A 71,739-nucleotide genomic window follows, 5' to 3' on the forward strand; every position below is an offset into this window, starting at 1 on the left:
ATTATTTTTGTTTGCCTTGGGTAGAAAATCAAATATTCACTGCACTTACAGAGGATCTTTCCCACATTGTCAAATCCTTATCTTATACATAGCATGAAGCTTTATGATAATTCTTATTAGACGTTTTCAGTGTGAGATCAGATAGAAAAAAGGAAGTCTGGAAGCAGAAACAAAATAGTTTCAAGATTCACGTTCTAATAAAATATACCTTCTCCCCGAGTTACAAAAAACACACTGAGGTAAGACATCCAACTAATGTTTCAAGCTAGGCCAGCTTTTTCTAAAGCTGGTAAATACCACAGCAAACAATCATGTCCTCTCTCTCGATACAAACCATATTGTAAAAATACAGTTCTGGATTCTGACCTTCGGAAGAAGATACAGTATTCCAGTTCTGGAGTAAGAGCACACAAAGTGAATGAGAAGGGACTTATTCCAGAACAGCTTTGGATAAAGGTCCAAAAGATGACTTTTACAAATCTCAGGTTTGACTGCCTCTTTTTTTCAAGCACTTCCTCATAAAAGATTGAATAAGGCTGGACTCCATCTTGACATTTACTCTCTTTAATTCTTCTTACAAACTGCTGAAACCAGGGATCTAGAGCAGTTTTCAGCAGCACACAATAGCCTTTACCAAACTTTAATAAACAGAAACATGCTATTCAGAGGCATCACCTATAAAATTAACTTAAAATCCACTACAGGGTTAAAAGTAAATTGTACCAATCACTCAGGGAAGACTCTATAGTTTTCAGGCAATTTTCAGAAAGTTGTTTGTTCAATGTTACATTCAACAACAATGTAAAAGTGTGAAAACTTGCAGTTGGTGCTCAGCAAGAGCCAAAAAGGGAAGAAAAAAAAGTTAGAAATTGATATAGAATTAAGGAGTAAAATTGAAAGCTTAATGACATTATATAAACTCATTATAGACTTCAACACTATGTGCACCTCCAGAGTGCCCACTGTAATAAGCTGAGAGCAAGAACAGAATAAGGCAGAGAAGGGTGACAAGGACAATTCAAGGTATAGAACAGCTTCTGTCCTGGTAGAATTCAGACTATGATTCTTGATCCTGCAAAGGAGACTGAGAGGAGGATATGACAGATTGACAGACACCTAATGAGTGGCATGGGGAATGCAAGTGGCAAAAGATTGTTTACTGTCTTAACATAAAGTCAGAAGCATCAAAGAAGCACTGTTCTGCTCTAAGCAAACAAATTCAACTGCTGTTTCCTTGAACACTTAGCCTGTGGAATTCCTTTGCCTAGGACTATCTGAATGCTCAGCTCTTACCTGCCTTATGAACTCGGAGTCAAATACAAAGTCCTAACACTATAGATTGCTGTAACACTACGCTGTGAAATGTCACCATATACTTGCTTTTTCATCCTTTCCAACTCCACTATCAATTGCTGCTGTAGATGAATGCTGGACTAGACAGCCTTTTTGTTTCATCTGGTATAAAACATAACAGCAAAAAAAACCACCTGAGAAAACACAACACTCTTTGTAGATCTATCTCAAGCTTGATTAGGTACTTTCGTCCTTGCCCTGGTCAGAAAACCAGATTACTGCTTCAGAAGGATCTCCCAGTCCTGACAGACAACCCTGATAATGCAAACTATCTTCACCAGGAAATAAAATTTCTTATCCAGATTCAAATACCTATTTATTGAGGGTTCCAAGTTGCAATTATGCTCTTCCATCTGTTCACTCCACCTCCTGTTGCAGGTAGAAAGGATATAATATCAGAGAGCCAACTATAATTTTATACTCTGAGGAATGTCTTGGGTTGAAATGTGTTAAAAGTTATGATCACCAATTTGCATTTTAACACTTCCTAATCACTCATTCATATTTTGGAAGCACAGAAACTTGGCTGGAAGAAACTTTGCAAGATCACCTGTATTTCACACTGGAGAAAACAGGCGGGCAATTCTACATAAATCATCAGATGCTTGCATTGAGAAATCCTATGGTTTCTACCACTGCATAATTATTTTTACAGGCCTCCAATCTCCTGAAATATTTCGCCAGCCTTTCCATTGGAGACTATGGAAAGTCTTCTGTAAATCAAAAGCAAAAACTCCCAGATCAGATTTCCTAGTAGATTCTGTCAGAGGTCTGGATCTTTGAAGAACAGATCTAAGTTTCCTTACAGCAAGGATACTTGCTTAGTTGCTGTTCATAGTCTGTGGGCAACAAAGAGTTTACAGACTGCAAAACCCAGAATGTGACCTACATCTTCTCCGAGCACATTTAGCCCATGTACTTTTTGTCTACAGATACTTAAGTACATTATTCTTTACATCAGACATATCTGAAAACTATGTTAAACATGACTAACGCTGAAGAGAAAAATGAATGGCAACAACAATTGTTTTAGTTTTTCTTTTAAGCCAAGTTTTCTAGTTTTTAGAATTACTTTTATTGTCCTATTTTGTATTCTTTCCACATAGTTGAACTTGCTTGAAACAAGAAAATCACAGTACTCCAGTTGAGATTAATAAATGGAAGTCTAACTTGTAAGACACAAACTAACATTTTCGTTCCAATTAGCACTGCTGTGCCCCAATACTCTTGGAGTTTTCTACAGCATAGCACTTAAAATTGTACATATAAATTACAAGGCATTGTAATGTCGCATGTTTGTTTGTTTGTTTGTTTTCAGAACTGATATTTAGACCATCCTTTGTTACCCTTTATTTGCCTCAGTACATGGACCTGCACACATCCTTTTTCAATACCACTGTGCTTTTTTCTGGATAATTTCTCCAGTTTGTCAGGATACTTTTCAATCCTATGTCTGCTTTTCAAAACAATTGTGATCACCTCCCACCTAGTTATATGTGGATTTAATAAGCTTACACTGTTCTATCACACAGATTATTAGCAGGTCCCCACTTGACACATCCTTCCGCTTGATAGTGAACTGGAAAAAAAATTCTGATGAGTTGGAAAAGTCATACTGAAGCAGTTTAACATAAAATATTTTTCCAGTATGCTTGAGGGATTAGTATGCAATACAGATTCAAAAGCAATACTAAGCCAAAATACATGCAATTTGAGCTCTTCTATTTGCATAGCCTTTTACTTTAGAATAGCAGAAATTCAGGGTGGTTTAACACGACAGTTGTTCTCAATACTACAGACAGGTGACCCACCCATCCATCCTTTCACATGATTCTCCCTATTTCCAATGAGTGTTTTATGTTTGTTTCCCTAAATTAATTTCTTAAATCCCCATGAACAGCAATCCAGGAATAAAGGAGTAAACTCATTAGTGTCTAATTACCAGAGAAATTCCATGATCTAGCAAGAAACTATATATGCAAAGTAATAACGAAAAATCAAGACTTTAAATCATTAGTAAAATAAACCAGGAAAAAAGCCAGACATTTAAAATGACTTAATGTTTCTTCACTTAAAGCATGATGCCACTTTGGTGCTGAGGACATTATAAGAGATTAGACTTTTGCTTTTAGAATTTTATTAGAATTTTGCTTTTAGCACAATTGCCTATCTTCCTTCCTCTAACTAGAATAAATACAAAATAGTTCTAATAAATAAACATCACCACTTAACTTATAATATCTTAATTGATATGTTCAATAAATGATGGTTGAAAATTAATAATGATTGTATAATATTATGGAATAACAAAAGCCATTCAACAACAGAAGAAAGTAGTCTTAGCAAGACAGAAATATTCTCCCTCAGGAGACAGTGAAGGGGAAATCCGTAAGAGCGCATAATAGCTCGCTGCTTATCACATTAACAATGTGGCAGAAACAATGGAAACTTGAACTCAACCTTTCAGTGTAAGAAGGAAAGGAAAGCCTGTTATATGTGATATTAAAAAAAAAAAAAAAAAAAAAAAGCCACAGCCAAACACACACCCAAAATGACCCAACTGTTATTAGTTACATGGGCAGAAAGGTGCTCTAGAGAACCAGGAAGAACTCCTACTGTCAGAACTTTCATATGGGAGCAGCAAAGAAGAACTGCTGGTTTTGACCAGGCAGATGGTGAGAGGTCACTGTAGCAGAGCAGTTACTTCTAACTCTAGAAGTAGTGTTGGCACATTAGTCATTTGCTATAATATGTGTAGGTTAATCAAAGTAGCTACATGGATCACAATGCTTTCAGTTGTGGGATAGAATTTGGGGCTGATGCACAAATAATCCATGTACAAATCAAATGACTGAATGAAAACAAAGAAAGAGAAAAGGTCCTAGAGCCGCTTCTCTGCCTGAATCCTACAATGAATGCAAAGTGTGGACCACTGAAAACAGCCTCTCTCTAGTCTCCTTTCATGTGTGCCCAACTAGAACAATACAATCTTATATAGAATTCAAGAGTTTAGGTGGCATCGGAAACAGCATGCACGCACTAACCCATACCCATAATATTTCCGTTATCCAAACTATCTTAGCTCATATACTCTCTGTTGCACATCACAACACCCTGTAAACATGCACAAAGTTAGTTTACAGCTTATCTGGGCTGCACAATACTTCCCCCTTGGAGAAGGGTTTGTGCAATAGCTGTTTCTTGCTGCTTAAGGACATAAGAAGAGGCAATTTTACTTCTCTCATTACCTTATTTATACTTTAGGCTCTGTCGGGCCAGACTGAGATGCCTTTCAAGCAAATCAATAGGATTCTAAACCTGTTTGCCCCACATTTACACTACAGCTGCTACAATTCACAGATAGCGGGTAAGCCTGAAGCAGCTGAAAGGAGGCTGTAGCATGGAGGGTGTTGGTCTCTTCTCCCAAGTAGCAAGTGATAGGACAAGAAAAAATGGCCCCAAGTTGCGCCAGGGAATGTTCAGATTGGATATTAGGAAAAATTTCTTCCCAGAAAGGGTTGTCAGGCACTAGAACAGGCTGCCCAGGGAAGTGGTGGAGTCATCATCCCTGGAGGTGTTTGAAAGACGTGTAGATGAGGTTCTTAGGGACATGGTTCAGTGCCACAGTCAGGTTATGTCTGGACTCGATGATCCTGAAGGGTCTGTTTCAACCAAAATGATTCTATGATGACAGCTACTTAGCGGTGGGGTAAAACCCAAGGCATTCAGCGGACACCGAGCCCCTCGTACCCCTGTAGACACACCTGTCCAGCCCCACGGTCTGAATGACTCTGCATCCCGGCAGCGGCGCCTACGCAGCGGGCTCCAGGGCCACGCTCCCCTCTCACTGCAGACCGAAGCACCGGGCAGCCGCTGCAGGGCCGAAGCGGGGGTGCCGGCAGCCGCACGCCTCGGCCGCGGGGCTCCCGGGGCCAGCCGCACTCAGGCGGCAGCGGCACAAGCCACCGCCCACCCTCCCCCTTGAGAACGAGCACCACACCAGACCCCAGCCACCGCCCGGGTGCCGTGCCGTGTCCTGCCCGCTCCCCGGGACCTACCTGCGCAGCGTAAGGGCAGCACGACCAGGAAGCAGGACAGCAACACCGCCACAGCCGCGCACCCCACGCCAACCACCATCGCCGCCGCTCCGTCTTCCACCCGCCCCTCAGCAGACCCGGTGCCCGCACCGTTACCGGAAGCCCCAGACGACTGCGCATGCGCAGGCAGCGCCCGCACGGCGCCGTGCTGCTGGCGGTGGGGGCGGGGCCAGCGTGGGCTGCGGAGGGGTAGAACTTGTCGGCGTGCTGGCCGCGTGGGGTTGCCGTGTGCCTGTCCTCGAAGCGCACGGGGAGCGACTTACTGTGGGAGACTGGTGCCCCCTCAGGCGTTTATTCTCCGGTGGCGGCGATGGGAGGCGTCGCTTAAGGAGAAGGAAAGGAGGGAGGTTGGGCGCTTCGCGGCCGCGGAAAGCCCCGATAACTCCGCGTGTTCACAGGTTCCGGCGCCCGCTCCCACTGCGACAGGGCGGGGGGGCGCGCGCCGCTAACGGCGCTTCTCGCAGCGGCCGTAAGTCGTTGGGCCGGTGCCGTTAACGGCGGGCGGCTGCTCGCCCAGTGCACGGACCCGCCCCGCGCACTCGGCTGAAGCGGCGGCGCGGAGTCCGAGCCCCGGGGTGTGGCTGTACTTAACTGCCCGCGCCTCCCAGGTGGGTGTAAGGAATCTCCCTCAGAGGGTCTCTCTACCTGCTGTAGACATAACTGTATTGCACAGGTGTCGAACACAAGGAGAATACTCCTCATGGGGGGGGTGATAAAAGGAGGATTACCAGTATGCGTGTCCACCCCAAAGGTACATTTTCCTTATTCCACCATGGAAAAATGAGGAGAATGTTCATGCTGGGGAATGGCATTAAGGATAATGTTGCTGTCCAAGCAACTGGCGATGGAAGAATAAGGAGAATGTTATTGGGATAGATGAAGAGGGAGAATTGATGGAGAAAGAGTACCGTGTATGGAGAAGGGGTTTTGAAGGAAAGGTGGGCCTGTATGAGAGGACATGACTATTATTTGACCTGGTCCTAAAGAACATCTTGGTCTTTTACTTAGGTGGCACACTATACTGTCTTTGGTGGAACAATTTGAATCCCAAAATGTCCAGTAAGAGACAGATTGATGCAGAAGGAATGCAATTTAATGACAGATGCGAAAGTAAGTACACTTTTTTTGTTTCAAGGAGAAAAACCAGTATGTCTTTCTTGTTATGAGACAGTGCACGTGATAAAGGAGTACAACACACATAACCGAGTGGCAAACAAAGGCCTGCAGGCCAAATCCAATAATTACGTTCAGCCCTTTGAAGACAACAATGAGTGAAAATGAGTTTCACACCCCTGTTGAATTATGAGCTGCATACAGCAGCCACTATGTTGCTGGATGTGCACTGAGTAATGCAAACTAATGTTGTTGCTGGTGTGGGCTGGCAGGATGGCGCTGGCAGGGCAGGTGCTTGGTGTTCTGGTTCTTGCAGGCTAAACAGGACTGCTGCCCTCCAGGGCAGGGGTTAGTGGTTGTGCAACTCTCACACGCTAACTTCACAGCACTCACATTTACTCCCTGCCCTTACTGTCTGGTCACTGTTATTCCATCCCAACTTATAAATGTCAATAGAGCCCATTTGCACAGCTCACACAAAAAAGCGCCCTATTCAGTTTAATCAAAAATAAAATTTAAAATCAGGAAATGACAACACTCATTGAGTCAAAGAGAGGGAACATAACTCCTCTCATTCAGTAGTTAGGGCATTTGTCATAGGAGGGGGACATCTTATTTTTCTTGGTGCAGTCTGCCCTGGTTCTTCAATATTTGAATGAATGCTACAAAGGGTAGTGAGTGCAGCATGCATCCTACAGTCCTTGAAGTGGGGCTTCGACCTGGCTCACTTTTTGCAGGCAGAAGTTGTGGGTTTATGACTAAAGAGCTCATCTTCTCTTTTTCTGTTTCATATTTTTCATGAGATTGCCCAAATGCAATGGTTAGGAGGGTAGAAGTCAGGGTTAACCTTTTCACTTCCTACCCCCTCAAAACTACAATCTCCTAAGTGGTCATACCAGTGTATTCAGAGAGGAGGATTTGAAACTCTGGTAGTTGAAGGTTTATGCCCTCTACATTCTAGATGTTGTAAACATTACATTTTGTGTTGCTTAAGGGGATGACCATACTTCTGTCTAAAAGTGTTCTTAGCTGCTGTTCATGCCTTTTCTGCTATGAGATGTTACACCTGTAGGTGTTAAGAAATGTTTGAGGATTGCTAAGGGCCAAGATACAAAAATCAGCAAAATTATCTTGGGTTATAAGTACAGGGGTCCTTCTCAAATCCTCGAGGCAGTCAAATCAGTAGTACCATTTAAGATAGCAAAATTTGATCCAGACAGAATATTTCTATGGTTTGCATCATCATCTTTTATGTGATAACCTTTCAATGATTTTCTTTCATGAGGTCGTCATTGACGGGTAACCACAATGTCAATTTTACTTGTTAAAAGCCAGTACCAGTATCGTTAGTATCTAACTGTGCTTATAAAATGCAGATGCTATTGGTTCCTGTAAATGACCCAGCTCAGGGATGTGAAAGCTGCAAACCTGTCCTATCAAAAAGACTGTTGATTGAGAAGAAGCTGATACCATCATGATGAAGGTTGTGGATAACCATGTCCTTGAAACACATGGTGTCTGATGTTACGTAGCATGCTACAGGTGCCTGTACCTAGCACAGTTTCTTCAAAGAAAAAATACTTTATGGTATTTAAGCAATCTATATAATTTTAGTTTCTGTTTTCTATTGTTAATTTATTTAGGTCAATAAATATGCAATGCAGTAAATACATAATGCAGAAGTGTATTTATCGTGAAACAGAAATAAATGAATAATACGCTATTAAGTGCCATTCTGTGTGGGCTACCATGTCTATCATGATCATCATATGACGTAGTCAATGGACAATCAGTGAGGAGAAAGCATGTTGTGATGAAAGTAAAAAGTGGAACATAATCCGTGAAACATTGTCAGCTTCACCACAACTTCCTGTGTGATTTTATGTAAACTGACTGCTCTTTAAGACAAAGGTTGTTATTTATCCTTTTTGTGAAGCTGCCAAAAAAAAATTCAGTATATTAGTATTACCGAAGTACCTTTGAAATCTTTCCAAGAGGATTTCAAAGCAACATTCAGTATGGCTATTGTACTGTCAGTGCTCTTTGATAAACAGAGTGAAATAAAAACCTTTTATTAACTTGCAAATACTAGAAATGCCATTTTCAGGAGACAAGTCTTTGCAGTGGCAAGTCATGTTCCTGTTATTCCCTTGTGAACGATTCTTTGGTAATTTTTTCTAATATGGTTCTTGACCGGCCACACTCTTAACAGCAACTTGGGCTCCCCATTTTGTTTCCTTGAGAAGGAACCCAAATGACATCTTGTGTCCACAGTGTTAATGGTTGACACCAAACAGGCCTTCACTTTGTGCATCACTGATGCTGTGCTTCTGCAGCTGAGGAGGACACCCACCATCTTGTGGGGTCAAATGGAGCCTGTACTAGACAGCTCTTTCCCGTCATAAGATGGGCATTATTGTGTATAAGCAGCAGGCTTGTCCCACAAGGGTTGCTCCACCCTTTCCCAGGAGTGCTGGATTTGCTGTACCTGTGCAGACCACGTATACAATATATGCATACAAGTTTCATTGTTTCCTGGAAATGTCATATTTTCTGACGCACATGCACTTACAGGAATGCTCACGCAGACACCTGTAAGAAGCACACTGCTTCTGTGCCTCTTGCTGCAGAGGCTGGAACACCACCTAAAAGAAGGGTGTGTAGGAGCAGGCTGCTGCTATCACAGTGATTCTTATGGCCTCTCTCAGCTTCCCACACACTCTTGAAAACAAGGTAGGGAGCTGAAGTCTATGGGCTGTGGTAACTGCACTTGCCACATGATGAGAGGAAGGCTTTGGACAACTGAAAATTTTGGTGGCTGAGAGTATGTGACTGCCAGCTCTTGGCTAGCACAGTCAGGAAGTGCTAAAAGGTGAGACAGGTACTTAGTACCTTTTTTTCACTTTTAGTAGGAGGAAAACTATACCCTTTAAAGTTAGAAGCTGGCTGCAGGAATTATGCAGACTATGTTCTTGCAAGATACTGAAATGGTGAGTTTGGTTAAAAACATCTGTGAAGCAGAACTGATCATGATCAAGTCCTCTCAGCTATAAAAGCCTTGCCAGAAAACAAACAAGCAAACAAACAAAACCCACAAACAAAACGAACCCCCCCACACATTCTGCATGTCAAGAGTGAGCTATTGCTGAAGTAAGTGATATGTTACGGTTGAGCTTGTAGAAGATAAATGCAAGGATATAACATTCTGCTTAGGGGGATATAGTGTTGCAGGGCATTTCTGACCTTAGGCCAGATTTATTCTGTGTTAATTTGTTATTTTGTGCTCAGTTTATAGGGAAACATTTTTATGGCAAGTTTTTTTTTTTATGTAAAGCACACTTCATTGTAACAGTTTTGTGGACTAGAACATTAACTGCAACTAGCTTACTAGTAGAAATGTTTAGTAACTAAATGTACAATAATATTTACAGCTGGTAAGTTTGAATGCAACTTCCTTACTGGTATTATAGAAGAAAGAAACAGAAACTCATGTTGATACAATCTGTTCCAAGAGAAGCTCTATCTCCAGTACACAGGCAACCAAACAGAAGACAATGAGTGCACCTGTGGTCATCAATATCAGTGTTAAAACATAATGTGTGATGAAGGTAACTAAGACGTGCAGGCTTCACTGAATTTATTTTATTTGGCTGACAGACAAAGGAGAAATCATTTTCTTGTTTCTTCTCACGTCAACTCAGGATAAAAGAAGCAATCAGACCATTTAATCTTGTTTCAAAAATGTAGAAACATAGGTTCGGGAAGGAAGGACCTTAGGGAGTCCAGTGGTTCATTGTACAACCCCAAGGCAGGATCAGTTTTGTCTACCTCCTTCCTAATGGACATTTGGTTTTAGCTGGTGGTTTTGGTGGTGGTGGTGGTGGTGGTTCATTGTTTTTAATATGCCACTTCTCACGTGATATCTCCTATACTTTCTGTGTTTTCATAATCAGAAAAGTTTTCCTCATTTCTGTCTTGTTGCAGTCTTGTAAATGCTTTAATGTCTGTCATGGACATATAGCTTAGATTATTCATTTCCTGTTTTCAGAAGCCTTTCACATTTTTGACGATGGTCGTGTTGCCATCAGACTTCTTTTTGCCAGGTCACGTACTACTATCTTCTTTCACAAAGCATGTTTTTTGTCCTCCTCCTGACTTTTCCGAGCACTGGATATAGCTCTCCACATGGTCTGACTAGTGCTAAATAGCAGGAAGGATTATTTTATGTGTTTCATGGACTGTAGTGCAGTTTGTGCATTCTGTATGGCATTTGCCTCTTTCACAACAGAGAGACACTGACTCATTTGTAGTTTATGACCCACTATAAGCCCACCTTTGGCTCCTTTTGCCCAGACTAGTTTTCCTTAACTTGTCTGTGATGCTATCTTTTCAAATATTATGAAAAATCTTACTCAAGTGAAAATAGAACCTACTGCTTTTGCCTTGTGCACAAAGTTGATTGATATTCAGTGAAAGGAATTACATCAAATTTTGTTAATACATTGATATTCTGCACCTGAGTGATAGTTTTTCTACATAGTTTTGGAAGCTAAAAGCATTACAAGTGAAGTATATATTAAAAAACAAAACAAAAAACAAAACAAAAAAAAAAACCCACACCTGCTTCTTTCCCAGCACTGTGTTTGGATATTTGGGCTCTATTTCTACATTTCTTGGACCAAGTACAGTTGGATAGCTGTGTTCACATGAAACCCCACTTCATAAAAGTAGATGGGCTCCCTGCTTCCAAACAGCATGGCATGAACTATAGCAAGGCTACAGTTGAGGAATTTTTCACAAGTAAATTCTTTTGTCAATGTAAACAGTTATGTATCTATGCAATGCAAGTTCTTCCTTCATGTGTTACAAGCAATTTGCTTTTGAGACTTTAATGTCCATGGGACCAGGATATTTCACATGGGGAAAGCCCCTGGTTTCTAATACTGGTTTCTGCAGCTTTACAGGTTTCTACCAAAGTGGGAATTTCTCCCTGGCCTTTGCTGGTATTGTCCAGGACACGGTTATAATTTGAGATGAGAACCAATCAGCTAACTTAAGCCTTCCAGGTAGTTCTTCTCCTCTTACCTTGCAATCTCCACCTCCTTTTCTTCTGCAGTTTCTTAAGGAGTAAAGTATTCCTTCATATGGTCAAGGTGTCCTGCTAAAGGCATCAGCCACCAGCAGAGAAGCGAGTCCTCTAGAGTAAGGAGGACAATGTCTTACACCAGTCTTAATCACAGAATCATAGAATAGTTTTGGCTGGAAGGGACCTTCAAAGGTCATCTAGTCCAATCCCCCTGCAGTGAGCAGGGACATCTTCAACTAGATCAGGTTACTCAGAGCCCCGTCCAGCCTGGCCTGGAATGTCTCCAGGGATGGGGCATCTACCACCTCTCTGGGCAACCTGTGCCAGTGTTTCACCACCCTCATTGGAAAAAAATCTCTTCCTCATGTCTAGCCTGCAATCTTTTTATTAGTTGCTCTAGCAAAGTACCTTTCCTCTTTATGAAAAATGTGAGCAAGGTCTTGGTTCCAGCAGAGGCTTCCAGAGTTCTGGGAGTAATTCTTACTGTATCAGTGTCAGAAGGTACCAGATCATGCTTCTGCAGAGGCAAAAACAAGAGCTGAAGTCATTTGGTTCTCACAGCTGCTCCCATACTGGTGCTGAGATGATGCACCCTTTGCCTGCTCTGTGAACCCTTCTAATCTCGCCTTTGCTGTATGTCATGCTTTAGCCTCAGCCAGCAACTAAGTCACCCCTGTGCAGCTGCTTGCTCGCTCCCCCTGTGGTGGGATGAGAGAGAGAATCAGAAGAGTAAAAGTGAGAAAACTAGTGGGTTGAGATAAAGACAGTTTAATAGGTAAAGAAAAAGCTGCACACGCAAGCAAAGCAAATCAAGGGATTCATTCACCACTTTGCATGAGCAGGCATGTGTTCAGCCATCTGCAAGACAACAGGGCTTCATCACACGTAACAGTGACTTGGGAAGACAACGCCATCACTCTTAACATCCACCCGTTCCTTCTTCCCTCAGCTTTATATGCTGAGCATGATGTCACGTGATATGGGTTATCCCTTTAGTCAGTTGGGGTCACCTGTCCCATCTGTGTTCCCTCCCAGCTTCTTCTGCATCCTGCTCACTGGTGGGGTGGTGTGAGAAGCAGAAAAGGCCTTGACTCTGTGCGAGAGCTACTCGGCAGTAATAACTAAATATCCTTGTATTGTCAACACTGTTTTAATCAAAAACCCAAAACATGGCCCCATACTAGCTACTAGGAAGAAAATCAGCTCTACCCCAGCCAAAACCAGCACATTCTATTCTGGACATACTGCACCACAGGCACCACTTTATCATTTTTTGGAAAGAAGCAGGATAAAATGAACAAGGGCAGGCTCAGAGCTGGAATGAGAAAGGTGGTAGCGTTACACTGCTGGACTTTATTTTTAAGTGTATTTCAAAGCATAGTTCATGCATTAGTGTTTTATTCTCATGCTCATGAAGTTATAGAAAGACCCTTAGCTTCAGCTTTTGCCCTTTTGTTTTGTTCCTCACCCTAAGATCTACAAGGACAAAGTTGGGTTTGGGACAGGTATAATTCTGTGTATCAGAAATGTTTTTAGCCATGAGACAGCTGAATATTTTCAGCATATGACAAAACTCAGGTAAATAAACCACATTTTTTTGAAGGACAGAGGGGTCTTAATTTGCATCAACCAGGCTGGAAGAATGTGGAGAGCTTGCTGTCAACCTGTCCTTTCACAGCCTGTGAAGACCTATCTAGTATCTTCAAAATGCCTAACTATAATACAGCTACAACTTTCATCTTCCTAGATGAAATTTCATCATGATCAGCAAGTTGTGCTTGGTTAAGGTGAGTTTCAGAGACTCGTTGTAAGGTTACGTCAGTGTGTCTGAAGATGTGCAGAACTCCAGTTGTGATTTACATCATCTTTGTAACTATGTTACTCACAGAAGCTGGAAAAGAAAGTCCCTGCTCTGAGGACCTTGCAATCTACTTTTGAAAAGTGAAATGTAAACAACAGGATCTGAGACAAGGGAGTAGAAATGAGAGACAATATTTGAGTGACTTGATGTCTGAGTTGATGGAAAAATGGAAGAGCTGAAAGCTGTTAAACAGATTCTTTGGTCTGGTGCTTTTTCCAGGTGAAACCCCCACATCAGTGCTGCTGGAGCCAGGATTTCCTCTGTAAGATTTCCCCAGGAGTTTCTCATTTGTGTTTTTGATATCATTATCATTTTATGCCTTCAGTTTTTTTACAGTAATTGCCTGAAGGCATGCAAAATTAACTTAAGGAAATACAATTTGTAAGAAAGGACTCTGTTTTGTGAAGTGCAAATGAGCAATTTCCAGTAGTTCACATGCAGACAGTCATCTTTCTGTAAAATAGTTTTCAACATTTTTTTTTCTCACAACAGTGCAATATCAAGGGAAAGGGCCTTGATTTGCAGAGATGCTCCATACCAGTTATTCAATAACTGATGATTACTAGAAAATTACATTTTGCAAAGTAACAATGGTTATTTCCCAACTGCCTCAGAAAAAAAAATGGGTAACTCAATATCACAAATTCTTATGCTGTATTTCTGGCTAAGAATCTATTTAAAAGCTTTTTCTATAGCTTGTCATGGATGTGGAACCTTGTTATGCTATTCAGCAGGACTCTTTCTAGCCAGACAGCAGATGCAGCTCTGTGCTCTGCAGCCACCCAGCCTTCCCTGATGCCTCCGGGCGGGGCTGGGGAAGGAAGACATCAAAGCTACCAATATGGAGAGATAAAAGAAAAATGTGGAGCTGGTGGGTGGTCACATCCCCAGTTCCTTGGTTGGCCATGGGCTCCAGTGTTTCCAGTCTCCATGAAATACTTAGTCCACTCCCTTGACCAGAACCTACTAAACTGCTATTCCTTCTCTTGCTGTCTTACCTTGTTGTCCTTTTCTATAACATGTTTTATTCACCACAAGGCTAGACTGCTCTCTTTTCCTCACTTCTCCATTCCTTAATCATCCTCCCCCATTTTGCATTTCATGTCTAAAATATTTTTCCAATAACTAACTCCCAGGTCTTCCGGGTAGTCTGTTTTACCCATCGCTTTGCCAAAGCTGCTGGCACAGTGTGCCAGAGCTAGTAGCATGCTTCACAGTTTAAATCATAACACAGCTCACCTATCTTATGATTCATTTTCGTAATACTATCCACAAGCTTACCTCAAGATCAACTCTGTAAATTATTGCTTTTCTGCAGAGGCACTAAGTGCCATATACTGCCTGGGATGCCTGTTGGGCCATGCAGCCCATTTGGGTACAGCCAGAGGCTGCACCTTGTCTCCAGGCCTATTGGCTTGTTTCAGGTATCCCAGTGAAGCTGTGGCTTCTGTGGCTGAAGAAGAGGGCTCTCACCTACAAATGCTTTCCTGCAAGGACTCAGTTTGGAACAGGAAGACTTCTGAAGCAAACCAAACTGCAGGTCAACCTGAAAAAAAATAAAAGACAAACCGAACTGTTTTTAGAAGCTCTTAGGAAATGCTGACCTTGCAAAGCAAAAGTTTAATTCCCCTGAAGTGGCATTGCAATATCTGACCTTAGCTGAGCCTGGCCTTAATGCTAGTCATGACTAGATTCTCGACTTCTCTGCAGAGCAGAAAGAAGAAATCCAAGATGCCTGAGAGGTATTTGTATGAACTAACCTTGCCTAAGAGGAAAAAGTAGCCTAGGCTTTTTATGTAGTTGTCAAGGAAAGAGATGCTGTTCCGGAGAAGGAACCCAGGCAGTTGCCTTCTGAAGGAGCTACTGTCTTGGGAAAGCCTGGGGACTGTCCTTATGGGGCTAGAATTAGAGTTTCTAAATACATCACCCCTTGTCACTTAGTCCTTTTATCTAACTGTAACTGATTTACTGGGTATTAGTCCATTAAATCACAAAACACTGGAAAAAACCCAAATCCCCAGGAATAGCTGCTTAGCAATGTGTGAGTAAAAGCTGTAGACATTAGTGGCTTAGCTGGATTTTATTCAGGTTAATATGAAACGAGGTGAACAAAATACATCAGAGGTGAAAAGTCAGAAGTGAAAAATGAGACGGGCTTTCCCTTTTCGTAGTGCTGTGAATTCTTCCTATTCTTGTTGCATTGCTCTGTATTTGCACTTTGTATCATGTGCCTGAAATGTTGCCTAAAGTTCCTTCTACGTGTAGAGGAGGAACCTCGTTTGTCTGTGGCAGGTTCCTTCAGCTGTTGTAGATCATGCATGGAGGTGAACATGCTCCATGTTTACCGCAAGTTAGGTCTCAATGAGCACCATGAGTAGGAGCTCTGAAGTACTGCTTATCACTGTCTTTTTAGCCATAAATCTTCTTCTGGGGTCAGAAAAGTGAAATTTAGGAAAGAAAATAGGAGTCATTCGAGAAAAGCCTTGCCTGGTTCAGCAAGCTAAATCTGTCTTCTAACACTCACTGAATGTACAGCTTCCCATGTTATCCTCACGGTACGTTTACAGATTTCCCAGTGCTGTACACATTAGCTACAGGCCTTACCCCTCTCCCGCTTGCTCTGTCATTATGCACATGCTGTCTGTCTGCTTGCTTAGGTGGCTTCTGTCCCTCCCATCACTGCAGTATCTGCATACCATAATCCTCCAGTAAGAGCTGAGGATAAGGACAATGCAGCTAAGTGATGTAATCTGAAGTGAGATGTCAGCAATTAAGCATCAATCAAAATCCTCCAAGAGGTCAAATCATTATTTAATATTACTTTTGAATTCCTTTATAAACAGGAGTACAAATGATGCCTTGCTGTGCTGCACAAATTCACATGTTGGATGCTTGTATGATTGAAGGGAGAGTAGACAAGCAAGCAGACATCAGTGTCAGAGGATGCCGTGGCTACAAGGTTAGCTCTACATAAAATAAGACTTCTGGCACCAGATAATTAAATCAGAATTTTACAGAATGTTACTCTGCCCATTCAGAATGATCTTCATTAAATACATTCTGCATTAGAGACTTCATTTCTCTTCTGTGTGACATGCAACATCCTAACTTTATTTACCAAGTTATCTGCATTAGAATCACACTAGCAAAGGTGTAGTCTGACTGCTCTGTCAGCTTGATGTCCTCAGACAACTGGAGCATGGTATGATCCAAGGGTTGAACCTTTACTAGAATTGTACAGTTCTCTGGACTTTATGGAAACTGGTGACCTATGAAATGCAGAGTTGGGGAATTCATTCCTAATTCATGCTAGCTGTGGTGCAGCTGGAATCTTAGTATATTTTTCGTTTTGGAATTAACTATATAAAGGCTTTTTGATGATGATATAGACAGTAGGTTCAAGATAGACTCCCATGAACTTAAAACAGCTGTTTCTTTAAAGGCACCATGTTCCATATCAAAGAAAAGCCAAACAAACAAACTGGTCAAGGCAAATCCTTCCTTGCCCCATGAGCCTGGATGTGTTGAAAGAGGAAGCATTATTCTGAGAACAGTCTTTCCCTTTCCTGTCATGTGATAGTCCAGCAATTGGTATTGGCAAAGACATGAAGGGAAAAGCTTCCTCTTTTTAGATGGGGGAAGCCAACTTCTCAGCATTTCAGAAAGGACGTTCATGCACATGTTCTTCCTGCTTTTACCTAAAAAGACTGTGTCTCTGAATAGCCAAGTTGTTTTTTTTTTTCTCTCCTTCAATTTGGCTTAACAATGAACCTGTAATGAAGTGGCACAGCACACGGGACTGCCTTATCTATGCCCTCATCATAACCTTTGAACCAGCTGATTGATTTCAGCTACATTTGATAAGACAGTAACTTCCTGCTCTTCTGTAAAGACTAACTGCCAGATAGATGATAGCAGCTCTACTATATGAGTGAGGAAAAGGCAGGGCAATCCCAATCCTCTTCTCTTCTAACAGGACCTGGCCAGCCAACTAGCACATGCATTGGTCATATGAGCTATACTATGTGGTTTTACCTTTCTGAAAGCCACATTAAACAAAAAAAGAAAAAAAAAGAAAACAAAAGAAAATAAGAAAGAAAAAAGAGAACGTACAGAAGAAGCAGCTGCTACTGTGGAAGGGAGGGATGGGAAACACACAGGGAGCTGAATTTTTACAGTGGAGATGCGTATCAGACACAGGACATTCGCCTTCAAAAGGATCAGCATTCACAGAGCAGGTTTGGTGAGAGGTGAAGAAAGGCACCAGTGAAATAAAATGCCTTGGAAAAAAATGAAAACGCTTCCTCATTTTTTCCATATTCCACATTAAACCAAAACATAGAATTGTTTAGGTTGGAAAAGGCCTTTAAAATCATCAAGTACAACCATTACCTAGGACTGCCAAGTCCACCACTAAACCATGTCCCTAAGCACTGTATCTACAGCCCATTAGCAATCACAGAATGCAATATGCAACATGCAACACAGAACCACAGAAGAAATATTTTTCTCTCACTTAATGACCACTGTAAAATTGACTAATTTTTCACCTTGTGGTATTCTCACACAAAGCACAAAAACGCATCAACTTATTCTTGTCATTTTGTCACTATTATATAAAATAAGACCCCAAAGTGAAGTGATTAAAAAGTACCCCATACTTCCAGAAGTAAATATTACATTGTATGATATTTTTAGATTGGTTTGTATCTTTGTCACTATTTTTGATTGCAGACGTGATCCTTAAAATTTTATCAGAGAGAATCTGAAGAATCTATGAAATCGTCAGTTCAAAAACAATACTGAAAAACTAAAAAAGAAACAGTTTTTAAGTCAAGAACAAAACAAAACCCCACAACAAAGTACTATGTTATTTTACATTCCGCAAAAAGCGAGAGCTACAGCAGCTGTAGAAGTATGGTGTTTCCCAGCCAGCTCAGGTAAACTTACATTATAGTATTCCTGATTTTGCAATAAACTACACTTAGTTTAATTTCATTTTAGGCATATGAACTACAATAAATCTGAATAGCAAAGAAAACATGATGAAAATTAAAAAGCGCAGAAAAAATGTGTGCAGCTTACACATAGCTGGGAATCAATGCCTGTTCTCCTCATGTTTTCTGCCTCTAACGGTTCCCAAGAAGTGAAAATTTACGAGTTAATTAACAAACATCAAAACCACAGCCAAAAATTTTGCAATTCCCACATCAACATATGATTTACACACAGCTTTACTCATGGCAAGTTATGTTTTCTGGCAGAGTTTAATTTTTCATTCTCATTTTGATGTAATAATACACACAAAAAACTGTGTCACTCACAAAATCAGCGCACAGTGCAAAGATCACACTTTATGCCCAATGTTGATGTGGACATAACCTTCATATGCATGAAGAGGCCTATGCCGGTGAGATTGTATTATGTAGCAAGGGAGTCACATCAACTCGGATTTACTTTTTTTAAATTAAGAATATGTGTCAGTAGATAAAATGAACCTCCCTTTTAATTCCCACTTGAGCTGTGAAGTTTTCCATAGACTTCAGTGGACTCTGGATGAGGTAGGCAAAATTTAACTTGTGATAAAAACGGCAGGGCAGAGGCTGAGGGGACTGTGCAATACCTGAATGTAGAGGGTTATCTGGCAGGGCACCAATATGTTCTCATTATCCTTAGCGATGAGGCATAAGTAACACCGTGCAATGCAAAGCACACTGGATATTTATGTTTGGTTTATTCATACCAAATTCATCCCATCACAATAACTTTGCAATTTTGTATCAGATAAAAAAAAACATTCAATAGAAAGATTATGCCACTAGGGATATATCCTTCAGAAATACATTTTCTCATTAAAAAAAAATAAATCAAATCGTGTCTTTTTTTACAAAATATAATTTTCTTTTACAAACCTTATACAATATGCCATTTTGATTAGATTTTGCAATAAATAGTTCACCAAAGTTAAATTAACTAGTATTATATATATATTTGCTTTTTAAATTTATGTCATAATACAGTCCTAGGTATTGCTACAACAGTGAGCCACTACAAAAAGTGGCAAAAATTATGCATAATTTAATTCCTCCTTTACAGTCAAGTTTCTTGTACTTTAAAAAAAAACATGATTCTGTCAAAAGTCTGTGCACACATGTTCGACACGAATTTTTTCCGTCTTAAGAAAGCAGCCATTAGAAGATAAAAGTCCATTTGCTTTTTGCCATTTGTGCCAAGTGAAGTATGAGGAGTGCATTTAGGCTTTTTATGAAGCTGGTACTATGCTTGAATCAGAATCTTCTTGTTCAGAGTCCTGGAGGTGCTCTGTTGTCTTGCTGGCCTCATCCCCTGTCTCATCACTTTGATTTTTGCATTCTTCTGAAATGACAGTTAGCTTGTCATAAGAAAGATGCTCTTCTTGTGGGAGTGGAGGAAAAAACTGTGAGCCACTGGGAGGCTTGCTCAAAAACTGTGAAGGAAAGAGGAAATGAGAATTAGGCTGCACCAGCCATACCATCCTGTTTGCTTGGAAATATGTTTTATACCATGTTCCACACATCAGTTAGCTTTCTTAATGCTTAGAAGTCACAGAGTGCTGACAATGTAACAACCTCTCTGCTCGCTTTAACATCCTGTGCAAGGCTTGGAAGCAAATCAGACCTGCCCTTATTTGCAAGAAGATAGCCCAGGGGTTAGTGACTTGTTTGAAATATAAACTTTCTTCAAAAATATAAAACACCTAGGTTTTGTTTGGAAGGAAAAACTAAAATGGTGACTTGACTGCAGGTAAAGGAGCTCGCAGAGAGATTTGTCAAATAGCTGCAAAAGATGTGAATCGTTCCTGCCATCTCAGAGAGCTGTCTGCTCAGACATCAGATAGCAAGGCTTTAAATGTCAACATAAACCATAACTATTTAGTCAAGTGAAGGGAGGGAGGGAGATTTGTGAGGCTATGCAGTTGAGTGAAAAAGATCACTTAATTTTAGTGTTGAAATATCACAACTTCCTCCCACTCTCTGTTCTATTGATAAGACGGAACCAGCCTCAAGAATCAACACAGACTTTGCAGGATGTCATGACTGTGTTTTGAATGTCAACACAAGAACAGCACACCTACTCAACACAGTAATAACATGTCAGCCACTTATTTTGGCAGCTGAAGTGGCAGTTCATTTTACTGGTAGTGGCTGGAGAAGTACAATTACATTTTTTTCTTGTGACTTGATCCTTGTCTATTAGTTTAGTGTATTTTAGCTAAGAAACAAACTGCTCCATCAGGAGTCCTGTTCAATGTAATTACAAAAATAAAAAAATAATATTACTACTATTAGACCTTTTTTTTTCCTAGCAAAGTGTCAGTAATGTGCAATTTCAAATGTTCATGTAGTGAAACCACTATCTTTTATAAATGCAATTTTAGGGAAGCACAACTGACCTTTGATTCCTGTGATTAACCACTATAACCCACTAGCACAAAATGAAAATTCTCCCCTATTCTTGTGAGAAACCTGTGGACAAAATGAAATTTCACCATACCCTGTATTGATCAGAGCAATGTTACCTTCCCAAGAGCTCAGCTCCAGGTTCAGCAAACTACTGTGTGCTGAGCGTGTGCAAAACTTAAAGCACAAGATGATGGCCAGGTCAGCTTCAAAGTCTGCTGAACTCTACGTGAGTCAAAATGAAAGACCCAGAGAAGCTGCAGGAAACTCAGAAGAGTAGAAGCTGCTAATGTCAGTGTACATAATGCTCTGCATAGCCTTTTTCTTGGAGGAGATTCTGATACAGCCTTTTTATATTGCTGTATGGGTAACCGGGTCAGCGTTATTCCCCAACAGGAATGGCTAATGTCCATTGCTCTCATTTTATCTGGAATTTTCAGACTTCACCACATTCTTTCCTTAAGTTAAAACTCATTATTCTATTTGCAAAAGAACTTTGTTTCAGGAGAACAAATGTGCAATTTTAAGTCAAAAATGAGACAGGGGAAACATATCTCAGTTGTTTGCTATCTCAAAAGAGGAACTGAAGGTTAACACCTGTTATTCTCTCACTTTAAAATGAAAGAAAACATCCTGTTTCTAAGCCATAAAAAGCTTCATATTACAAATTATGCAGTTGCTTTAGCAATATAAGTCTGTGCCAAGTTTTTTAATTTTTCAGCTTTTAAATATTTTGGACCATTCTGTGCAGAATAGTTCAAAAGGACAGTATTTTAGAGTTAATTATACCTTAGTATTCTACAAAAGGAAGTCTAATTTCACTGCTTCTTACTTATGTCTATGCAGCACCACAGAACTTCATAAAAAACTGAGGTAACATTCATGCAAAATTTATGACTTTATGATGCCAGAAATTAAATAGTAAATTAACTAACTTCCTCTACCTTTCTCACGCTGAGAAGTACCTTCTTTTGTCAGCTTTTTCCAAAGTTCATGACTTCACCATTTATGCTTATTTGAATGGATTTTTATGTGTGGCAGAAGAGCAAGTTTTACTATACACAACAACTATATAACAACAGATAATCAGCATTGCTCCTTGTAGTCTAAAACCCCCTCAGAATTGTCTGCACTTTACAGATGGCTAACAGTCAGGTGCTAATGAAATAAGGCAAAATAAAAGAAGCTCTAAAGGTTTTGGCACAGAGAGGCTTTGAAAGGCAAGCAGTTCTGCTGAAAAGCCTGATTTTAATTGTGTTAGGTAGAAAACAAACCTCTTTCAAGTGTTGAGGGAAGGTATATGAAGGGCAGAAAACATGTTTGATGAGTCGATATAGATACAAAAAGGAAAAGAAACAAACAGGAACAGATATTGCAACGACCAACATCGATCCTATAAGAACAGTCACAATTATCCACACGGGAGTTACACCTGCAAGAGACAAGAAAAAGAATAAATTAAGGCTGTTATTATTGATTTCTGAAAATATTATTTTCAAGTTATCACTTTCTCTATGGAATTAAGAAATCCAACAAACTATTTTAACTGCAAACATAAGTACTTATTTCCAGATGCAAAATACCTCTTACCTCTCAAATTTTTAGTCTGAATAAGCTGAGGAAGTTCTCAATACAGTAAGCTTACAAACCATCACATTTAGACACTGACAGTTACACATACTGGTGATTCTACATACAATACCAGGCAAATGATTAAAGGAAAAAAGACCAACAGAACTATCCACAAGGTGGATGTAAAAAGCTGTTGTACACTCTTTGGTGTTTCATAAATGTAGCAGTTGATGCATAACACCATCAGAGTATGGGCTTCAATTTTTTTCTTAAAGAAATCTATAAAAATGGCAGCAAAAGAAAAACAGTAGGGTAAAGAAGTAAATTTCTAAATTCTAGAATTCTAAACTACTCAGCCTTTTAAAAAATATGTCATGCACAGGGATTTCACAACAGGCAATGGGAATTAAGATGTATCCATACATCACTGTATAAATGTTTTAAACCAACCTAAACTTGCTAAGCACTATTCTAGCCATGAACTAACAAGCAACATCGCCACCAAAACCCACCTGCAATTCAACTGCAGTGCATGCAGATAATATATGTGGGAAACATGAGGAAATATTTTAAAAAAAGAGGTTAGCCCACTAGCTTCCTCAGGCTTCCTCCAGATAGAATAGCTTCCTCATCCGCTTGTGTCTCTGGTTTTCCACAAGATATCCGAGAGTGTAAGTGTCTCAAAATAGATGTTATGTCTGTGAAACAGACAGTATGCAGGACTCCATCCTTTCTTTTAACTAGGGACATAAAGCTCGGTGCTAAGGTAACAGGGTCAGGTGATGTGGTGGTTATTGCTGGACTCCACAGACAGCAGCTAGGGTGGCATGGGTGGAAAGAAAAGTGCTTTTGGTACTTAACTGCCTTCAAAATGAAAAGGAAAGCACTGAGACAAAATAATTGTTTCTATTATTGATTACTGACTGCTGTGTGTCACAGAGAAAGAGCATTATATTATGGCCTTGCCTCATGACAGACCCTGGCAATATCACCACAAATGAAGCAGACTGCAACACAGGCTCCAATTCCGCTCCCTGAGATATACAGAACACAGGCTTTCACAGGATACTGAATACAGTTAATGGTAAAAGACATTCAGGCACACAGTGTGATCACTGAAGAGCCTATGCTCCATTTGACTCCAATTTTCAGGCCTCTGCAGCAAAGTAAAGCAGCATGCCATTGGTGATCTACTGCTTGTAGTTTTCACTTTGTTTCCATCTCCTCTGCTCCAAAGTTGTGCATGTATTAACCACCAAACATTACTTAAGTAACAAACACATCCATTTTTGGAAGGTTTACACATTACACTGATTTTCATTTTGAATGGCTTTGCACACTTCCTAGATCCCTACGGCACGTGTCCCATTGTGATGCACCAGGTATTACCATTGTGGGTTGTCTGCTCGCAAAGCTCTCCGCTCAGTTCTCCTGTTTTGTTCCACTCAGGGATAACTGCTTGCACTTGAATACAATATACCGTCCACGGCTCCAACTGAGATAATATTTCAGAATTATGTTTAGTATCTACGTGAGCTACCTAATAACAGAAAAGAATATAAAAAATTTGAAAAGCACAAGTCCAGTGAATGGAGTAGCAAAGTAAGTAAAATTACTTTTAGTAGGACAAATCTGAGCCGTTGTAGCTGCAATATGAATAAGGCTTTTAAAGGCAGAATGAAATGCTGTGCCTACATCACATAACTAATAACTCTACATTGATTTCACCTGTGGTTAGTGTGATACCACTCACATTACTGACTTTCTGGATGCTTCTAGCAGCATTAATGAAGTTTTAGGCTAAAGAGGCCTACAGAGATGTGATAAGTGAGATCTGTTTGCAGAGAGAAACGATTGCCTAACCAAATGAGATCAATTAGGAGTGCTGTCACAAACAAACATAATTTAATTTGAGATGGTGCAAGTAGAGTGGATGATCTAGGTAAAAGAAAGAAGAAGACAGAAAGAAAAAGGCTGGTGGAAGCTATTAGGTGATTGACAGCAGATGCAACTTGCTGTTTAGAGGCATATATTGGTTATGTTCCTGTAACTATACAGTCTCTGCAGAGTACAGGAATCCCTACAACATGCCCCATTATGTAGTAACAGATTCCTCCTGTAGCTAGGTTTCAACATTTTGAGCAAGCATTCACTTCAAAAAAACCAACCTATGAAGTTACACAGTCTATGCCTTTTGCAGAATCATAGAATTGTTTTGATTGGAAAAGACCTTTAAGACCATCAAGTCAAGCCTTTAACCTAACACTGTCAAGGCCAGCACTATGCCATGTTCCTAAGAACCTCATCTACACATCTTTTAAACACCTCCAAGGATGGTGACTCCACCACTTCCCTGGGCAGCCTTTTCCAGTGCCTGACAACCCGTTCTGGGAAGAAATATTTCCTAATATCCAATCTGAACCTCCCCTGGTGCAACTTGAGGCCATTTGCTCTCATCTTATCACTTGTCACTAGGGAGAAGAGACCAACACCCTCCATGCTACAACCTCCTTTCAGGTAGTTGTAGAGAGCGATAAGGTCTCCCCTCCGCCTTCTTTTCTCCAGGCTGAACAGCCCCAGTTCCCTCAGCTGCTTCTCATCAGACTTGTGCTCCAGATCCCTCACCAGCACTAATTATACCATGACTAATATCTTCCAGTAAAGGGCTTCCTTTTTTCCTGTAATAGAACTCATGACCCTATAATTAATACATTATTTACAATCTTTCTTCATGCATTTTGTATGGAGAAGTCTTTTGAGCTGAGTAACAGTCTGTGGAAGAGGCTGTCCATAAGAAGAAGAAAACTAATTACAACTGACAGAAATTGAAGAGATGAAGGTGACCACAGTTAATATAAGGCCCCAGCCATGATGCTATTCAAAGCCCAGAGTCCCATGAAGAGCACAAATACTTGAATTACATGAGATCTGAATCTAAGTCAACTTATTGCCATCATCACAGATACTGCTGATGTTACAGCTTCTAGGTTTACCCTTGCTTCTATGTGTGAAATACAGAGACTTGGTGGGGCAGACTGCATCGCAAACGAATCTCCACTAAACTGAGGGCACAAACTCTCATAATGTAGCAGTTATTTCTAATAATGGAAAGAGCAAACTATATCCATGCTACTGTTTAACTACACAGCTCTCTGCCATTTGCTTTGAATACCAGCGGTAGTGACTAGACTTTACTACACTGTAATTAGTAGAGAAACATTTTTACTTCAGTACTGTTAGCTTTCAGAAATCAGTCTGGTAATTTATAAAGAAAAGCATACATCAAAATCACAGAGTCACAACATGCAGGAAATAGAAGTTACCTCTGTATTGCTGCCTTTCTTCCAGTACAGTATTCTGTAATTCCATGAGCCGTAATATTGCTTTATAGGCCACTTGTCATGTTCATATTCAGCAAAAGGGCCTATGAAATCCACATGCAGGGACCCAGACTCAGACTTCACTTTTACATCAGGTGGCCCAATCACTGCTACATATTGGAATGGTGGAAAAGAAGAAAGAATGGAATTCAGTTTCACATTGTTTTCAATTTGACTTTTTTCCACAACCTATGACAATTCATGCTTTAAATAATTTTATCCGTTAGAAGAAAGTAATTTCCTTTCAAGAGTCAGGCATAAATAAATCCTTTCCTTATGGGCCTGGTCTTGAAAGGGATTTATTTTTGCAGTTACATAACAGATATTTTTGTAGATGACATTTCCCATACACTAAATGTATGGGAAACTCAGTTCTCTTTTGCCAGCTGTGGTGACTCCTGGGAGAGGAAGGACTATTTCTATAGCTTATTACTCACTTCTCTTTCTGGGCCGAGCCGTTACAACATCTGTCTTTTCTGAGGAGACCCTCTAGTGAAGGGGTTTAATGTTTCTTTCATTGTGATTGTTTTGAAAAACTGAAACATTTGAATTATTCCTGCATGTCTTAAACATTGAGCTCCTTAGACTGAATATTATATTCTTATATTTTGAAAAAGGCTTGTGCTTTTAATGTTTTTGTGCTACCACCTAAATTAATTCATAAGTAGCTCAGTTATTAACTATAATACATTGTGTCTGCAATGAGCTCTCCATTAAAGTCTCCTGTAATTCCAGCAAACAACTCTTCCTTGGCTGCCTCTACTAAAGTTCTGCCTGGCTACAGCCACACTATCAAGTGTCTAGAAAGGAGGAGCTCAATATACAGAAAATTTGGCATTCCTCTAGAAACAGGCGTTTCTTTAACTAAAAAAAAAAACCAAAACCAAACAAAACAAAACCCCAAACAAACAAAAATCCCTTGCTGGACCATTCATCCACGTAATGCTATGAATATGTTGTTGAACTTGTGAAAAATTAACATTTCTTTGGGAAACTCTTTTTTCTTTAGGAAGGTCTTGGTTACTCAGTTTTCTTAGGCTATTCCTACAATACAGTGTGGAATTTCTTACAAAAGCACTAGCAGAAATAACAACACAGAAAGGAATATCAGATATTCTTATTATGATGCTCAGAGCAGCTATGACATTAAAAGTCCTCATGTCCTCCTCAGAGATTTGGACAGTTTTCCCAGGTCTTTCTTTCCAGGTAGTTTTACATCCAGATTTTCCTGGTTCAGGAATAAGCTGCCTTTTCATGGCCAAGCCTGCTCTAAAGGCCACACATTCTTTCAAGTACATGTCAAACTACAACTATGTTAATGATTTACACGTTTGCTCTCTGCTCTGAAAATCCACCCATACTTTTTGTATTACGCTTCCTTTAGGCCGTAATTCATACCTGCTTTGTTTTTTTGTTTCTGTGCTATGTTTCAGCACTTCTGTTCTAGGCGGATTAAATTATTATCAACATTATGCTTTTGGAGAGAGACAATCAATAAAAGCATTTTAAAGAACAAGGCTGTGAGGAGAAAAAAAGCCTTAGGTAACATTAACTACATCATCTAAAATAATTTCATTTTTGCTTATGAGAAGCATACGAATGTACAAAACAAAGGATGCTCATTGGCAAAACCCACCCTCTCATTCCCAAGCTCAAGCTGCCAGCAATGTGATTAACATCATTGCTGTGCATTATAATGCAAGGCAATGTCTAAACTGTGTCTCTCAAAAGACTATAAAGCTTCGCTAAGAGAATGGAAATACTGTGCAATGAAGATTTCTTGACTAAAAATTAATCCTTCGCTGTGATTTAGTTTTTTTAATTAAAAAGCCCCAAACAAACAAAAAAAGAAAGCTTTTTGCCTGACACAGCAATGAACGAGAAAGTAATTGAATTTATTTAGATATACAGGAAGTCTGAAGCCTTGAAGAAAAGTTCTCCCTAGTAAAAAATATAATTGAAGCCTTATTTTAAAGGAAAAATATACATTAAAAAAAAATCTCCTCAAAAGATGTTTCAAGTACCAATACTAACATCTACTATAATAGTGAACCTACTATGCTTTCTGACAGTGACTTCTGCCTTTGAAAAATGAAAGTGTTACAACTAAGATTTTATAGTTCAATGTAATTAAATTTTAAAATTATCTGCATGCTATAGCTCTTTTCATGAAGCCAAATTGTAAATGTGCATGAATAACAGATAAGATTTTTTGTGGAAGAGTAGAAGAAGGCTTACTGTCATCCATTGGCTTAAATCGGATGGTCACCCAGTCTGAATATTTATCTTCTGACTCTGCTCTGACCTGTAAAATGTAGTCTCCATATGCAGACAGAGAAGAGATATCACACTCTGTGAGTTTCAAGTTCGTGCTCAAATTTTCATATGTGTTTCCAGGGAAATTGATGCTGTATGGAAGATAAACAAAATGTGTATGATGGGTGAATTATAACTGACTAAATGTCTCTCCTCTCAGTTAACTGGAAAAGTGGCACTTCTCTTTGTTAATACAAGCAATTATGACTCATGAACAAGAAAAATTAAATCCAGTGTATAAGATACTTCATTACAAGTATGTACACACACATTAAGCATTTTATATGCATCCATAAATCTGTGATAAAGTCAGAGGTTAAAATTATGATTCACTAAGTAGATGCCCTTTTCTTGACAGCGTTTACAAAACTTGATTCAACAGTCAGCAGTTATCAAACAAGTCCGCAAGTATTAAGACAATATCACTATGCAAGGCTTTGCTGTCTAACTTGGACTTTGTTCAGAACTGTCTTTAAGATATGCATATATGGATAGATGCATATACTCAGAGAAAATCAAGCCTGAGAACTGACAGGAAACTGTATAATAAGTTATATTCTTCCTGTTTTGTACCAGAAGCCCACCTAGGAACATTGTGATCAACAGCTAATTGCTACCAGAACCCAGAAAAATAATCTTGCAGATGGCCTGTACCCTCAGTTTAGGGATTTCTCTTCAGCAGGCCCCTGTCTGTGGGTGCCATCATCTCCGCTTCACATCCTGTCTTGCCTTGCACAAATAATTCACCCTTCAGCAGGAACACAAGACCTCTGGTCAAACACGTGGTTTCATCGCCCAGCACGGAGGAGCAGGCAGGGAGCCCATCACTGGGCTAGGGATGCGGCCACATTCGTCCATACAGCCGCACAGACCATTTTCCAGATGGGAAAGACCAGCTTGGAAGGACACAGTGGCAAAACCAAACGAGAGCTGAATCAACCCACAAAAATGACTACAGGAAACCTCAGAAAATGTGTCCTAAGTTTAAGGCACTGGACGGATGAGCCACCAGCCTGCCGTTCATCGAGCATTTCCACTAAGGGTGCAGGGCAGCTGGCTGCATTGGTGGTAGAGCACAGAATGCTGCTGGAGTTTCACAGAATCACAGAATGTTAGGGATTGGAAAGGACCTCGACAGATCATCTAGAGTTGGACCAAGGGTTGGACTCGATGATCTCTGAGGTCTTTTCCAACCCAGTTGGATTCTGTGATTCTGTGATCTAGTCCAATCCCCTGCCAGAGCAGGAACACCTAGATGAGGCTACACAGGAACATTTGAAAGTTTGAAAGATAAGGTCCTAATTCTCAGCAGGACTAAGCCTCTTGAATCACAGGTAGCAGCTACATGACAGAGAAAAAAAACACACACAGCTAATAACAGCCAACATCAAAATGTGTTTCTGGTACCAAAATAAGTACGTACAAAGCTGCCTTGAGTGTGAAATGTGTAGAAAATGCCTCTGCCCTGTTATTGAGCTCAAAAGATAAGCCTCTCAGAAACTAAAAGAAAGGGACAGCTACTGATCTTCCTATAAAAAAGGAAACAAATCACAAACACACTGTAAAACATAAATTAAAGAAAACACAACTCCCCCAGACTTACCTCTTAGATCGGACAGTGTAACTTATATTTCCTTCGTGAAATTTAGGTGCATCCCACTGTAAAATGCTATGAAGATTAAGTGAAATAATTCTTGCGTTTTTGGGTTTTGGCACTATTCCAGATACTGTGGAAGCAATCAAAACCAAACATTTTAGTATGTGTTCCTCCAGCAACTTCTCAGTCATCCAAAACTTAAATACAGCTTTCTTTCTCTTCCTTGCCTTGGGCACTTCTTAAAAAAACAGACTTTAATGTAATTAATTTAAATCCTGATGTCTATCATTCTTTCTGAGCTTATGCAACAAAACCAAATTAGCCAGCATCAATAATTTCCAGTAAGTACAGTCTTTCTGATAACATAATTTATTATGCATGACTGATTTGTTACTGCCTAAGACTTCAGGCCCATCAAGCCACATGCATGAACTTTCACTGAGATTGTCAAAATCAATTTTTTGAAGTAGTGCTCCGGTAGCACTATGGAAATAACATGGCTGTGTGGATTAATTTGTGGTGTGTGGTTTTGGTTTATTTTCTGAAGAGGAACATGAATAGTCTTTCTGCATAGACCTCAGTATAAGACTGAAATAATTAAAAAAAAAAATCCACCATAAGCATGGTTATATCATCACTGCATGGATTAGCATTGCCATTTAAAATGCTTTATGCATTATGTTATTAAGCCACCATCTGAAAAACAGAGATACCTTCAAAGGCAAGAGAGCTATTAAATATACCATAAAGGTATCAGTAGCTGGCACTCTTCACAAGTGACAAAACCACAATTCTTTCACTTTATTGAAACTAAATAAAGGAAACCTTAAAGTAGTATCGATGAATAGACCATTACTATTATGATTGAATTATTTTAAAACAATTGTTGGCACTGAAAGTAAAATAGAAAAGATTTTGGCCCATTATTGCAACACAAATGATCAACACAAACAAAACCTGTCAGATCAGATTGGTGCTTAAATGTCACAGGATAAAACCTAATTAATAAGTTCTAAGGTAAGCAACCTATTTTTTATGTCTATAATTGATGCATAAATACATTAAATGAATGTGTCAGTTATCCACCTTTAGCGGAAAAGAGTTTAAAATCTAAACCCTGCTTAAATAAAAACTATTTCACTGACTCAATTCCTACAATGTTGCTCTCACACCCAACAAATCCACTCAAATGCACTCATGAAAGCAGAAGTTGGGTGCTCCCTGGCACCCAGGCGTCCTTGAGGGACGCTGTCCCTGTGCATACGTGTCCTCACCAGTACCCACCTCGGGCACCCGCCTTCAGAGACCTCTGCCTGTGCACATGCTGTGCCCCTTCAGAAGCACCTCTGGCCTCCTGCTCTCACACCTTCTCCTACCTGCAAAATCCCAGGTATGCAGAACGCTAAGGAAAATGGGTGCAGGTAACAGACTTCAAAGACTCAACCTGAACAACACAGCTGGAAACAAATCTGGCTAGTACAGGGCATCTGGTTTCTCCTCTCCCGCACAACACTGTCCTCACTACAAAGGACCCTCTCTAGGGCGCTGCCTGTGCTTTGCAGAAACTCCCTCCAAAGGTTTAAGGTAGGCTTGTAAATTCCCAGTAAAAAGCACGATGAAGGGTCGCTTCCCTTACAGTGCTTTCTACTTGATAAAATTCTCCAGGTAAAGTTTTCTATTCAGCACTGTGGACCTAAAGAGATGAGAAAATACTTCTGTGGTTTTGTACTTTGTCAATGAACGGTTTTTACACAGTTCACATCACTGTCCTGGATGCAGTCTGTTCTGGGAAAGCCATGGCCCGGGCCAGTTTAGGCAGCCGTGGTGGCTGCTCTCCCGGCGCCCCTGCCCTGCCTGAAGCAGCAGGAGCTCTGCCAGAGAAGGGCAGTCAGAGCCGGGCTTTGCGGGCACAGCTACACTCGCACTCCCACAGCTCACAGTCACGATGCCTGGAAAAGTGTGGTTTTGCTCCCACTCGCACGTTTCATCAGCGGGACTTACACAAGTGTCCAAAACCGAAAAGGATAGTTCGTTTCTCAGCACAGATGCTGCCTAAGGGGAAGGAAAAGCCCGCGGGCAGCGAGAGCTGGGCCCCGCCAGCGGAGCATCCTGCCGGCGCCCGGGCACCCCTCCGCGCCCCCAGCCAAGCTCTCCTGCCACGGGCGGGCGGCCGCCGGCCTTTGCCCGCTCTCCTCGGGGCGCGGCGGATGACACCCGGCCGGCTGCCCGCTGGCTGTCGGTGCCGCTCGGCTCGTCACGCCGGCGGCGCCCCCCGAGGGGCCGCCGCCGGCCGCCAGCTCCTTGCGACCCCGCCAGCGGCGCCCGCGGGGCAGCGCGGCCCTAGAGAACAAAGCCGGCCGGCTCTAGCGACCCTTGCTCCCAACGCCCACCCCCCACCCGCGACGAGGCGGGGATCGGGAGGACGATCCCTCGCCCAGACGGGCCGGGCTCCCCCGCCAGCCCCGGGGCCGACTCACCGCACAGCAGGAGGCAGCTGCAGAGGGCGCAGCGGAGGGCGGCGGCCATGGCGGCTCCGGTGCGGGCCTCTCTCAGCAGCGCAGGTGCCGGCGCCGCCGCGCCATGGCACCGGGCACTGCCCTCGCAGGCGGCGGAGCGGGGCCGCCCCGAAACTCTTCCGCATTGCCGCGGCGGGGTGGGGCGGAGCGGGGGGGGAGGCGGCGCCGTGCGGGCACTGTGGTCGCCCCCGCCTGCAGGACTTCACCCTCCGCCGAGGGGGCCGACCGCAGGCTGGGACATCAACCGTGCTGCGGTCGGCGCACCCTAACTTCTCCACAGCCTCCCCTGTTCGCCGCGGCTGTGTCCCCCTTTCCAGAAAGAGGGTATCCAGCACCCGAACCCTCCCACAGCTGGTCATCGGTGCTGTGTTTTGAAATATCTTAGTGATGCCTTGCTGCTTGGATACCCATAAGCTCTAAAATGTGGTTTCAGCATACAGCCTGCCAGCTGGGAAGACAGCAGATGGGAGTTCAGCACAAAGAGCGTAAACAAATAATGCATAAACATCACATAATGCATAGTGTCACACGTGATCTCGAGTGCAACTCCCACTGCAGACAATGTTACCTGAGGAAAAGTTCATCTTCTGACTTCAGGATCTGCCCCGCAGCAAAGATGCCAATGCTACTATGAGAAGATTGAGCATCCCTGATCAAAACCAGTAGAAACTTTAGGGGGGAAAAAAGGGGGAGGAAGGGGAAGCAGTTTTATTATTCACAGAGTAAAAGGGTTCTCTCTCAAGCTGTTACTTTTGCCACTCTTTCTGGGAGTTCAATACCTTTGTATCACATCCTGTTATTAAATGAGGCTACAAGGCAGGTTTGGCCTTCCCTGGGATAAGCAAAGTCCCACAGCCTTCACTTACATGTGAGCAATTCCCCTGGCTCCTGCCACAGTGGAACAGCAGAGTGTTACTGGGTCAGTGTGTGTCAGCAGAAGTTTCGTCACTAACTCTACAGATGCATAGATCTGCCAATAATTAACTTGTCAAGGTCCAAGCTGTCAGGTACTTACACCTACTTATTTCCTAATAGTAGTACAGCAACAGTATATATTCCAGCACCTTAGAAATTACTCTCAGCTATCCTGACCAAAAGAATGTCTGGCAGCCATGGCAGCCAGAAGCTGCTTGTGGGCACAAAAGTAGCACCTAAGCAGATGAACACAAGGTGAAAAATATTTGTTTCAGCTATGTGGTACCCAAAAGCCTACCCTTAAAGATTAAATCCTTAGCAGGCTAACGCATGTAGCTTTTACAAGGCATGTAGGAACCACAGTAAAAATTCAGACAGGGATATAAAAATCTTTTTTTTTTTTTTTCATGAAGCACAAAAGTTAAACTGTATACTGCAGTAACATTTAAATGTCAAAAATATTTTTTAAGTGTAGTATTCAGTAATGGTACAAAATTATATAAAAAATATTAAAAGGTATATTTAATGCTTTCACAGTAAGGAGAACTCCTTCACAAGTTGAGTATTCTCATCTTTGCCCCCATTATTTCACTTGATCAGCTTTCTCTGCACAAATGTAGAAATCGGTTCTCAGATGAATATAGCAACCATCCAGCAAAACAGGTTTCAGAGTAAGCCATCAACAGAGCTAAAGAATAATAAAGAAGCATGCTTTCAAATTTAAAAAGTGGTCTGGTTGAGAGACTCACAACTCCCTCTACTACAAACTAACTTCTCACTTGAGTTACAAAAAAATATTTACTTCGGAACAGCTGGAACGTATTAATCATATGAAACTGCAAAATGAAATAGCTACTCTTACTGCTGCATCTGAACAGTCATTTCTGTTTCTCTGTGGATAATCCAACCTGAACCATACCTGGAATGATCACAGAAATATTTGTTAAGAATGAATGTTGCATATTTTCAGTGCTCATATATATACTCACAGAATGTTAAAAAAGAAAAATACAAGATCTGTATGTGGAATCCAGAAAAAAAGTTGGGCAATACCAATTCGTATGTTATAAAAGAGTCGTTCTCACTTATTCATCTTCTTAAATATTCAGTTTTTTGGCCCATGTCTGAATCTGATGAGTCACTTTCATCAGAAGAATGAGAAGAATTTTGCCATTCATGAGAGCTGTTATGACAACATGGTTTCTGCACACTTTCCGTATCATCCAAGAGTTTTGCTTCCAAAGCTTGAGTACATTGCCAGTCAGCTGCATCTTCTTGGGCAGCAAGAAGAGCTGCAGAACTATCCCCATTCTCTTCAGAGGCTCCCAACAGCACAGTTTTTAAGTTAATGGTGAAGCAAGCGCTGTTCCTTTGCCTGGAAGAATAGCCACAATTTACCTCAGAGAGAGGATTAAGTAACTCCCTACTTGTGTCTTTGTCTTCTTCAACATCCGTCTCATGTTCTTCAAAATCTTCTGGCTCAGTGTCTGGATTTTCATTTGCCTGGCTGCTGCTGTCATCAGATGTACTGTTTGTGGAGGACTGCATGAACCCATTTGGCACATCAGAGGAATGAGGTACTCTACTTAAGATATCACGCCTTGTATAGTCATGATTACTTATGGCATCGCTGTCATTGTCGTCATTGTCATCTTCATCACTAACACCACCACCACTGGATTCAGTTGCCTTTTTTTTAACCTCTCTGTAAATGATCTCTACAGAGGCTGTTTCTTCAGATTTGGGTGTCCAAGGTGAATAGGCTAACGTCTTGATGAATACCTAAAAGAGCAAAATGAATTAAAAAACAAAAAAATCAGCCAAATTTGCACACACACAGAGAAAAATTAATTTTAAAAATATCCCCAGTCATGAGGTTGTTAAATGAATTCTTTCTGTGCCACATTTTTGGCTTTCTCTGCAGAGTTCAGGCCATCTAGGATCATTCCTTCTTCTCCATTCCTGTAAATATGGCAGCCTTCACCACAAATCAAGGCACACAGCATTGGACGGCCTCAAAAAAAATGACACTAATGTCAAGCAGTGTCTCAAGTATGAAACATTTTCATTCTAATTTTTGAGATATCTTTCTAAGACTAAAAGCTCATTTTACAAGTACATCTTAAACCTGAGGTGAGTCTTGCAACTCTCTATTAGCTCTTGCAATTACCATGCAAAAGAGAAGCCTGGCATGGATGATCAATTTTGATCCTTTAGAAATGTACCATTTGAAGCAATGACACGTATATAACATCTTAAGTCACATTTTTGCAGTTTTACTCTGCACTTTGAAGGACTAGCATTGGAGGAAAAATGTTGACAACAACAAAAATATTAACCTTAACTCGGCAAGGTCATGTTCAGCAATTTTAGGGAGATGAAGACAGGACAGAAACAGGAGGAAAAAAGTCCTAGAAAAAATTGATACCAATCTGCTCAGCATATTTTTGTAGAAAATAAATATTTATGCTGAACAAAACCATATAAATAAATATAAAAGAAGTCAGAGACTGTAAAATAAAAGGAAGCAAGCAGAACTGGATAGAAACAGGTCCCAGGAATGTTATTTTTGCTTGAAATTTAGTGGCAGTTCAGTCTCCTCTCTTTCTCTTAAAATATAAAAATAGCCAACTCGAGACCAGCCTCCTCAAGCACTAAAACATGACACTTGATCACAGAAAAAGTCAAAGAAAGATTATTTCATTCAAAATAGTGGAACAACTGGAGTGATATATTACCATTACCTTTCTTCCTTCCTTAAGTACTCCTTCTTAACCATGGAGTTTTTTGTCAAACACTATATGTGACTACTGAGAATGGTTTAGCATTTGCAGGTGAGGCAGGTAGTGTTTGCCTTGTGTACATGCCCATCCATGCCCGTACCCCACAGAATCCCAGAATGGTTGGGGTTAGAAGGGACCTCTGTAGATCATCTAGTCCAACCCACCTGCTAAAGCAGGTTCACCCAGAGCAGATCGCACAGGAATGTGTCCAGGCGGGTTTTGAATGTCTCCAGAGAAGGAGACTCCACAACCTCTCTGGGCAGCCTGTTCCAGTGCTCTGGCACACTCACAGTAAAGAAGTTTCTCCTCACATTTAGGTGGAACCTCCTGTGCTTCAGTCTGTGCCTGTTGCCCGTCATCCTACCATTGGGCACCACTGAAAGGAGTCTGGTCCCATCCTTAACGCCCACCCTTGAGATATTTAGAAGTGTAAATAAGATTCCCTCCGCCTCAGCCAAAACTGAGGAAGTTTTATTCCGGAGCTATATTGTTTCTTTTCCTTTGTTTTTTGTTTTCATCCAACTCCAGTATTTGTGTAGATAATGACAGCCCGATCCAGGACTTCGTTTCTAAGATACTATGCCAGCTCTGGCAGAGACAACTTGCATATAAATGCCCTCCTTTCCTAGTAAGTGTTCCACTATCAGACATGCTTTTCACTAATGCCTGTTGGTAACAGAATGCAGTAATAAATCATTACTGGGACTGGAGAAGGAAGGCAGACATCAGATTACCCACAGATGTGATCCTGAACTTGCTAGTAACAATTATGCAACTGACACCTAGGATTCTTTTCTGGCAGGAACATATCCGCACACAACTGCATCCCAGTCTGTGGTATGAGATACATGTGAAACTGGAAGGTTGGGGACCTGGAACGTATATCTGATTTCAATAAGAGGATTTTTTCTTTGACTGAGAAGGTACTGTTGATGTTACAAAGCAGACATGCTTTAAAGACTGTTTCGTCAAAGCAGTGTCTCATCTCTACAAAGATCTTTGATGGTCTGTCCTTGTTGAGGAGAATGGAGAGTAAGTTCTTATTTGTTGTGTGTGAGATCATTTCCAACAACCATCCAGATCTTGCTTTACCAGGATGCTGAACTTTTAGCACTTCTCACATGCTGTTTGTGGACAGTAATGATAAAGCATAGCTTTAGGGAAAAAAAAAAAAAAAGTCTTAGAGCATTAACAGTGACTTTGTTTTTCTCCAGATGTGCCAAAATAATTGGGCCATCTTCAGAGGATAATGAGACCAAAACTCCCAACTCTAGGGCGTTTTTATGCATCACTACATGAACAATTTGCCCATACCAAACTGGGTCTCAAATCTACCTTTTGTCTTTTAACCTTGCTTTCCTAAGGAAACGTCATAAAGACCTTGAAATTTAAAATATTTGCTTTGAGTTTTAGAATCTCTCAAAATTGGTAATTGGTTTTGTTCTTAGAGAGGAGTACAATGCTGCAGGGTGAAATAATGGAGACAAATTGTGACAGAAATTGCTTTTCTAAGGAGCCATGAGTACACATTGCTCCCAAATGTTTTCAGAGCATCCTTGGTGGAGAACAGGTCTTCTACCCATGCACTTCACTTAAGAACTGCAGCAGTTTTTTTGTGTTGGAGTTATTGCCCTGGCTCAGATAGTAGAATAAATTAATCTGCTGCAAGAAGAATTCACATGTAAGATAATTTTCAAAGGGCAAGGGGTTAATCGTTCTATGCTGGGTGCTCTTCTGTAGGACCTAGCCTGCTTCTGTATACCCTAAAGAATTTATTTAAAGTTACTTTTTTGGGGGGGTGGGGAGAGGGACTCTGCCCTTCACTACTGCTTGCCCCTTCTAACTTCATGCAATCATAGAACAGGCCAGGCTGGAAGGACCTCAAAAGACTATCTGGTCCAGCGTTTCATGGCAGAGGGAGCCTGCCTAGATGAGTTTATCTAGCACCCTGTTCAATCACATCTTGAAAACCTCCAGTGATAGGGACTCTACCACATCCTTGAGGAGATTGTTCCAGTGATTAATTGTTCTCACTGTAAAAAAATTCTCTTATATCAAGATGAAACCTCTCATGGTACAACTTCTACCCATTGCTCTTTGTCTTGAGAACCTCTGTTCTCTTTGTAGCTGCCCTTGAAGTACTAGGTGAGTACTGTAATGAGGTATGTCCTGAGCCTTCTATTCTCTGGGAGAAAAGACCTAACTTCTTCAGTCTTTCCTCACAGGGCAGGTTCTCCAGGCCTCTGCTCATCTTCAAGGCCCTCCTCTGGACCCTCTCTAGTCTGTCCGCATCTTTCCTGTGCTGTGGGGATCAGAACTGGGGACAATACTCCAGGTGCAGGCCGATAAGAACTGAGTAGGGTGGAATGATCACATCTCTATCTCTGTTAGTAATTTGTCACAGAAGTAGCAAGAAATGGTTTTGAAAAAGACTGAATACTTGTCCTGCAGAATGGAGAAGATTCAGCAGTCTGTAGACTGTCTTTGGCATAGGTAAACTGCAAATTAAAACATTATATGTACTTATATAACTTGTACCTAATGCACAGGATTAGAAATTTCAGATAGCAAACTACTTCCTCCCAACCAGGAAAGTTAAATATGCGAATTATTACGTACCAAGGTACGTGGAAGTGATGTTTTTAGAAGAATATAACCTCCTGCATGCATATACTTCAGGGCAGCAGCTACCATCAGTGAAAAACATACAGCACCTGCAATTGTAAGTATACTATAACCTGCAAGTGAAAAAAAAACAAATAAAACATATATGAATGAAGTTTCCAATGACCACATTTCTTATTTCACATTCAGAACAGCTATTTACAATCACAGAATAATTTTGGTTAGACCCCTCTGGAGGTAATCTAGTTACAGTCAAAACAAGACCAAATCTCAAATTAGATTCAGGAACTATAAAAGAAATTACACCATCTTTGATAACTACTTTTACAGTTAGTGGAGGTTTGCATGGTTCACAGGATTAACAATAGATTTGTAGCCCCAAAGTGGATGGGTTTTTATATTTCCCTTCTAACTCCCCACAGTCTTATCACTCAGAAGGTACTTTCTCTCTTACTATTCTTAGGATTAATTGATTTGTTAATCTTCCTATGTAAAAAGAAAACACTTGCACATAATCAAGCCAGACAATCCATTCCTGCATCACAGCACAGTTACCTTGTTGAGCTACAGAGCCTGCAGTTACACATTTCCAGTCTGATGTGATGAAATGTTTGTTTAAAGATGCAGTGACCGTAACAGACACACAGTAATTTCTACTTGGATACAATTCTTCAATGACAATATTAAAAATTTCTTTAGTGGTAATCTCAAGTGGCCTCTGTCGTGAAAGACAATGGTTTAAAGTTAGCTATTGGCCTAAAAAAAGATCCCCAGCAACTGATAAATCATTATGGCTATTTCCAAGAAATGCAGTAGCACGTGAAACTGCAAAAACTGACACAGTAACTCAGTGGTTTAGCTAGACAACTGCTTCATCTCTAGTTCTAGCTGATATCAAGATGCCTACCTGATGCTGGTTTGTGAAATATTGTATTATCAAAGAGAAATTGCTTTCTGTCTTCAACACTTGGTTACTATATGTCCCCTTGAAATAGCTTTACATAGATTCTACAGATTTGAAACTGCAAGTAATATTCTGATTTGGAAATCAGGGGGAAAATATCCATGGCAGGCAAGTTGTGGTCCTTCTTCTGTGACTCATGACAGAATGAGTTAGATTAAATTCCCAACAGGTACCTTTCTGACCTGCTGTTCATAACTTCCAGTACAGGTAGCCTGTGCTCTAGTTAGGCAACTCATTCCAGTGCTTTGCCAGCCCATGTATCAATGTCTCTCTCAATGTTTAACCTAAAGTCTGCACAACTGCCAATTTCCCCTCACTGTTTTTCGTCACAGTGAATAGTTTATTTCCTCCTTTTCTGTAGTAGATGTTTACATACTCAGAGCCCCTGGCCTCTAACTGTGCTTTGCTTGCTTACACTAAGTGGTCTCCTATTATTCCAGCATTTCCTCACAGGTCACATGTCAGTCCTCAGTGTTCCTTTTTGAATCCAGCTGTGGTCCGTGCCTTTTCTGAACTCCAGACTGGTGTGGGGTAGGTAGGCTTCACAAGTATGCAAATACATGATTTTTTTAATTTCTCAGCAACATGTAAGTCACGTTTAGCTTATAATACTATAGAACGGTTTCATCCTTCCTGACAAAACTGCTGCCTATGTAGCTGTTACCACTACCTATTACACAGGCAATTATTAAGTGTTATGTCTTGCATTGGTCCTTATTGGATTATCTCCTATTATTTTAAGATTATTTCTCAATTTTGTGAAGATCATTTTAAGTTTTAATCACTCTTATCTACCTATTTCAGCATACAAAAAAAAAAAAAAAATTAAATAGCACCAGACCCAGCATAGGTTGTCTCAGAAACTAACTGGATACATTTTTCCAGTTCGACAGAAAACCACTGAACTGCTTTCTGAACATGTTTTCCTATTAGCTGTGCATACACCTGCCAGTAGTTTTTGCTGAACTGTCATTCTCTTGTTTTCCCAGAGAATAATCACTCAAGCCAGTACCCTGCACTTTAGTATTCCTCTTCTAGGTCTGCTACTCTGCAGTAAAAGGAAGCTAAGATTATGCTGGCCATTCTCTTTGTTTTCTTTGAAGTATCTTCTGTTCACATATTTGCTTCCATGAATCTGCTAACCCAAGCCTTTTTATGCTTTCTGAATCTCTTCCCTAAAGCAGAAATAAAACAAAAAGTTCTCTACCTTATGCTCTCCATCAAGACTTTTCAGTGTTATATTATAATAAAGCGCTTTATATATAGGAATTAAAGACAACAGCTTTCCATTCTGAGGGGTTGGAAGCTTTATGGTGACATTTATACAGTTTAGACAGGAACTGATATTTACTTCTGGTGGTCCCAGGTATGCTATTGAAAAAAAAAAAAAAAAAAAGAGAGAAAAAGAAAATTATGGAAAAAAATTGCAGTATGTATTACTATTCAGTATCAGTTCTATTTCGGTGACAGATATATAGCTGACTAAGTAGATTCCAGAGTATGTCACTCTTGTAAACCCACAAGGCCTTGCAACATTTAAGTTCCACAGTCGAACGATTTTTTCCCACATGACTAGATTTAAAAAACAGAAAGCAGTGGAGGAGAAGGAAGAAGCAGAAAGGTGACAGAGGCTTTGGCTTCAGGTCCATCAAGATGTAAGCTTTTTACCTATTTGAGAGGAAAGCTGAGGTTAATGGATAGGAAAAGCTGATTACTTTCTTGCTCGTTATTATCTTCTAGTCACTCTCTAGAAGGAATCTTTGTAGAAGACCATGAAGACTCTGGTGTGTAGCCCTGCACACATTCATACTGTTTGCAAGGAAGGCTGTAGGTCTAAACTTGACAGCTGAGCTCCTAAGACCAAAAACTGTACTGACAGTAGACAGAGGACCTAAAGAAACATAGCTACATTTCCGTGAGACTTCCACTGAGTATAAAGTAATCTCTCAAGTTCAGGTCCTTGGAACACTGATGTGTTTGAAGAGCCACGCACATTAAATGTGTCCTCTCTCCAAAACTGCACATCCATCAAGATCAGAGGAACTTCACTAGTGAATCAAGCCCAAGATGTTCCTTCCTCCAACACAGGAAGGAAGTAGGAATGTTGGAAAATTGTGTGTGATAACATCTCCAGGCTCAACAGCCCCAGTTCCCTCAGCTGCTCCTCATCAGACTTGTTCTCTAGACCCCTCACCAGCTTCCTTGCCCTCCTCTGAACTCTCTCCAGCACCTCAATATCTTCCTTGCAGTGAGGGGCCCAAAACTGAACACAGGATTTGAGATGCAGCCTCACCAGTGCCAAGTACAGGGTGACAATCACTTCACTAGTCCTGCTGGACACAATAGTTCAGATACAAGTAACTAGTATGTGGCTCAGTTTTGGATTTGGGTTGGAAACAGTGTTGATAACAGCAGGATATTTTAGTTACCACTGAGCAGTGCTCATGCAGAGTCAAGGCCTGTTCTGCTTCTCACAGCACCCACCAGGGAGTGGGCTGGGGGTGCACAAGAAGCTGGGAGGGGACACAGCTGGGAGGGGACACAGCTGGGAGGGGACACAGCTGGGACAGGTGACCGCAAGTGACCAAAGGGATATTCCACACCATATGATGTCATGTTCAGCATATAAAGTCGGGGAAGAAGAAGGAAGGGGGGATGTTCAGAGTGATGGTGTTTGCCTTTCTGAGTCACCATGACTTGTGATGGAGCCCTACTGTCCTGGAGGTGGCTGAACACCTACCTGTCAATGGTTAGTGGTGAATGAATCCCTTGTTTTGCTTTGCTTGTGTGTGCAGCTTTTTCTTTACCTTTTAAACAGTCTTCATCTCAACCCATGAGGTTTTTGACTTTCACTCTTCTGTTTCTCTTCCCCATCCCACTATGGGGGAGCGAGTGAGCAGCTGTGGGGGGCTTAGTTGATAGTTGGGGTTAAATCATGACATGGTCAATGCACCTTCTGTTCCTTCTCTTCATTAAACTAACTGCTGAAAGACTGCAAGCCTCCACCACAGAGGATGTTCTCAAATCTTTGTGGCTATTCTCTCCATCCCACCCAATTTTTCATCATTTATGAGCCTTTAAGTGGACAGAGCAGCAGCTACTTCTGTGCTGAATTCAGGGGTAACATGACCTATTTTTCCTCTATGGTCCTCCAATTGTTCCTCTGTCTGTTACTTCAAAACTGAATACTAAACACAACTAAGGGTGAAGCCACCTCTGGTGTTAAAATATGTCACAGCTAGTAAGAATCTTCTTTCGGAAAGGAAAGGGAAAAGAGCAGGCTGATCAACAAACACGTAAATCTCTTCCTCTACACCTAGTGCAGACACGGCATTTCTTAAACTTTTAACACTGGCTACTTGAAGACAAAAAACAATGTTGATTTTTTTTAAGTTACTTATCCTATGCACTTAGAGAGTTTTACTTTGTGCTCATCAATGCTTGACACAATGCTATTTCATATATATATATATATGGCATTTCAAAACCAGAGCCTTGTCCATTCAGCAGAACTACTGTAGCCACTAATTTTAGAAAGGTCTCTATATATTGTGTTTCTTGTAACTGATATGTGATAGATTATATACAAATTCATATTATCTCAGATAAAGGAATAAGCTACCAACCAAGTTAGTCTGAAGTGTCTTACTGTAAAGCTAGCAGAATATCTTGTATACATCAGCTATGAATAAAAACTACTAAACGAACAAATGCAGACACAGAACTTACTGTCCATATAAGGCATAAAACGAAGTACAGAAGAATTGAATACTTCAGTTCCTATGAAGCTCTGAACAAATGGAGAATACTCAGTGTAAATGTCTTCAAAATCTTCTGTCAGATTACAGGAAAGCTGTGTAATATTTGAACATTGTTTAGCAGTCTTAGAGATCCTGTAAATCAAAACAAGTTAAAGAAAGATCAAAATAATCTGTCTGGATTCTCTGATACAAGAAAGTATTGAGGGGGGGCACTTTTGAGCGAAATAACAGGCAAATAAACAAGAAAACTCCAGTGTCAGTATTTTGAGTTGACAAATGTTAAAAGCAAAATTTGTATCTTATTTTATACGACTTGCCCGTGGTGAGTATACAGCACACGATAGTACGTTGGCACAGTTGGATCACTATTTGCCTGCCAGGACAAAATGTGCTGAAAATTGCGAGATTCCATTTGTGGGTTGCGAGGTGGACCACTTTCTAGAAAGAGAAAGAAAACAAACAGACACAACCCACCAATATGAATGGCAAAAAAATGTGAGATTGCAACAATTCTAACCAATAAGCCCAATTAGAGCAGCCCAATATTTGCCCCAAAATAAAGCAACCACAGAACAGAGTTCAGCAAAATAGAAATGACAATGCAAAGGACTGTCCTCCTGTATTATACTTATATTAAGTTATTTCTCTGAAAAGCATAAAGTTTTAAATTGATGCTTAGTGAGAATATGCAATTTTTTTGGAACTGTATTAGGAAAAGCGTTTGAAAGACAAAATCTCTTACCAGGCAAGCTCCAACAAGCCGTAGACAGAATGCTGACATACACTGGAAAATTAAACCATGCATTAATGCATTTGTATGTCTACAATATCTGATTATTAGCTCACTATTGGCAATATTGATTTGTAACAACTAGAGACAATACTCAGCATTCCCTCAGTGGAACTGTTTCTTTCCTTCACACCTTCTTCCTACTACTTTCCTCCACTGTCCCCTCATTCCCCAAAGTATATTCCTTCCCCAGATGTCCCCTTCCAACATCTGTTACTTATTCAAGGCTCCTAGGAGCTAGTTCTTTGATAACTACACTGTGGTTCAGGCTTATGCTGATCGCCGCTAGATGAGGTTCAAACCTCCTGTTGTCATTTTAAAGGCATTTTGTGACATATCCTCTTATTAATGAGATGCCAGCTCCCATACTCAGCTGGCCAAAGAAGTTATTAATGTAAGTTCAAACATGCATGCTTTTGCTCATGTTTTAGATGAACTCCCTGGAAATATCTGCAAATTGCTTCATTATTTTCCCTAAAACTCTTCTCCATGAACCCTCTTTTGCCTTGACACCTAAACCTTCTACCCAAAAATATGTCAATACACAAAACACCACTGGCCTGATACCTCTGTTGAACTGTTAATACTTCCTTAACTTGTTATTTTATTCTTCTCATCTCACTTAGAACAGTAACTTCTGTAGCATGAGGAATATCTTTGAGTTTGCTTTTGAACAGCAACTAACACAGTAGCACTCTGGTCCACAACTGAGGTTGTCAAGTGACATACTATAAAAAAATAACATTGCAGAACTTCTTGATGTGTCAAGAAGATGTGCCACAGTAAGAATGACTGTGAAAAAAAGAAATCTGGGACACACCTTATAAAAAATTAAAACAATATTTATGGAGATCTACAAATAATGGATAGGAAGGACTATCAGAGAGTGGCTGAGGTTGGAAGGGACATCTGGAGGTCAACCGGTCTAACTCCCACCAATGTGAAGCATGGTAACAGAATACATGTTCCTGGTAAATTAGAGGGGATTCACAACAGTAGTAGGTCAGTGGGAACTTTCACATCCCAGACACAATGGGACAATTTCCTAATGCAGTTATGATCCTTGTCTACTGTTGCAGAGAGCACTGGAAGAGCAAAGGAAAAAATTTCCTACTCAAATTACTTAAATAAAGAGATATCTGCACAGAATCTTTTTGGCTGCAGAGAAGTGCCTTAAAAAGTTGCCCTTTCATTAGCAGTGGGCACACACAGAAGCACACACAAATACACTTAGTCACCTAAGTTTGCTGAAATAATCTGAGATGGATACTTCACCATGTACCTCTTACAGCACTGTCTCTTTGGACATCTGTCTTACAAATGTTAAACTATGCACCTAGCATCCCTTCTGAAATTAGATGCAAAGAGATTAAGTGGCTCACTTGAGTTGCACATGCAGCAAACTTATATTTCCACAAGACAAAAAACTCATCTCTCTCAAGCTTCATTTTGCAATTAAAACCACAGACATCCTCTCTCTTGCATGTCTTCCTTTTGCAGTTGTTCTTCTGTGTTACTACTAAATAATAAACATCCCCTTCGAGAAGTGCAGTTAAAAGTAGAAAAACTGATTTCCTGCCATATAGTAACAGACCATCTACCTGGAAAAAAACATCCAGTGGCATGAATAACAAAGCAATACTTCAGCAGTTATTATTCCTTATCAGAACAAAAGCTCGGATTTGTAACCAATTGTGACAGGAATTCTCCTCCCAACAGGCACACGGCCTTTAGCACATTAAGATATTCCCATTATAGAAACAGATAGTGTCAGTGCACAGACTCCAGTAATGACACACTTTCCTTGGAGTCCCTTTGGATTCAGAGATACAAACAGTCTTTTGCCATTCTCTCTTATGCCAGCCGCTTCACATATGCCAGCTGTCTTGCTGATTTCCTTTTGACATAAATCTTTTTCTACTCTGTCCATATTTGTGATTTTTAAATGCCTCTCCCCTATCAAAATCAAAGTCCGTTCATCTGCCTCAGAACTCTGTTTCAACAAACATGTTTAGCAAAGATAGTTGGGAGAATTGCAAAACTTCATAGGTAATACTTTAATGTAAGAGACAAAGACAAGAAAAAAATCTTAGAGCAAATAACTGGGAAACCTAAGACTGGTGAAATAAAGATGGTCTGAAAACTGAACAGGGAATCTTCTTTACCATCTTATCCCTTTTACAGAATGAAATGATCCTATCAAAACAGCTTCCCACTACAACTACAGCTCAGCCAACAAACTGTGTTTGTTGTGCCTGCTAATCCAGAAACTAAGGAGTCCTGACAAAAAGTACAAGAAGAAATTAAAAACAACACAACCAACTAAGAGTTAACTGGACATTTCAAGAGGGACAATGCAGTAAGTTCTTTCTTTCCTATAGAAAAATCAGAGTTTACGTATAGAATGGAGTATGTAAAATAGAACACATTAGATTATTGATTCTGCAAATTATTCCAGGGAGATCTCTATAATAAGATGACAGTATATTACTTCAGTAACTCAGAAGTAGCGTTAGAGAAAATTAGCAGTACTACTCCTCTTACAATATAAAGGTACAGGCAACTCACCAATTCGATAAAAATGCATTGGTCCATCCATCAATGTTTCCATAGTGATTAAGAAATATAACCTACTGATTGCAAAATAAACATTTTGCTTCTGCACCTGCAAATACATTAAAAACAATCCCATTCAGCAAATCACCTTTGTAAATTACTTGCAAATAAAATGAGGTCTATGTACAAAGTATTATTTTAATCTCTTCAGTGTTTTGGGGGAGGCACTGGTACTGAAACAGTTACTGCCGGGGGTGATGAGGGACAAGGATCCTCAGATTAGTCAGGCAATTTTATGACTATAGCACTTTCCTTTTTTCACATGGGAAGAGCTCTTATTTCAAATAAATACAGGAAGCATTGTATGATGAATTGCATTAATTTTGCATGAAGACACCATCTGAAAATTCTATGCTACAATGAAAATATACATTTTTTGGTTTTATATGAAATACTGCAAGAACTCATCACTGTTGTAAAAAATGTTTCCAGAAAGCAGCCAGATCAAGAGGGAGCTCAGAAAAAAAAAATACTAATTATAAGGAAGTTATGAAGTTTATGTTACATTTTTTTAATACATAAAATCTATTAAAATATTCTCTCTCCTTGAAGTTATTATTTTACTCTATTTTCCACACAGCATTAATATTCACAGGATCTGGTTTTAAATTACAGGCAAAGGATAAAAGAACAACTGTGTATCTACAGATGGCTGGACAAGGGTATAACTGTTTCCAAATAATCTTCTCCTTGGGTTTAACACAAATAAATTGGGTTTTAAATTATTTTAAAAGGCAACTTAAATTGCTTTCTCTGCAAAACAAAATAGCTTTAAATTTAAAATCATGACAAAGCATACAATGGTCAAACAACACAGTATGTTACAATCATATGAATTTTAAAAAAACCCTTAACTGAGATGTCAAGCTTCCTCTGCTCAAAGTTTTAGCATGACTATAGGAAGTCACTGGATAAATGTTGAGAACCTTTACTGGTGCAACTGATAATCATAATTGCACAGGCAAAGAAAATGTTACTTTCATTTCTGTTTGGTTCATTTTATTAATTCATTCAAGCCTGAGGAATATTTAGCAGACACAATATAACAGGCTTCCTCTTTTCAATGAAAATTATAGGTTACAGATAAGATTTTCCAGTTACAAAATCTTTATCACTGATATCAGCAAACCAGAAAGCTATTAAGTCACCTGTATCTATCAATTCCATTTAGTTTTTGCACTAGTGAATGTGACAGAAGCTTCCAGATTACACAAGTAGGAAAAAAAAAAAAAAAAATCTTTCTACTTGTTACCAGCTTTGTTCAGAAATCACTCAGAAACCTAAAGTGAAACAATGTTACTTTCACACCTACACCTACAAGATCTGATTTCTCAGGCTGTTCAAAATTTTCTCTTAAGGGGAAAACTCTGAGGATACTGAATTCGCTTAGCAAAATATTTCCTTTATGCCTTAATTCTGGCAATTTATCACAAGACATGTTCAAAGCACACCATATATAGTATTATGCAATAGATGTATTTGCGTACCTTTGATGCTTGCTGTATGTGCCGTCATGAATGACAACTATCCCGCTCTTCAAATCTGAAGTGACCCATGTATTGCTCTGTGTACTGAACAATACACGTATCTCACATGATGCATATTCAAAGCCAAGTTATGTGTTTAGCACCTTAGAATATGTAAGAAAAATGTGACGAAACAGGTTTATCTCCAACTTTGCACAGCTGTCTAAATCCGGATGTCCTTTACAGGTCTACCAATGCCAGTGAAATTCCAGAGGAAATTCCAGGGGAAAAGCATTTCTGTCAAAACTCTGATTAGCTTTTGATAGTCTTCCTCTTCAGAGCCTCAGCAATCCCTGGAGAGAAGCCACGGAAATACTAGTGAGTTCAGACCCCCCTCACCTCATAAGCCTCGGTTCACAACTTCCCTGGGACCTGCCTGAAGCCCCCAGCACTTTAAAATCTAGCTTCACACTTCCAAGTCATCTTCACTGGCAACTCATTTTTAACCAAAGTTCAGGCTGAGACATTTTGTATTTGCTTCCAAACAGAAAAAAAGCAGGCTTTGAAGTTCTGAAAGTCACTGGCTTATATTTCACAGAAGTGCCACATCAGTACACAAAACACGCTATTCTTTGAAACAAACAGGTGGCATAATTATTTATAGAAATCTACTTATCTGAATATTGAAAGAAAGACACCACAGGAGATATTTCAGGCAGAGATGTCAGCAGAAGTATGTTCAAGAACTACACAGGTAATACAATGCACAGATTGATGTTCATACAGAATCCATGTGTGTTAGGGAATCGCACTGTGCGTTGTAATGTTATGCCCGCACTCTATTCCTGGCTTTGCTGGGCGACTTTGGATAAGTCGCTTCTAAGAACATCGAAATCGCTTAACCTTAAAAATCCATTAACCAGGAGCAGGTTTTCAATCCACTGCCAGTGGTGCCGCCGGTGAGCTGGACATGCCTCTGGAGGAACCACTGCAGGACATGCAACACTTAAACCTATGGGCTCCTCGGCTGCCCTGTGCCCTCCAGTACGGCGCGGGGGGAGGACGACGGCACAGCATTTGCGACAAGCAGCTCTGTCAGAGTCTACGGTTGTATACTTTTAGCTTACAGATTTCTGGTCTTGAGCTACAAGATTACCTGCGTCCAAACCAGCTACAATGCACCTCACAGACTGCCGCTAGGGATGATTTTGCATTCAGTAACAGCGCCGAAGAAACCACTCGAATAACCGGCTGTTTTTTACGCGCGGTTCAGCAGGTATTAACGCCAAAACGTGCCGAGGGGGGGCACGGGTTCCAGCCAAGAGCGGCCTCCACAACTCGCCCAGCAAAGCGCGGACACGGACCCGCCGCCTTTCCAGGAAACCCCGGCGCCGCCGACCGCGGCTCGGGAAGCCGGGCCTGCCGTCCGCAGGCACCTCACCTCGCCGATGGAGCACAGCAGGGAACACAGCGCGGCCCGGCCGCCTCCTGCAGCAGTCGAGGGCCGCCCCAGCCCTCGCTCCGGCTGCTCTCACGGAGCAGCCCCGACACCCGCACCACAGACGGGCCCCCCCCCGCCACACGGGCGACAAGCCACTAATGGAAAGCGGGGGGACGCCGCCGCCATCCCAGCCGTACCTCGCAGCAGACGCCATCCATTCAGCTCCGCTCGGCGCCGGCTCCCCATGGCTCCCCATGGCTCCCCGGCAAGGCCGAGGGAGAGGTGGCGGGTGGGGGCGCCCAACGGGAAATGGCGGAGGAGGGGGCGGCTCGCCCCGCCCTCGCCGCCCGGCTGGGGAAGGGGTAATTTCCGTCCGTCGAGGGGCGGTGTCCGGTGGGTCGCGGCGTCAGGGCACCGCTTCACTCAGAGAGGGGTGTACGTCCCGCCGGAGGCTGCCCTGCTGGAGCACAGCTTCCCTCCCCGCACTGACGGGACGCGCTTTCTGCCCTTCTTTCACTTTCCGTGAACTGCCTCGCCACGCCCCCGCCCCACCCCCTGTTAAGTCTCTGATCACAGAGTCACAAAATGATTTGGGTCGGAAGTGACCTCTGGAGATCATCTAGTCCAGCGCAATGATGCTTGTTATGAAGGGAAGTCTCGGCAGAAAGCTGCGAAAGCGCTTGGTGATCCCCTGCCTCCTTTGTGGAGCACGGTGCTGCTCCCCGTGTTTCATAAAAATATTTGCATTAATGGGCACCCAAATGGATGAGGTGGTATCATGGTTTAACCCCAGCTGGCAACTAGGCCACTACACAGCCACTTGCTGACTCCCCTGGAGGGATGGCAGAGAGAATTGGAAGAGTAAACGTGAGAAAATTAGTGGGTTGAGATTAAGACAGTTTCATAGGTAAAGAAAAAGACACGCACACACAAGCAAAACAAGGAATTAATTCACATTGGCAGGCAGGTGTTCAGCCATCTCCAGGACAACAGGACTTCATCACATGTAACAGTGACTTGGGAAGACAAATGCCATCAGTCTGAATGGCAAACTCTTTCTTCTTTCCCCAACTTCATATGCTGAGCATGACATCATATGACATAGAATATCCCTTGGGTCAGCTGGGGTCAGCTGTCCCAGCTGTGTCCCCTCCCAACTTCTTGTGCACCCCTAGCCCACTCGCTGGTGGGGTGGTGTGGGAAGCAGAAAAGGCCTTGGCTCTGTGTGAGCACTGCTCAGTAATAACTAAATATACCTGTGTTATCAACACTGTTTCCAGCAAAAACCCAAAACAGAGCCCCATACTAGCTACTAGCAAGAAAATTAACTCTATTCCAGCCAAAACCAGCACATTCTTCACCCCTTATTCCAAATCATTTACATCATGCTCAAGTCGCACAGTATCCAATACATTCTCTTTAACTACCATCCTGCTTCTGTTCCTTTGATACAATACACAGATACCCTTCCTTTAGTCTGTGGACCACCCCTATGAAACATCTTTAAAACACCCACAAATGTCAACAAAATGTCCATTGAGTTCATTTAGTCCATGACTTTTGTCTCCATCTGTTATGCTGATCATTCAGGACAGGAGAGGTGAGGTGTTGTGTGGAGTTACTGGACACTAAAGCTGGCTTGGGTCAGGTCACTGCTGCACTTGCATTGTTTCTTGTAAGGCTTGTCCTCCATTGGTTCAAGTGGTTCCTGCTGTAATAATTCCTATAACATGCAACTCAAATCATGGGTTACAACCATGTAAAGGTATTTTCATTACAATCTCTGCCTGGTCCCTTTGGATGAGACCATGGGGTTTCACATCACAGTGAGCTCCTTCCCTTGCCCCTGCTCTGGTGTGGACTTATCCACACACTGCAGTCCCTTAGGGGTGCACCTGCTCCAGGTGGAGCCTTATCTGTGAGCCACAGTCTCTCCAGGGGTTTATCTGCTGTGGCATAGATTTATCCACAACCACAGTCACTTTGAGGTACACCTGTTCCCGCATGGCTTTCTCCATGGGCCACAGTCCTTTCAGAAGTATACCTGCTCCAGCTTGGCCTTACTCATGGCTGCAGTCCCTCCAGAGTTGTAGCTGCTCTGTTGTGGGCTTATCCATGGCCACACACTTTGATGTGCTCCAGCATGACCTCACACACAGCCACTAATGCTTCAAGGTGTACCTGCAGCAGCATGGGACTTATCCACAACCACAGATGCTTCAGGGTGTACCTTCTCCAGGGTGGACTTATCTTTGGGCCACAATCCCTTCAGAAGTACACCTGCTGCGGGACAGACATAACCATGGCTGCAAACATTTTGCATGTACCTGCCCTGGCATGGGCTTATCCACGGTCACAGATGTTCGGGGTGCCCTACTCCCATGTGGACTCTTCCACAAGTCACAGTTCCTTCGATTCAAGTTCACACTGGAGTTCCAGCCTGCTCAGTAGAGCAGCACAGAAACAGCAGTGATGGCCTGGCCATCTGCTTGCCCAGGCACACCACCATTGCTGTTATCAGAATGTTCCCAGGCACAGCAGAGTCAAATGATAAGCAGTACAGCAGTACAGCAAGCAGCAAAAGCAAAAAGCAGACACTAATGAGCCTTAGACTACAATACACAGTGAGGCAAGCAAGCCCCATGGCAAGCACAGAAGCCTGTCAATTAATAGCTAAACAGCCATATCATCTATAAATTTGATCTCACACATTCCAATCAATTCTGTTGTTATCTTGAACCCTTCAAGCCTCAGCTTGGGTGCCAAAAAGGACTATCATGGTTAACCCCCACCGGCAACTAAGCCACCACACAGCCACTCACTCCTGCCTGGTGGGACTGGGGAGAGAATTGGAAGAGTAAAAGTGAGAAAGCCCATGGGTTGAGATAAAGACAGTTTAACAGGTAAAGAAAATCCCATGCACACATAAGCAAAACAAAACAAGGAATTAATTCTCCACTAACCATTGGCAGGCAGGTGTTCAGCCATCCCCAGCACAGCAGGGCTCCATCATGTGATGGTTGCTTGGGAAGACAAATGCTATCACTCTGGATGTCTCCCCCTTCTTCTTCCCTCAGCTTTATACACTGAGCATGATGTCATATGGTGTGAAATACCCCTTTGGTCAGTTGGGGTCAGCTGTCCCAGCTGTGTACCCTCCCAACTTCTTGTGCACCCCCAGCCCACTCGCTGGTGGGGTGCTGTGAGAAGCAGAAGAGACCTTGACTCTGTGTGAGCGCTGCTCAGTGATAACTAAAACATCCTTGATTATCAACGCTGGTTTAATCACAAATCCAAAGCATAGCCCCATACTAGCTACCAGCAAGACAATTAACTCTATTCCCGCCAAAACCAGCACAGGTGTCCTCTCTCCAAGTATTTTCTGATAGTGGAAACAGCATATATTATTAAATATAGCCTGTATCATGTCATGTGAGGGTTCTTCATGAGAAGATCTTGTAACCTGCCTGAGGTGAACAAGGAGTAAGAAACCAGGTCTGGTTTGTGGCCATGCCCACTGCACCTGTGGCCTCGCTGACTAAACCTCCCAGTCTGTCTGACTACAAGCAAGGAATAGTGAAGATGTGGCTAGTGCAAAGTATAAAGCGTCTTGATTTTGGCAACTCAACTTGCATTTCCCACAAATGAAAAACTGTGCTGAAGCCACAGGGATGCTTACCTATACCAGGAATAAGATTCTATAAGAATTTGGAACAGGAATCTTAATGAACAGCACCTGCCTTAGAAGTTTGATTTTGACACTGGTACAGTAAGCACCCTCTCTTTCCAGTTGTCACTTTGCTGTTCAGTTTTTGAATGCAGGGCTATCTGGAAGGAAAGTCTCATCAGTATAGATGGACACAAGGTCAGACCATTGCTGTCTATGCAGGCCAAAGCTTATGCAGATTGTTCAGAGATCCAGGATATTCTAAGAATATCACAATAAGCCAGCCTGGAACATGACAAAAAGATCACTCTGTTCCTCTCTGGAGCTACTGTGGCATCTCAACCAGCCAAAGAATTCTCACCTGTGATGCAAGCGCTGTGATAGAACTGGAGAAGCACCAGCAGCTAGGCACGTATGGCAGTCCCTGTGCTGTGCTGCACAGAATGGTAGTTCCCAAATTTTTTGGAATAACAGACCATCGTCACACCCCCTCTCTTGTGGCTGCTCAGCCTAATTGTGCTCAACAGTTTTTACTATTAAATATGATCATGTGTGTATGTCAAATGCCAGGACAAGCAATAGCATGAAAATAATTCAAATTATAATTTCAAAATAGCTCAACAAGTTTGCATTTATTCTGAAGTTATGCATTGGTATGTGCATTTTTTTTTCCCTGATAGGAGGGAAATTCCTAGTGTCCATGCAGGTCTTGTTTGGCCTAACTTCTGCTGATAGCTGCTTCTGCTTGCTCACCCTGAAACATCCTGTTTTCTGCCATTCATACACCATGTTGACCTTTCTGACTGCGTTATTGCTACTAGGGATTTCAGGCTGCAAAATAATTGCTATAGCAGTTGGCTACTGAGAGGTTTGTTGGTAAAAATGGCCCATTGCAAAGAAAGAGAGAATGAAGATGTAGAAAGACAGGACTGAGGTGCTGTTATTTTCTTTGTAAATTCATGGAGTACTCATTTCATCTCACACATCCAGTTGAGATATCCTCGATTTTTCCATGACCTGCATTATTTCATTTCTTCTCTGTGCATCCTACTACTTTCTCACTGCTGATACCTCTAGTAAGGGCTGATCCTTTATACAGGCAGAATTTCACTGAGTATATAAATGCTGGGAATAAATTAAAACCAGTATAAAGTGCTGTGAGCCTGTCTTCCAATTGTTATGCTTACTGTCAACATTCGTACCGGTGCACCTGATTTAGTGATTGTGTCAGGGAAAACATTATACAATTTCCAGGTGTAGGCATCTTTATGTGACTTTCCCTGCTTATTTACTTCTAACATATCTGTTTCTGTTAGATCTTATTTGTGTTGTTGCTATCTTTATTTTGTTCTGAGTCCAACTCTGGACTGTTCTGAAATTTCAGTGGATACAAATCCAGGGAAAGCTGCCCCTTCCCCACATTTTTAAAAATTTGTGTACAGCCCCATATATATATATATATATATGTTTTTTTATGTTCACATTTCACAATCTAGGATCTGAAAGAAATAATAGATGTGCTAGATTGTGAGAAGTAATTTTTAAGTATTTCCTTACTAAAGAAATTGGAATGTGATCTTTTTTGGCCTGAAGGTGATGCTGTTTCTCTAGGAAAAAAAAGTATTGAAAAAGACATTGAAGAGGAGTACTTTGGAAGTCTTGTAGAAAGTTCTTGCATTAAAATTAGATATACACCTATTTATGCTCTTGGACTTTGTGCTAATAAGATTTCATCAACACTTTGGAAGATTGAGACCTCCCTTAGCAGAACTCAAATGTACTTTATTAAACTTTCTAGCATATCATGGACCAGCACACTAAAAATAAGAGCAATTAAAAAATATTATTTATGCACATCTTTAATTTGTCTTCTTGTGTTAGTCATATGTTTTGACATGCTTTCAGATTTGTTGGTGGGAGAGAGGTGTGCTTTCTGTGCAAGTCCCCAGAAAAGATATTTATGCGTATTCACTATGCAAAGCTGAGAGACAGAGTAGGTTTCTGATATTACTTCAGTACCTTGTGAATGACTCATTTTAGATGGTTTTTATTACCTTTGCATTTTGAATCAAATTGTCATATACACGCAGATTTCTGAAATTTCATCCAACTTTCTTGCCCCTTTGTAGGCTTAGCAAATTGGTGGGATCCTTCTACATTTACTAAGAAATCTTTTGTTTCTGGAAAGACTGCTTAAAAGTGCTGTTGAATGGAAAAGCAACTCTATGGACTTGGTGCAGGCTCAGCTGCAACACCTCCCAGCAATAAACAGGTCTTTTCTTGATTGTGAAGGGTTGTGTGGACCCTTCCTCCCCATCCCCCACCACTACCCCTCTTGAAGATCTGCCATCTCTCCTGCACCCAGCCCCAAGGGAGAGGGAGGGAGAGGGCCTGGCCTGCATCGAGCTGCTGCCTTCCCCAGATGGCAAAGGACAATTCCATCAGCTGTCCTGCCTTCCCCAGATGGGCGGCAACACACACAACCTTACCAAAGTTAGCCTGTCTCAGCACCACCCAGGCCCTTCCTTCAGACCGTCACCAGCATCAGCGCCAGTCACACCACCCCCACCAGCTGCCCGCGGCTGCCATTTGTCCTGCTGAGGCAGTGCTCCTCCATCCGTGTGGTTCCCTTCTCCTCTCCACATCTCACACAACTGGGAGGCTGTGTCATGGCACTCGCCCAAGGCAGAGTCAATGGCAGTCAGTGCTCTCCCCTTCTCCCGCCAGGTGAGTCGCCTCCTCAAAGCAAGACTTGTGTGCTGCTCCCAGCACACCTTGTTCTTGTTGAAGCTGTGCTGCCTATGGCCTGATGTCACCTTGTCCTTCATGTGGCTCCGAGTCATCTTCTGGCAGTGGGCTGAGCTGGGTAAGAGCTTCTTCCTGGAAACCTGCTGGAAGACTCCAGTTCCGGAGCTGCCTTTGATTCTTCCAACAAATCGGGAGAGTTCTTGCGCAGAACGGGGAAGCAAGAGACTGCAAAAGCTGTGAGAGGCTTGGTCCTTCATACAGGCCACCAGACAAAGGGTGCACCTCGGACTGAACCCACTGCCATCTCCAGGCCACCAGGACTTTCCTCGGTGGCCTCACTCAAGCTCCTCGCGTGGTGCTGGCACAGCAGCCCAAAGGATGCCAGGCCCCCTCCTCCCCTCTCCCTGGGGTCTGTGCACAAGAAGTGGCGCCTCACCAAGCTCCAGGGGAAGGAGACTCCAGGGAAGAAGAGTCTACACAACACTTGACAGTCAGCGATTCTTTTATGGTGTGATGGGAGACCCTGTGCAGGTGTTCAGGATCTCCGTTTGCCAGTGGCAGGATGTCTGGATGCTTTGCCCCCTCTCAGCTGCTGCTGAGTGTGGGGGGCTGTGCTGCTTGCAGGGCTCTGGGTCAGTGGGGCATCACTGAGGACCCCCAGCCCTCCTGGAACTTTTTTGCCACCATCTCTTTGAAGGGATCCCAGGCAGGGGATGAGGAGAGGCTGAAGCCCAGGGCTCACGAGGGGAGGTGGAGAGCGGTCCTGGTGCCCAAGAGGCAGCCTTTCTCTCAGGCAAGCAACATGGCAGGTAGGAGTGAGCCCCAGGAAACAGGTCCTCAGACCCCACCACTCTTCTCCTCTTCCCACATTTGGGCATCTTTCGGGCCACAGGCCTCCACGCCCAGACCCTCAGTCCATGACCACACCCATTGACCACAGTCACAATCGCCATCACAGTGGCCTCGTGCTGTCAGCGGTCACCTCACTGCCCTTTGTTCCGGCCCTATAAAAGCAGGGGCCTGTGCCGCTGGTCCCCAGTGCGAGGCCCTCGGACGCCAAGCATGCTTGGGAGGAAGAGGAAGCTGAGCAGCGATGTGGGTGGCTGCCCACCTCAGGGTGGGACGCCACTGAGCAGCGTGCCAAGAGCACGGAGGAGGGAGGCAGCTCCCGGGAGGAGCAACATCAGCCCTCAGGCCACGACTGCCATCGACATCGATTCTCTGATCGATGGCATGCAGCGCTTGGCTATAGGCCCACCGTGCCATGCTGTGGAGCCCAAGCGGGTCTGCCTGCCGGGGAGCAGCCAGAGCAGCCAGGTGGGTGGCTGCCCACCTTGGACTGTGACACGGCAGAGCCGCTCCGCACAAGGGCAAAGGGGCAAGAAACATCACAGGAGGAGGAGGCGGAGGCAACGGAGGCGGAGAAGGAGGAGGAACAACAGCTTTACCCCTCGTGCCACGACCACAATCAGCCTTGATTCTCTGATCGCCGCCATGCAGCGTTTGACTATAAGCCCACCGAAGACCGGCGTGGAGCCCAAGCCTGTGTGCCTGCCAGGAAGCAGCCTGAGTAGCAAAGCAGATGGCTGCCCACCTTGGCGTGGGACAAGACACAGACGGTTTCTGCGACAAACAAAGATGAAGACGCCTCATGGGAGCCTGAAGAAGACGAAGGAGCAGAGGAGGAAGAGGAATATCCCCTCTCGCACCATGAGAGCCATGGCCCGCACTCACATGACTGATGTCATCCAGTGCACAGCTGTGGGCACACAGGGCAGCAGCACAGTGCGCCAGCATGTCCACCTGCTGGGGCATGATGTGAGGCCCAGGCCTGCCAGCCCACCAAAGGCCAACATTAAGCCCATGGAGGTGCATGTACCAGGGCACGGCATGGGGACAATGGCTATTCATCCACCCAACAGCAGCATGGAATCCATGGAGGTGGACCCACCTCAAGAACAACCATGCATGGCACTGGGTCCACCTGCCAGAGGGATGACCTATCACTTCCCCAGCCATCCAGGCTCCATCGCGCGAGATGGTGCCAAGCAACGTCGCAGGAACGCACGACCGGCTCCCTACCGGCGGCCCGGCCGCCGCAGCTTTGTGACGGGAGAATAAATGACACCAAAGAATAAAAATGCTTTCGTCCTCTCTTATTTTGCACTGTGGTGCCTGCATCTGCACTCTCCTGTGACACCTTCTAGTCTCTTGACTCGGAGGCTCTTTTTGGAAACTTTCTGTTTCCATGCCCACCTTCCTGCTTTGGTGCTGCCTTACCTTCTGGGGCTTTTTTTTAAGCTGCAACATCAAGAATTTGGTAATAGATTTTCACATGAAGTAAAATGATCCTAGTAAAGGCATTGAAGGCTAGGAATTTCTGGTTGTGCTGGCTTGACTGCAAACAATTTGATTTTCTTAATGCATTATTCCTGATGAGGGAGAGAATGTGCCTCATCCTCAACAAGGGTGGGTAGAGAAAGATGTAACCTACTGCCTTTGGTGGTGGCACCTGAGATGCCATACACTTCTGGTGTGGTGCAAAGCACAACCCTTGATTATTTTTGGACTATGAGGGAATGTAGGACTTTAGGATAGGTTAGACAGTGAGTACGGGGTCTTCCACATAGGCGTGCGTTTTGTCTGCAGTGTTCACCGTGTTCAGAAATCACCTGGAAAAGCGAGCAGGCAGACAAAGTTTATTGCTAGTGTGAAATTATGCGGGGTATAATTGTTACGGAATACTTCCCAGCTGTCACTGGCCTACTAGATACTTTAAAGTGACAGATGAAATTAAATGTTAAGGTATGACTAGATGCTTAATACGTTTTTACATTATTCCTGAGGTCTATGCTGCTGGTTGCTGCATGAGACAGGACAGGGGTATAACTGAATTTTAGGTATGATAAAGTCCGACTGAGTTGCTGTCGTTACGGCTGCAGAATCAGGAGGATAGACTTAGGCTGCAGGACATTCAAGCCAGGTGTGCTTAGGGGTAACAGGATTTTGTGAATGTGGGCTGTTCCAGTACCCATGAACTCACAGACGTTCCTTGTGGATTTTCAGATACGGTGAAGGCTCCAAATTCCATGTGAACCTAACAGGCATAATGACTCCAGGAGTACAGCTGAGTTCCTGCGTGCAACTGCCATGTAGAAGATATAAAATCTGCAGCATGCTAAGGCATGTGAAATGTAATGTTACATAGATCTAGTGGCATTTCAGCTGCACAGGGAAAGATTCTGTTTCATGTTTGCAGAAAACTGATTGTTCATGAGATCTTTTCCTTGCCTAAGCCTCTACACTTCGGTTGAGGAGGTCCTTGCTGTACAGGTTCTGCTTCTTCTGTCTTACATGCCTTGCACTGTGTCCTGCCTGTGTTCTGTGGAGTCATGTAGGTAATGAGTTCTCTCTGGATGAAGACATATGTCAGGCTGTGTGTATATAAATGGTGAATACTGTGGATTTCTGATCTTTGGCCAGGATTCTGAGACCCTTCTGCAACAGAAGTGACAACTACAACCTCTCAACGCTGTTTATTCTGGAGAACCTGCTAACTTTTATCTGAAAATTGCTGCTTTAAGTAACCTTGATCATTTTCTCAGGAGATGTGCAGGTGCCAGACTGAATCCTTGCATACCATGATCTGCAAAATTTAATTTGGTCTCTACATGGTTTATTATGTAGAGAATCACAGCTGGGAACATGATATTGTACTTTACTCCTTGTACTAGAGAGATGTAGAAAAGGAATGGTGACTCCCTGTTGTCCAGTAAATACTTTTCACCCCCAAATCCATGCTGGATTGTCTGGAAGAAAAGGAGGATCTAAATATGGGAAACATTTTCTCAGTTTTATAGGGACTTCCGTGTGCTCTCTAAAATATGGTTTGTGTTTGAAAACAGAGGTCTGAATAAGCCTTTTGTTTCTGTTTGGATGAGTATTGGCAGTTTCCATGTAGGTGGTGTTAAACAAAAGTTTGGTTTAATTTCTGTGCAATATTACATGACAGATAGGCAATGAGTACTTGCCCATACCCCCACTCTTTCGCTCTCACACATAGTGCAATGTTGTTATGAAAAAGGGAGCACTTTAAAATATGGTTCATACCTGCTTTGATAGCTTGTACTGGCTTTGAAATTTTCGCTGAAGAACTAGTCAGAGATTAAAAAGAAAGTATAAAACAGTAAAGTATAGTTCATTTGTAGTATTTCACAGATTATAGGATAGTTATGGGGGTTGCTGTGCATGAGAACCATGCATGTATATATTTCCCAGATGGGTGGGCTTGAAGCAGTGCTTGCCCTTGACTGATAATGGCAAAAGCCATGATTATGCTTCTAGATGGGACACTTATTCTGCTTGGGAAGATGTGGCCACTTTCCAGGCTAAGTTTTGCAAATTTATGAAACAATGCATCTCTTTTCCTCAAGGTTGTGATCTCTGAAATCTAAATCCTGGAAAAAATTCCAAGTTGCCACTTTTTCCTATGTGTAATGACAAAGGGTTTTTTCACTTTTTACTGCATATTTTTACAACTTACTCTAAGTGTGCTGTATTAAATAAATCCAAATCTACTTTTACTACTACTACTAGTACTGATTGCATGAAGACAGTTTTTGTACAATTAAGTTAGTATATGAACTCTTTTCAGTTGGGTGGTGCAGAATCTGGTCTCTGGTTTATATTCATTAAAAACTATTACTGAGCTAGAAGAATATCAGATGTTATCTGGGGCTTCTGACCATTCAGAAAGGATTTGATTTTTTTCAGAATAGTCAGCTTTGGAAGAACTGGAATCATCCTTTCATTGATTAGCACCTGGTAGGGGTAGAGAGCTGCAGAAACTGCACAATCCTGGAGCATATGATAACACATTATTCCCAGTGCAGGACCATTAGTTTCACAGCTCTCTCCGATAAATATAAACATAGAAACATGTAATAAGTGTTACTCAAAGCAGAACATGCATCATCTGGGATTTCACTGTCTGTGGGTTTTAAATTCAGTGGTGTCCCCAAGGGTTAATCAATATGGACGGCAACTAGTCTACACACCAAACGAAATGAACCTTTATATTTTTCGTGTTTTGCTTTGTCTCTTCACTAAGATGTAACAGAGAAATACCTAAATAATAAAAAAATGTGTTGGAGCTGCAATAGGTTGACGGAGTAGTTGGATTTATTTTGTATCATGTGTTGTTCAGTAACAGTCTCTGTTGCCTTAGTCCTTCGGGAGAAGGATGATGTGTAGCAGCGCTCTTCAATGCAAAAGAATGAAAAATCCCAACAACTTGAGGAACACGTACCTCGGAGGGGTTTATTTCTGTTTTCCCTTTTGTAAACTTCACCTTCTGGAGAGATGGGGGCTTAGATCCCTGGAAAGTTTTTCTCAGTATTTGACAGGCACCATATGTAACATGAAATGCACACAAACTGCAGTATGGTTGCTAAATAGAGGTGATGAAACTTAGATATTACTGTAGCCCTGTAAACCTTTACATACATCCTTGGTCTTACACTCACAAATGAGCCTAGTGAAATAAATGAGATTATTAAATCCTTACATTAGTGTATATGAGTAAAGGGCCTTAAAATGGTAGAGAAAGTGTAAAATCTTCCATTGCCCAGCACTTGGATTTTCAGTACTCAGGATTTTCAGTCAGGATCTGAACATTTTGCTTGCAAATGACTTGTCTACATGTTAGTTTGGCATGAAGGTTTCTTCTGTTCTCCTTGCTTTTTTAATTACTCCTTTTAATTTTTGAACTAAGCAAGAATTCAGTTTTTCCTCGCAGGAGTGTTTGAGTAGATGGGAAAAGAGCAAGTGAATGGCGCTAGAAATTACCCAGCTAGGGAAGGGCTGCAGGCCCCATGTGTGAAATATGCTGTGGTGGACCTGGGAAGTAGGATTCACAGATGTGGGCACAGAATTCTCTTTCTGTGGGTATCTTGATCTTGAGAGCGCAGCTCCTGCAGTCTCAAACATTGAGCCTCACTGTTCTAATGTTTTCCCTCCCTTGACGCTTTGCTTCTTATAAGTAATCACTTAATGGCATGTCAGAGCCTAGGAAAATCATTGTTAATATTATAATAACATAATTTGCAGCTCAGCTGGCAGTAACCAACTGCAGACTATGTTTCTACATCAGATGATAATTTTTAGCTTGCCATGAAGATGCATTTCTATTAGCTCTGTAATGGGAAGCCCAGAAAAGAACAGAGTTACAATAGGAGTTTGGGTAGAAGTGTGGAGAGAGGGTGGAAGGAGTGACCCAGAAAGTCCCAGCGAAGGGAGGAGTGTAGTTAACCCAATGGTTTCTCCTCTTGCAAATCCAGTGCAGCCTCAGTGAGCATCAGTGAACCTAAACCCCCTAGCAGCTGAATTTGAATTGTGTTCTGGGATGTGTCTGAATGTGCTGACACTTTTGGAAAACTGCAGGGTCTCCTAAATGGCAGGGCTGAAGGGGAGAGCTGAGAGGGGAGATTTCCCCTCTGGCCCTGCCTTCTCCACAGGCTTTTGCAGGAGGGCAGTGGGTCTGATTTTATTTGCTGCAGCTCATCAGTCTTTTATTTCAGAAAAGCTTGAGGTCTCTGCCAATACTTTTAAGGCCTGTAGCCTCCCATGCTTGTGGAGAGCAGCAAAATTACCACCTTAGCAAGACTCGTTGTGTTCCCCTTGTTGTTGTTTTTGGTGGGTTTGTTTGTTGGTTTGTTTTCCTTGCTAGTGTGAGCACTTCCTTGAGTATGGTAGGTAGCATTTTGTCCCAGCAATAACACAGATCTGTCTGACCACTGGGCACTCAGTAGCTGCAATAATGTGGAGAGCTACCTAGGAATTCTAGGAATTTGATTTTTCTTTTCTTCCTTTTTTTTTTTTTTTTTAAATTACAGGACAAAATGCTTACAGCCATTGTGTGAAAAATAATATTGTTTAGTCTGATTAGTGTTAGCCTGATTAATATTCTTTATTTTAAGGAAATAATGCATCATTTTGCCAGAAGATGGCAATTGGAAGCACTTACTTTAAAACTCTGTTCCTTTAATTTTACAATTTGAAACACCTTATAATAAAGCGATTGGCTTTGTAGTGGGGGTGTGTTGTTAATTATCATTAGACCTCTGCTTTTGATTAATGCTGCTAATTAGTTTCTGTCCTTGACTTTTTCCAATTAAGAAGTAGATGCCTTGGTGTTAAACACCTGGGCATATTATCTAATTAGATGAAGGAAACATGTATTCTCTTTGTAGGTAATTATTTTAACTTTCGGTAGTTGCTGTGTACTAAACGGAGGTAGTTGTATCTCTTTGGATGATGGCAAAGGAAACGTCAAGATACCAGTGAGCAGGGCAGCGGGTGTGAGCCATTTCCTGCTGGTAATTTTCTTGATTTACGTGTGTGAGAAATGCTCGCTCTGCAGCTTCTGGCAGACGTAGGGCTGGGGAGGAGGAAACATAACAAATTAAAATGCAAGAGAAAGAAATATAAGACTGTGCAGCCCAGCTCCTTACATCAGCTTAGGGGCAAAAAAACTTGCATCGCTTTCAGAAGAAGCAGCCACCTGAGTATATTTAAGGGTCTGTTGATGTACGTATTTGAAAACTCTTTACTTGTCACAGAGGGCTGGAAGCAGCAGCTCCTTGTGCAATAGGCTCCCAAGACACATCAGGGGAAGGAAAAGGATCAGCTTTAGGAAAACAGCCTACTGTCCCTCAGCTGCACCTCTTCCTCGCCTCCTTCCTGAAAGAGCTGCCCAAGTCCACTTGGATGTGACAGTAACATCTGCCTGGGAGAGCAGACAAAAGTCTGTGCTGTATTGTGTGGATCTGGCTGTCAGAAATGCCTCTGTGGGGGTCTGTTCTCCCTTGCTCGCCTATGGGATGGGTTATGTGCAGTGCCTGCCACTCTCTTACTTGCTGTCAGGATTTGAGGTCCTTAATCTCTAAATTGCCCCCATGGATGGTTATAGTTCTGTCTGTCTGGGGTACAAGGCAACTTCTTTACTGGTGGTTTTTACTGAGAATAGAAACCAGCTAGCAAACTCCGTTTATTGATCCCTGGTTTTGAATCCTGGAAGCTTTTCAGAAGAGAAGACTTCTGAACCAGAGGTTTCTTTCTCCTGTTGGCTTTGTATGATGCATTTTAAAGATCCTAGCTGAGACTGAACCTGTGCAATGCAGGTAATGTACAAAGCAGGTGCATCCCACCCCAGCTTGTATAAACAACTAAGGCAAAGCTTCAGACTCAAGGAGCTCATTATCTAAATTCAAAAAATAGGGACCACTATATTTGATGTATGGGCTGCCCTCACTCTGGTCTTCAACACACACACACACACACATACAAAAAAAGAGAAAAAAGGGGAAAAAAAGGGAAAAAATTGTAACTGAGTTTTGTGTGTTGGTGAGGACAGGGAGGGGACTCACAGATGTCAGTGAGGGACAGATGGAGGTATGGAGAGAAGGCTGTAGCACAAAGAGACAGGAAGAAATTTACAAGACTCTGAAGAGTATTAATGCTGGCATGTGACATTCCAGTGACTGAAGGGCTGACCGGTGTATAGGAGGGAAGGCAGAGGATTTTACTGTTATTGTGGTGAGACTTTTTGCTGGGTGATTTCTAAAGCAGCAGAAACAGGGTAGGCAATAATGTTAAGACAAGAGAAGCATCCAAAGCAGCATCTTGCCATTCAGAGCCACGACATCCTTCACATCTTTGTCTCAAGAGTAAGCTGCTTCTTAAACTGTGTCAGACTTGCAGGGCTGAGAAATTAATGTGGTTTGTTTTTTTTTTTCTTTTTTTCATTAGCCCAGATAAAAACTAAATAAAATTATGTGTGTATTTATATATATGTGTGTATATATATATACCCATCCTGCCCCTGTGGATACAGGAATTGAAAGAATGCAACAGGAATCAAGTACTCCTCGAAATGTATTCCTTTGTATTCCATTATGTACAGACCCGGGTCACAGGCATGATAGTTGGTCACACTTTGTACTGTCATTATTTTTTGTGGTGGTGAGATGTGGTCATCATTGTTCATTCTATTTTTTTGCAGTGTCAAAGTGATCACCTAGTGAGGCCAATATTATAGTCCTTTTTGAACTAACTCTCATACATGTTTTGTATGGAGGAAATCTCAGAGGGCACTCAGGTCCCAGTGGAAGTCAATGAGAGTCAGATATAAGTCAGATACCTGGTTAATCTCAACCATATTTAAAAATCTCCTGTTCTTTTCTTCCCTTCTTTTCTGAAATATGGGATGGAGGGCTACGTAAGCATCACTGCCGATGCTTTATTTTTCCCTTATGAACTAAATGGTACCTATTGCTTCACAAAGACAATAATGGTAACTCTACGGCCAGCAACTTGCCGAGAAAATAACATCCAAGCACAGTGCACAACCAAATGACAGCTAGCTGCAGAGGAACAGAAGTGCTCCTCTGCACCTTGTCACAGACCTCTACTCAGAGGATGTGTCTCTTGTGTGTAGACAGGCTGCAGTTAAATAGCAGTTCCCAAACTACAGGACAGTTGTCCAGGGAACAACATAAAAAGCCCTAGTATTTCAAAACTCTAAAAAGAAAAACAAGCAAGTATCCTGTTGGGCTTTTTTTGATTGGTGGCTCAGGAGAAGCAGATGTGTATCAAATCTCTGCTTCACTGAAGGAATATAGGAAGCTAGCAGCACCTGTTGGTGCATTTAGACCTTCAGCAAAACAATTCTTAATCATGATCTTTCTTCATACAATCCATTGAGCTATTGGGAACATCTGTAAAGTTGCAACATGTAGGGAGCTGCAGGGGACTACTATGCAACTAAATGTTGTGTTGCATATAGTATTTATTCAAAAGCAACAGCTTTTGAACCAATTGGAATCAGGAAACATTCACATTACATTAAATACAGTTTATTTAATTGAGAGCAGTAAAAAAATTGCAGAAACATATTTTCCTAGCTGATTTGGCAATATAAATTCGAATGGCCAAAGTGGTGATTTCTTCTGAGCACTTCAAATTCCTTGTATGGAAGTCCCTATAAAAGTGCAAAGTATTATCATGCTAATAATGCATTGTAGTAGAATGTCATAATTCTGCATATAAACCCAGAAAACTATCATTTTCCTTGTTTGCATAAATATCTCACTTTACACTTCTAAATAATGGATGGAAATCCAGAGAGGATTAAAATAAATGAAGGAACAGATCATTTTCAAAGGCTAAAGCTTTACAGCTCCTGGAGTTACAAAAGAATGAACTAAACACATTTCTTAAACTTTATTTGAGAGAAACCTTAGCATCTATCTGCTTTGAAAATAAATTTTACCCTAATCTATATTTGTACTTGCAAACATGATACCGGATACCACAAAGCAGTCAGTTCTGATAATTCCTTTGTAAAGTTGTCCAAATTATTCTTGTGCTGCAGTTGATGAAAACCTAAAGTTATAAAAGGGTTCCCAGGAGTCTCAGAGACAGCTAAGGTGGTTATTTGGTATTTGTTTAATTTTATGTAGTAATAGTAAGTAAGTAAGTAAGTAGTTTTGTCCTTGGACTTGGGAGGCCTTGAATCTGTTCCTTTCTCTTAACTTGCTTGCTGATCTGTAGTTAGATGTGCCTCAGTTTCTTCTCTGTGACATGAAAATAATGACCCCGACTTTCATAATTAACTTTTCTATATTTAACTCTGTTTGATCCCAGTTATGGTTTGTAAATATTTTTGACAGCTATGTTATCAGGTGATTCTGTAGAACGTAAAATTTGGTAGAAATAAATTAACACCACTAGAACTTCTTTGAGATAAAAGTATTTTGTAGTGTCTGTGTGACAATTACCCTGTCTCATTAATATGTCTTTGTAATGGAGGCATTTTCTTCATCAGCTATTTATTTTTAATCCTCTCCACATCCATAACATGACTAAGTGGTTCACATAAGTGTGGTCTCTTATGTTGCTCAAAATGAAGAAACTTTATCCCAATTATTTAGTAGTTTCTTGATCATTGAAAATGTTAGTATATATTGTGTTTCAAAACAGTGGACAGCATATTTTTTGAAAAAATTGATGTGATATAGTCTTTTTACATGTAATACTTGATAGGATTCAAGAGAAAAAGCTCTTTATTTAGAAAATAGTAGTTTCACCACTTGAATTCTGTTTTCATGGTTTTTTTCTGTTATGAGATTGTATTTATTTCTTGGAGGAAAATACACTTGAATTCAGAAGATGAGAGTGCTGGGTTTGGCTGGGATAGAGTTAATTTCTTGGTAGTAGCTAGTATGGGGCTCTGTTTTGGGTTTGTGTGGGAAACAGTGTTGATAACACAGGGATGTTTTAGTTACCACTGAGCAGCGCTCACACAGAGTCAAGGCCTGTTCTGCTTCTCACAGCACCCACCAGTGAGTGGGCTGGGGGTGCACAGGAAGCTGGGAGGGGACACAGCTGGGACAGCTGACCCCAACTGACCAAAGGGATATTCCACACCATATGACATCATGCTCAGCATATAAAGCTGAGGGAAGAAGAAGGAAGTGGGGGACATCCAGAGTGATGGCATTTGTCTTCCCAAGTCGTGGTGATGCATGATGGAGCCCTGCTGTGCTGGGGATGGCTGAACACCTGCCTGCCCATGGGAAGTGGTGAATTAACACCTTATTCTGTTTTGCTCACGTGTGCATGGCTTTTTCTTTACCTATTAAACTGTCTTTATCTCAACCCACGAGTTTTCTCACTTTTACTACTCCAATTCTCTCCCCCATCCCACTGGGCGGGGTGTGAATGAGTGGCTGTGTGGGGCTTAGTTGCCAGTGGGTTTTAAACAATGATAATAAGGTAAGAAACAATTTTTGTTTTATTATTTCTTGTTGTGAGGTAACTACCTGAAGAAACCATTCCCAGAGTCCATGTTTTCTTCAAAAACTTGGAAGTATGTTAAAATATGGTTACTCTAGAAATAACCCTTATCAGTTCCTCTATGGTGTTTTCTGTTGATAAATCCAATAGTTCTTTATTAGCCTTAATCCACTCAATTTATCAGAGGGATTTGATGCAATTGTTCTCAAACACTGAATGATAAATGCCCCATATTTGGGATTTAATAGTGGGTCCTCCAGCAGTTCTTCTTTCCTGGAACATTAATTTCAAGCATTTGTCTTGGTGTGTTTAATTTAACAGTGGCATGTAATGGGGAGAGTATTCAGGACAATCTATGTGTCTGATGCTGTAAATCAAATAAATTTGATATAGCATATATATTTAAGATTCAGATTTGTCTTTTCTGAGGGTAGAATTCTCCTTGGTTTTCCTTTTCAGCAACTCTTTCCAGTGGGATATACCTAAATTGATGGTACAAACTATGTCTAAAGGCCTTAAGTCCTCTTACAGTAACCTCTGTAAAGCCTTTGCTAAATTCTGCCTCCAGTTTGCCTGTGAGGAAGTCCAGATTTCTAATGTTAGCCTTCCTTGGATGAAGGTAGAAGATGGGAAATAGCATGTAATTTTTTCAAGTGAAATGATAGCTTATTAAGGTACTTTTTAGATGTTTAGAGTTATGCTGTCATGTGGAAATGAAATATTGTTTTCCTTCTCTATGCTACAAATAATTTTGTTGAAACTTCCCCCCCGGCCAAAGATCAACACATTTTGACTTTCAGGTTATTTGTTCACTAAATACATTTCTCTATGGCACTGAAAATAGATAGGTGACACTGCATTTGTTCCACCTTGCCCTGAGGTGGAATGAAAGCTTTTAATGGATGTGTGCGGTAGAGGTCACTCACAAAAAGAATCCAGTAATTTTAATCCAAAACAGATTTTCAGTGAGCCATCTCTTGGAGCATGGAAGAACTTAGCAATCGTTAAATGAAGTGGTATCTTCTTCTTTCTCAAAGAGCTGGGAACACAGAGGAACATCCAGGAAAGGAGGCACCAAGAGCGACTTCCAAAGAAGCAGTAGCCTGACTGTTCCTGGAGGGAATCTGTAGACTCATGGAAAGAAGGGGAGGGCTCGTGCCCTCCAAATTGTGCTATATGAATTGAACATGTCTTTTTGCTCAGCTGGGATATTGTAAATGCTACTGCTATATATGGGCTGGTTTGTACAGGGTCAGAAGAAACGTGCCTTGAGCCCCACACCCTGTGTCCATGCGTTAGCCCCAGGAATACATGAAAGCTCCTACAAGCTTTACAAGCACCTGCAAAGCAGAGAAGCAGGAAAATCCCAAAGGTGGTGTTGGCTGTGCTCACAGTCCTTGTGTGTGGTGATGAAGCAACGTTATGCTGGTGAATTAGAGAGAACTGATCACACAGGTGGGAAAATTGTTGTTGGTCTCCCATGCTGACTCAACAAGTGTGATGTGATCTGCCTTGGGTTTGGTGTTCAACCTAGAGGTCTGGCAAAGCAGCAGAACAACCTGCTGTCCTCCTATCCATTTGGTTAGTTAGTGCTGATAGCCTCAGCTGGCATTAGGGACAGTGAGAAAGTTCATGAATACACACAAGAGGCAAGATCCTGAGGTTCTTTTTCTAGGCTGTCTAAATTGGGTACCCTGATAATTCATTCAAATCCAGAGACCACTGGCTAGTGGCAAGGACTTAGGGAAAAAAATTGAAAACAGATGAAGACCTACCGAGCCAGAGAAAGACTTACTGACCTATTCTATTTTAAACTGACAAAAGAGGGAGCTGAATTAAAGTACTGTTCTGTATTTCAATAATTTGGTGTCCTGATAAACTGTATAAACCGTGCCTGAGCTTTATCTGTCCTCCTATCCTGTGAAGCCCTTTGTGAGTTTGTAGGTTTGTATATTGTGTGGTAATGATACTGAAGGGAGAAGGTAAATTCAGGTAGCCCAGATCTTCCTGAAGTGTGAAGCAAACAAAACACTGCTGCTTCATTACTGAGCAGGGGCAGTAATGAAGTGGGACTTTGCAGTGGGAGTAAAATTTGGATAGTGCTTTGAAGATGTCTTTTATACATACGTAGGATATGCAGGTTTCTAAAGTGCTGTTCCCTGTGGTTCTAAAAAGTCTTTCCAAACTTCACAGGTTTGCTGTCGTGCAAGGTCGCTTTTGATGGAGGTTCCCAGTGATTAGTTTGCATGTCTTGAATCCATCACACAAGCAGTGTACAAGAAGTCCTGGAGGCTTCGCTTTGCTACCAGGCACGGGACTGCTGCTGTTGCTGCACATGTTCTTTGGTTGTTTGCAGTGCATTGTTCAAGCTGGATTATATCTCCTCCAGTACTTCTCCTGATCAGGAATTCTTCAGCTGCAGACAGACTTTCACCTTTGTCCTACCAACTAAAGGCAACCAACTACCCGACCAATGACTTACAATGACATAAAAAGTATATTCTGTTAAGTTGTTTGGGTTACCAGCCATGGAAATGTTAGCACACTGCGTTCTCATTACCATACACAACGGAATTAAATGTAGATTTCCAAGAATGGGTAAGCAGAAGTTTGTGTGCAAATCCCCATGAACAATGCTGTGGGATTTGTGCAGCCCTCTGAAACTGTCCCCCTTAGTGTATGTGAGCGCATTAACTCCTTGTGCATGAATGCATTATTGACTCTGAGTAAACAGCTCTTTTTAAAGACTCAACAAAGTGTTATTGGCCAATAATACACAGTAAATAGACAAAGAATTACACTGTGACAGTTAGAACAAAAGAAAGAAAGCGAGGGGTACAGATAATGAATCATTAATGATCAGGAGTTGTGTGTTGCTTTTTAAGAGTTGCCTGAGGGAGGTAAGTGGGAGGGCTAAAACTCCTCCATGTGGTATAGACACCAGGCTGGCTGTGGGGAAGGCTAAAAGATGGTTTCTTTTTCATCTAAACCCAGCCCCCTTCTGATATTGCCAGACCCAGAACGGTCTGTCCCAAAGCTCTAATCATAGTCTTATGCTATGAGCTTATTTGGAATGCAAGGCCAATAATAGAGATCCGAGGAAAAGAAAGCAGAGAAATACTCTGTTCTCCTTTCATGTTGTTTTCTTCATATTTTGACCTGCTAGTACTGAGTTTGACTTGCTTAGATCAGGAGGAAGACACATTGCTTTGTTTTCTGCTCATCATGTAAAAGAGAGCTCTGCTCAGCTGCATTTAACAGAGAAGGGAATGTTCTTCATCTTTTAAATGATATGAAAAATTAGAAGCTAATTAGCTTTTACTCAGAATATTTGAAATTTCCTGATTTGCCTTAGCAGAACATCCCATACATTCAAAGGCAGTTGACACTTTCTTAAATGCAAAGATTAGCTCAAAACCAAATAGTTTTATTTCCACAGGAAAAAAAAAATCAGTTAACTGTCTAACCATTTATGACTATGAGAGTGACTATAACTGATCCATCCATAAGGAACAGAAAATCTGAGTTACTGTATTTGTCTGTCATGGAGATTAATCAAATAATCTCAGAAAGTAGTGTACCTGCTCTTAGTTTTCCTTTGGCTGTGTGGATACAAGCTTTTTGTATTGCCAAGCAGAGTCTTTAGGAAAAGATGTGCTCTGACAACTACTGTGCTGGGAACAATGGTTTCTTGCTGCTTTTAAAGGATCCACGTCAAAGGGAATGTGACCCATCGAAAGTAACCAGATGAGTAGAGAAATAGCCTCCACCATGACA

General features: G+C 41.7%; 3 protein-coding genes across 5 annotated transcripts in view; all 3 read right to left on the bottom strand.

Moving 5' to 3' along the window:
• Positions 1 to 5,762, bottom strand: part of IFNAR1 (interferon alpha and beta receptor subunit 1) — a 25,668-nt gene extending 19,906 nt beyond the window's left edge. The window contains exon 1 of one of the 2 annotated variants that reach the window (XM_082048077.1): positions 5,412 to 5,762. In XM_082048077.1, the coding sequence (XP_081904203.1) occupies positions 5,412 to 5,490 (79 nt within the window). In that variant the 5' untranslated portion in view covers positions 5,491 to 5,762. The remainder of the gene's footprint in view (positions 1 to 5,411) is intronic. The other variant, XM_082048076.1, reaches the window with a different exon arrangement.
• A 13,463-nt stretch (positions 5,763 to 19,225) lies between these two features.
• Positions 19,226 to 33,103, bottom strand: IL10RB (interleukin 10 receptor subunit beta). Of its 2 annotated transcripts, XM_082058746.1 has the most exons (7): positions 32,292 to 33,103; positions 29,821 to 29,944; positions 28,140 to 28,309; positions 25,845 to 26,011; positions 23,911 to 24,061; positions 22,224 to 22,381; positions 19,226 to 19,976 (listed from the first exon to the last, which is right to left on the bottom strand). In XM_082058746.1, the coding sequence occupies exons 1-7, from the start codon at positions 32,338 to 32,340 to the stop codon at positions 19,773 to 19,775; spliced, it is 1,023 nt and encodes a 340-aa protein (XP_081914872.1). In that variant the 5' UTR covers positions 32,341 to 33,103; the 3' UTR covers positions 19,226 to 19,772. The 2 variants fall into 2 exon arrangements, with proteins under 2 accessions (XP_081914872.1, XP_081914871.1); XM_082058745.1 differs by lacking the exon at positions 32,292 to 33,103 and having other exon boundaries at positions 29,821 to 32,196.
• A 544-nt stretch (positions 33,104 to 33,647) lies between these two features.
• IFNAR2 (interferon alpha and beta receptor subunit 2) lies at positions 33,648 to 50,210 on the bottom strand. The gene is made up of 10 exons (XM_082058733.1): positions 49,889 to 50,210; positions 48,272 to 48,603; positions 46,737 to 46,833; positions 44,121 to 44,162; positions 43,696 to 43,816; positions 43,347 to 43,510; positions 40,825 to 40,988; positions 39,209 to 39,371; positions 38,648 to 38,766; positions 33,648 to 35,027 (listed from the first exon to the last, which is right to left on the bottom strand). Exons 3-10 carry the CDS (start codon positions 46,777 to 46,779, stop codon positions 34,335 to 34,337), a joined length of 1,509 nt encoding a protein of 502 aa, XP_081914859.1. The 5' UTR covers positions 46,780 to 46,833; positions 48,272 to 48,603; positions 49,889 to 50,210; the 3' UTR covers positions 33,648 to 34,334.
• Between the last annotated feature and the right edge of the window lie 21,529 nt (positions 50,211 to 71,739).

This window comes from Streptopelia decaocto, assembly GCF_964273445.1.
Source record: "Streptopelia decaocto genome assembly, chromosome: 1".
Classification (NCBI taxonomy): Eukaryota; Metazoa; Chordata; class Aves; order Columbiformes; family Columbidae; genus Streptopelia; species Streptopelia decaocto.

What these genes read in the sequence shown, in the direction of transcription:
- IL10RB (XM_082058745.1), bottom strand. Translation starts at nt 30,005, where the DNA reads ATGACTGAGAAGTTGCTGGAGGAACACATACTAAAATGTTTGGTTTTG. An exon ending in TACACTGTCCGATCTAAGAG is followed by an intron (nt 28,310 to 29,820) that starts GTAAGTCTGGGG and finishes TCTTCCATACAG; the next exon opens with CATCAATTTCCCTGGAAACA. An exon ending in TCCCTCAACACTTGAAAGAG is followed by an intron (nt 19,977 to 22,223) that starts GTTTGTTTTCTA and finishes TTTCCTTCACAG; the next exon opens with TTTTTGAGCAAGCCTCCCAG.
- IFNAR2 (XM_082058733.1), bottom strand. Translation starts at nt 46,779, where the DNA reads ATGGAAACATTGATGGATGGACCAATGCATTTTTATCGAATTG. An exon ending in GTCTTGATGGAGAGCATAAG is followed by an intron (nt 39,372 to 40,824) that starts GTAGAGAACTTT and finishes CTTTCACGACAG; the next exon opens with AGGCCACTTGAGATTACCAC. An exon ending in CATCACTTCCACGTACCTTG is followed by an intron (nt 35,028 to 38,647) that starts GTACGTAATAAT and finishes TTGCTCTTTTAG; the next exon opens with GTATTCATCAAGACGTTAGC.